Here is a 72089-nt window from a genome sequence, read left to right on the forward strand (position 1 = left end):
ATAGATGTACTATATTTAGGACTTAAAACTATTTTCAAACGAATATAGATCGAGCCGATCAATTCAAGTGTCTTTCAACATCACAACAACATTTTTTTGGTGGATTTTTGAGGTGCACGTCACTCTATTAACACACGCACCCTCTACTGAAAATAAAGGATCTTGATAATGTGTTGAGATGCATGAGTTTTAGGACTTAAAAATTTTATTTTTTTATATCTATTTATCCGGCACGTAGAGAGTGATAATTACATTAGAATTACATTTTTTTTATCATGCCCCAAGATTTGGGATTTAAAAGACATGGAAGATGTTGCTGTAGGGCAACAGCCCTAATAAGATAAGCAAAACCTGTAGACTTTGCATCAGCCATCACAGCCTTGACTATAATGGTTGTGAAGAAAAAATAGGATTTCAATGTTAAATGTAGTCTATAACTCACCCTAAAAATGAGTACTTGTGGATCCACAAGTTATGTACTATTTTTAAGCTTTAAATTTAATAATTAACGTTCGAGAATTTATTTTAGAGCAACCACGAAAATTTTTCATACCTAAATTGCTTTCTTGATGAGGATTCGAGGTGAGGTTTACATTTCCATCAAAACCCGGCCTTTATAGAGATTGCGTCCAAAACAAAAATTCTTTAGCATAAATTATTTGGAGTAGATAGATAGTATACTCCCGCGGGAGTAGTAAATGTTTTTGCTTTAAACTTTAAAAAACTTTTGAAACTTCAATAAATGTTTGCTTTTAACTTCAAAATAAACTTTTTAAACTTTAATAAAGTGGCGCCTCGTCTAACGCGTGGCCCTCTTTTTATCTCTCACGAAAATCTAACTCTCTGAAATCGGCCATTAATGTTTGCTTCTTTTCTGCAACTCTCCTGTACCATCACTTCGTATGGTCACCAGCTCTGACCTCTTTTGCTCTAGAATGCATCATTAATGTCTGTTTCTTCTCTGTATCTCGTCTGATCTCATCATTATGCTTCCCCCCAGTTAGCAAAAATAGGAGAAACATTCATCGAGGCTGCAAAAAATGGAGATGCCACCCTCGATTCAGCCATTGATTTCTGCATCTTGCAATTTCATATCTTTGCTCCTCTGATGCAACCTCACAATAGATTGAGAAGGAGAAACTCTCTGCAAGATCAGAAAGCCGGGCAAACTGAACCGCATTTACAGAGCTCTTAATCCCTAATTTGTCAGTGAATGACACCGAGGCTCTCCATTGATCGCACCCTTCTGCTCCTCTAGATCCAGCCTGGAACCGTAGAAAACAGAGAGGAACAACTACCAAAAGATCCAGAGGCTCTAAAGAAGAAACTATAAGACGATCAAGCCCGAAACCTTAGAAAACAAAAAGGAAACGACTTTCTGGAGATCTAGAAGCTTCGAGGAAGAAACTCTCAGGAGATCCAGAACTGATCAGATCCTGAAGCCCTGAAAACATATAGGGGGAAAATACTTTCAGCAATATATCAAAGCTCTGAATAACTGAACAAAAATGGAGTGTCCAATACCTAGAAAGAGCACAAGTATTGACATAAAAGCTCTTGACGCCATCATAAACGTCAACTCCCTCTTCACCTTAGCAGTCTTCATTGGCCTGGCATGGAATCCATATGATCCATCAAACTCTTTGGTTGAGGACACTAATTGCTATGCCAGCCCTAAAGTAATTCAAAATCTGATCAGTTTCCATGTCCTCTCTTTCAGCTCCTTCCTCTTCTCAAGCCTCATAGCACAGGCCCTTAAGCAAGCCATTAGATTGAGCAGTGCCCCTAATATGGAGTTTGGAAAAATCTTTGTGAGGGCTCATGTGCACAGAACGATGCTCAGGGTTGGGATCATGGTTTCGGCCGCTGGTTCACTGTTTGGGTGTGGGTTCTTGATGCTAGCTCTTGTCAATGTGGTTCAGGTGAAGCTTGGCTCCATTAGTTGCAGAGGAATGTGGACTATGGGAGCCATTGTTCCTCTCGTGATTTTGGTCCCAATCGCCATGGTCATCTACACCTGTATCGTGCTCTATGCTGTGATGATGAAGAAAAATCCCTAATTTGCTTCATGCTCAGGTTTTATGCTCTGATCTCCTTTTTCTTTGCAGAAAAACCCTTAGTTTTATATTCCCGTACTATTAAAAAGGTAACCATAGTTTTGTCCTCTGGAAACCCTAATTTCTTCTGGTTCATGGCCTAGTTGCAGATATTTCCAGGAGATGACTATAATACCCTCTATATGCTCCCTGAATGACTGGAGAGTCCCTCTGTCCTTATGAGGATGATACCCATTTCAAATTTTCAATCCGGACTTGCTTTTGTATAAATTTGTACATGTAATATTTCATTTTGTATCAATGGGTGATCTTTAAAAACCATGATGATGTTTTGCTTGAATATCGGACTGCAATTTTCTGTTCTTGAATAATTCTGTTTTAAGTAGCCTACCAAAACCATAATCAAGTTTGACCAAATTAGGTGTGGCAATCAGGTTGACACGTGGACTCGATAGGTCGACCCGAATTGGGTCTGGGTCCATGTTTCGGACCCTGCAGGTTGGATGGAGGCGCCAATGATTTGGACCGATCCAGCTTGGGCCTGGGTCTGTTTTAGACTTTTTCGGGTGTAAAATATATTATATAATATATATAATTTTTAATTTCTAGACCCAAATCGGGTCCATGTGAAACCTAGTCAAGTCAGGTTGGTCAGACCCGAATTGCCATCCCCGAACAAAATCAGAACGAGTCCCATATAAGGTAGAATTAGAGTCTTCTCGCTTACCCTAACAGAGCTCAAGGTTTAATTTTCCTTGGGTTATACTCATAAGATAGAGATGAGATCGTGTTTAGCCTTGAAAGCTAGAAATTTGGAAAATGAACTGAGTTTCTCATCGAAGAAATGAAAGAAATGAGGTTTCATGTAGTCTGTCTCAGCAAAATTGTTGTTTTTCATGTTTTTTATTGGATTTGTTAAGTAATGGAGATTATGCATTGGAGCTCGACCAAATGCATGGAGGATACCAAGGGGTAGGCCTATAGCCCTCACCCCAACACTTTGTTGGGAAATGCCGCTTCGGAATCGATAATTAGTTGGTAAGTACAGTTTCAGCATTGAGAATTTTGCAATGGCCTAAAAATATAATTTGGGTATGGTTTATATAGGGTTGCAATCTTGTGCACGTTCAAACTTTGTCTTAAGATGTAATTCTGACGTCGCAAATTTGGCTCAGAATCTATTTTTATCTGTAACTATAAAATTTCGAACTCTTAAAGTGGTTCAAATCAAGTAGATCTACATGAAAGAAAATCGTGAAAATGGTTTAGACAATCTTTTGTAAGATGTACAATTCTTAAGACTTCAAATCTTTTTTGTCTCGAAATCCATACATCTTGACTTTGAAATAATCAATTAGATAATTCTCTAACAACAAAACAGCCTTTTCCGGATGTGCGCCTTAATTCTACAATACAATGTGTCAACCTTAAATCGTTCTCAAAAAAAAAAGTGTCAACCTTATATAAACCTTCTCCATATACTTTATCCCTAGTTATAAAGAGCGCATAGACTACTTCATATAAACCTGCTCCATACTCTTGTAGGAGCAATAATGTGCATCTACTCCTTCACTCATAAGACCTACTTGGGAGGATTTTTCCAATTTTGGGAACCATCAAAAAATCACCAGAATATTATTCTGAATTTTTCAATTTTGGGAACCACCTAAAAATCACTAGATGGTTATTTTGAAAAAAAAAAAAAAGGTTTTAATTTTGAGTTTTTTTGACAATTAAATCTCGTCCTTCAAAAATTGGACAGTAGTTTATGTTCAATCTTGAGATATTATTATTTTTTAACATAGAGAGTTTAATTCCAAAATTTCTTTTTGAAGAGGTTACATCCCCCAAATTTGGGGCCTAAAGTAATACCTAAATTGGCCTTTGCCCAAGGAAGTGAAAATGCATGCATAATATACTCCCATAGGAGTATAAAACCTCTTGGCAATTTTCAAATTTAGTGCTCAGAAAACAGTAAAATTTTAACAGCAAACACTAGAAAAACGATACATTACTTTAAAAGATGGACACGGTTTCTATGTGGCCAACCCGCATATTGTAGAAATGCAGGCTTGGCGATAAATATAATTTGATCCTGATTTTTTTTTAAAATATAATCTTTAGCATGGAGATTGTTAGATTATGAATACAAAAAAAAAAAAAATTAAAATTAAAAATAATAATTATATTAAAAAAACATTTGGACCATTAATTACACTTGTTTTTAGATGGACCACCTATGTGAATCCATCTTTAAGATGGATGCTTTATACCTCTGGACCGCATCTTGTAGAAATGTGGTCCAAGCCACAGGAAACAATTTTCCTTAAAAGATTGATATTTTTTTTCGAGATCCATGTTTTTATTTTGCTAAGGTTAAAATGATCAATTTAAGGGTTTTCCAACGATGGAACTGGAATTTTTGTGAGATTTGCAAGGTGGCCTTACAAAAATTGTGAGGCCTGGGCTTACGCTAACATTTACCTGAAATAATATTCCCATTAAAGAACAGAATCAAGCATTATGTCTATCTAGTTTGAATCATGATTCATGTTCGACATTGGGTACATCAGATAGCTAGCAAGCCAAATGAGTGGTGATACATTCATGATTAGCGAGCCATTGAATAAACCATTCTTCTAATCACTGGGCACCTCAACCCAAATCATTCCATTCCATTGTTGTAAATTCAGTTATTATTCAAATTGCAGATAATAAATCAAATGTTTTTATTATAAGACCATTGCTTTTAGAATGATTTAGGCTCCTAATTAGTATTTACACGTATTAAACTTAATATATATTTTTTACATTTTTTTGGCTTTTTTCCTTTTAAGTTGGCGGTGTTGGCTGAGCTGAGTCACTGATTTTTTTCTTGGAACAAGTGGGTGAATGTTTCAACCCACAGGTCCAGGCCCAGCAATCCATTTACATTGCAAAAAGATATAAGTTTAGCAAAGAAAAAAATGGAAAAAAAGAGCTTTGGAATATGCAGATGATTGATATTAACCTCTCACCCACTCTGACCCCCAGGTTAGTCATAAACTACTGCTTGTAAGTTTTTTTTTAAAAGCCATTAATAAGCTGCACAATACTAGCTTTCTTGCTGTTATAATATAGAAGTCAAAAGCGATTGCAACAAAGCTTTTAGGCTCTGAACTTGTTCTAATTTTACCACTTTAAGCTAAAATTCTTAAAGGGCAAACAAAAAATGGAATAACAAAATGAAATGACTGGATCACCTTAGCATTTTCCCAGTGCAAGTAATAAGAGAACCCCGCACAAATCTGGTTTTTATATATTCAATAGTGAACACCTGATACTTCATAGGATCAGAAGAAAGTTTAGGACTCCTGAGATTCTGCAATGCAACCAAAGAATAAAGATATAATGTTGTATCAAGAGAGATTATGCGTCGCTATAAGCTGAGGGAACAATGAGATTATGCATCGCTATAAGCTGAGGGAACAATAATGAGAGAGAGAGAGAGAGAGAGAGAGAGAGAGAAAGAGAGAGAGGTTTACCATCAATGGCTTCCATATTTTCATTTGGAAATACTCCAAGAGGTGAGCCATGAATGGACAGCAGCATTTCGCCAGGCTTTGGCAGTCTCAAGGTTTTGGGGGTCATACCAATAGATAGCCTCTGAGCAGAGACCTGCAAATTTATAGTTCACAAATACTTAGGCAAAAGTAAATAATGATCAACATTACATTTATGGAAAATTCAACAAAGCCCTCTCCAAAGAAAATAAAAAAATAAAAAAAAACATTCATATTGGACTCCAAATCAAAGTCATGAAGCATAAGAACATGATAACGGTATTATACTGTCAGCAAAATCAAATAAACCACCATTTGGTGCTAAATACTTGAGCATTCACATAATAAAAGATTACGAGTAAATTGGCAAGGGAAAGTACATGATAGGTCAATCAAGGATGGTAATCCAAGCTACATCCACCATCCATTCCTACACTCAGAGGTTAAAGAGCCAGGGTGAATGACCATGTGAGCTCCAGCCCTGTCAATCATCAACCATCATCGAATGGAATGGAATGGATGGAGTAGCCTTTTAGTAGAATATATCAAGGCCATTGGACTTTGTTTAATATACATGAAATAGGTAAAGTTGTACACAAACCCCAGGAGTTTCAAAAGAATCTTGGATTCCTCGAATTTGCCTCTCATGATTCTGAAAACCCTGGAAAATAGAAAAACCCATCATAAAAATTTTGAGGTAAAGCCAGCACTAAAAGTGTTTGGGTATAAATAGAAGTGCTAGCTTGCCATATGGCCATGACTTACAAAATCCGGGATCTGCGCACTAGCAGTCTTCATCATGTTCTCTGCCACTGCAAAGGATTAGAATAAGCTCTAGTGGTCCAGTAGATCATGATTCGAGAAAGTACATACTGTCATCGATTATATAAATCATACTTTAGGCAGATTATCAGAAGCTATGGAAAACCAGAGTCCATTAAGGTCATGATTATCTGATGATGTGATGAATGGCATGGAAGGAGTGGGATCTGCCAGAACGGACACTCTCTCTCTCTCCATTTCATTGGACATTCGTGGCCTTTGACCGCATTATAGCTTCTCTTTGAAAAAACCATATGCAACTTTAAATAACATTGCCACAAATGCATTACCTGAAAATGGGAAGCCACAAAAAGGAGGCAAAGGACCACAATTATTATTATATGCCAAGAAGCCTTGTTGCCCTACAGAACCACAGGGTCCCAATAGAGGAAGCATTGCTCTTTCCTCGGTGACACTAAGTGATGGGTTGCAGTCCAAAGCTTTCCAGTGTAGTAGGCATTCTCCACACTCATCGTGCTTGACAACCACAATATTAGGGCACTTTTCCTCTATAAATTGTACAAATGGGGTCTCAAGCTGCTCCTTTGCAAAGAATGAGCGCAAATTATGCAAATGGCTCAGCGTGTATTCAATCTCTCCATTGCCAATGGCACGGATTGCAGCAGCTCGGCGTTCAACTGTAGAAAATCAGCCCAACATAAGGATTAAACAAACATTGATAATGAAACGGTAATGAAAACTGTAAATGAAACCCATATAATAGGGATCAACTCCTCTTGGAAACAATGATGCAACAATGAAAATATTTACTCCACAAAATTAATATAAATGGACAAATCTAAAGGGGGCATCTGATAACATATAGTGGGCATCTACAGGTTCAGAATTTCAGCTGATAATAGACATACACTTCTAGACATACACTTCTAGACAAAGATGGGTCATAAAAAAGAACTTTTTATGAATGTGACATCACAAATTCACAATTAAAGACACTTTCTGCAAGACTTTTATCTTTTGGGGAGGTATCCTCTATCTTTTTGTGATTTTCTTTTATCACTAAATGGAACTGTTACAAAATGTGTATTTGTTTGTGATTGCAACAAAGGACGTGAATAACACACTACCCAAGGTCCACATTAGAACCAAACAGTATCCTGAAAAGGCCAAAAAAAGAAAGTGCATATCCCTTGAGCAAACTGACAGCGAGTGAGATATGGCAGAGTGCTCCCACTTCATGTCAGCAACTAGAATATACAAGAATGACAAGTGCTGTTTTTTCCTAAACTCATTTTTTTTCCCTCCAATACATTATCAATTTTCCATCCCTCTTTCTCTAGCTCATTTTCTCTCTCTTGCATGAGGATCCACAACAAGAGAAACATTTACTCTCACTGAATTGGGTAGGAGTTTTTTTTGGGAGTTTTGTAGGGTGGCTTGTTGTGGCTTCCTTGAGAGAAAAGTTATATGGAGGTAAGAGAGTTGTTTGATGGAGATGAAAATGTACAGAAAAACTTTCAAGAAACACCCAAACAACTTCTGTAGAGTAGAAAAATAATTTCAAAATTGATTAATATATATCTGAAAAACTTGTAAATTTTTTTTCTTTTGACATCCAAACTAGCCTTAGTATTATTATTATTTCCAATGTATTTTAAGCATCATTACACATGATAAATAAAAAATAACAAGCAATACAGTTCAGATGCAAATCCATAATAAACAAGAATTCATCCAACATGCCAAGAGGGCTTTACCCCTTCAAAGTTGGAAACATGTCCAGAGAGCAATACCTATTTATATTGGCACAAGGATTTATATTGGAAACTCTTTTCAATCTTCAGACTTGAAACATGCTAAGAGAGCATTTATCACTTTATATTGTTACAAGGATTTATAATAAAATGTTCTACATACAAAATTATCTCGGTCAACAAATAACGATGCAAAATAAAGAAGCAAAACCAGCTTTAGGTAGCTTTGCGGATTTACCTTCTTGTTCACTAAATGTAGAACACAGCTGATTTTCAGCTAGGGTTTCATGTTTGCTCTCAAGAGAGGCAGGAGGTTCTTTTGTGGTCCTTTTGGCTCTTCGTTTTGGCATGACAGTCTTTGTATGTTTATCAGATTGTAAAAGAATTGCTGCCATGTCAATAAAATGTCTATTAACTTCTATGCATGGATCTCAACTTTTAAATGAAGAAAAAAAGCATCATCATCGAATATTTTAATAACAATAAATTATTATAGTGTAAAGCTTATAACATAAATAAATAGAAAAGATGAAAGAAACTATAAGCATTTCATTAAGAAAATCATGAGAGACCTTGTAGATTGACATAATAGATCTCTCCCTAAGCACTCATTATTAAAGAAAAACTTATTTTTAAGAAAAGCATTTAGCCTTCACTAATCATTGAATGCCTTAACACCCATTAAAATGCCTCACCAGATCAGTAAAAACTTTACTCTTATCCTGAAATTTTAAGCAAGCAAATTACAAAAGAAAATAAGAAATCATATTTTGCATTTGGCACATCGAATAAACAAGAGATTAGTACGTACAAAATCAATCATGCAATACAAGAGGATACAGATGAGAAAACAATAGTACTACAATGAATCTGCAAATAAAAGGGGCAATTTCTTCAACAAAATCATCAGTCTTTGAAAACCAAGTATTAGGACCTGGTTGTTCAATGCATGTGATAGAAGTACAAAATAATATTTCACATATATTAAGAGATCTTTTAATAAAATTTTCAAAAAAGGAGATCTTTCAATTAATATAATTCTGGGGGGAGAGAGAGAGAAAGAAAGAGAGAGACTTCTGTCAAAAAGACTCACTTTGGGGCTGATGTGCATCACATGAAAATATCTTTCAATGCTCATAAGCATCTCCACCTCCACAAAACCAGACTTTGACACCTGAAATGGTAACCAGCATGCATGCAAACATAAAGCAAAGCAGGCTCATCTGTAGGAAAAACAGACAAAAGACGATGAAGATTTTAGCTGGTAAGAGACACAATGACAAATAATATTTTCTTTATTTTACTATATAAATATTTTTCTTCCTTGTCGATAGCTGTTCATGGTCTTCTGAAAAATAAAATTATAAAATTTGAATTTGCAACAGCTAAGAAAATTTATTGTTTATTTTATTCAGTTATTCCATCAAACAATTGCAGCGAGAAGTACTACCAAAGAGATCTTTGAAGGACCTGATGTAACAAGTCAAAAAAATACTAACGCCAACCTTTGAATTGAGATTGGAACAACAATTTAGTCTTACAAAGAAGATCGTCAATGCCGACAAGGCATGTATTACCCTCTACAAATAAAAATTCTGGTGAAGCCCAAATAACACTACTAACAGCAATTTATTCTTTCTATTTTGATTTTACAAGAAAATGATAAAAATTTGGTTGCTAATAATTGAGGACATATAGTATAGAGGTTCTTGTCCACCTTCTTGGACGCACTATCCAGTGAGTACTCGACGACAAGTCATATTGAAAACTGCACCATAAACAATGTAGTATGGTATAAGGTACTCCAGAAGGGCAGCCACCACCTGCTTCCAGACCCTGATGATGGAAGGAGGGGATCAACTCTAGCTGGATGAGTGTCTCTACGGGCCTCGCTACAATTGATCTCCATTGTCCAAATCATGAACAGACAATGGACACCCCTTTGAGTTGCCAAATATCATCGGCTATCAGATTATGCTGGTACTTTCCCAGATCAAAGCTCAATGCGATAGCCATAATAGTTGGGCCCGTCATCCCCAGCTATAGAAAGAGGCGATGTAACTGATCCTTTGTATGGGCAACTCTAGTTGAAGGTTGTGTAGTAATTTCACAGCTAATCATGTTACAAAGACATTATACCTGCTATAAAATGTCAGAGTTAAACAGATGGGCCCCCATTATAAGTTCCTTCAATGGTCACTCAATATACAAAACTTCTTCATTAGTATCGATTCACTACAGCAACAGTTCACAAGCAACTCTTCTTATCAAGGATTTCTTGGTTTTAGGATTCCAATCAATTGAAACATTCCAAATCATCTGGCATTGCTCCAACCAATTCACCAATCAAGCAACATAAATATCAAACAAATATACCCACCCCTCATAATGCAATCTGAAAGCTATGGTGTTTCTCAAGTTAATAATTGGAAAATTCTAGACTACACCTTTATTATGTGATTATGTCACCTTTTAAGAAAATACAACATCACTGGAAATTCTAGGCAACTCAACAATTCTGTTTTACCCAATGTTCCACAATTCAGTTACTTTTGACAAAATTAGTATATATCATGAAGATAAAGGAAACTGAGCAAGGAATCTATCTAGCCTGGACGAGTAGTTACAAGGAATCTATCTAGCCTGGACAAATAGTTACAACATTTGAGGTTACAATTTTATGGATCTCCATCCCCAAATAAGTCTGGTGATGCGAATTGCTCCAATAAATGATTAACATGATAATGGACCGATTGTGGAAAATAGAAACCAACAAAGAACAAATGGGTTATCATTAAAATGGGTGTTTCTTTACTTCCCAATTGTTTCTTTGACCATTTTTTGACTGTTAACATCCCAATACAAACACGATGCACACAAAGGATAAACAGGATATATCAAACAAAAGAACTTGAACAGGATATATCAAACAAAAGAACTTGAATAAAGGATAAATATCCAAAGGTAGCAGGTAACAATAAACCAGAAAATATAGCAGGTTTAAGTATAAGAAACACAACAATAAAATTTTAAAATAAAAAATAATGAACAATGCTACCTTACAATAAATCAATAACATGATGATTTGGACATAACAGGTACAATAGAAAGAAATTTTCATTTCCAAATGGATGGAGATTTTAGGTTCCTACATTGACATGCCTTTGCAGAATTCAGATTTCAAGCCCTCCATTTAAACAAAAATTGTAGATATATCAATCTGCAACCATAAAATAGCCCAGAAAATGTAGGTAATTTGACCTAAATCATTTTGATGAAATATGAAATGCTAGAACATATAATAACAGAAACACCAAACCCATTAAAAAATGCATAGATTGGTGAACATGAAGAAAAGGAGATCAATCAAAATAATACATCAACAAACGAGAGAAATAGAATGCAGTAAAGCATTGAGATAATACCTAATATCAGCTCGACAAATCCCAAAAAAAAAGGAGAAATTTAACAAAATCATGAAAATATCCACACAGAGAGGTAAATGTTTAGATAGGAAGGCCGAACTAAGCTGCATTCATCATACAAAATGACAGATATAGATATTTATATACGACTGAAGTGTAACAGAAGAGGGAGAAAGAAATTTATTATAAAAATCTAAACCTAAGCATTACTCACAAGGAATCAAGAAATCTTTCTGATTTTTTTTCCTTTTTTGAAGATGTTGAGGGGATACTGATATCGGGATGCACAAAATAATAAGAATCAAAATGCATCCAAAAAAAAGGATCAAGAGAGAGAAAGAGGAACAAACATGTACCTGAAAGAGGCAAAACCCCACAGATTGGTATACCACTGTCCAGAGAGAGAAGAGGCAGGGCAAGGGCAAAGAGAGAGAATAACAGAGGAGGCAGGGGCGAGAGCAGAGAGAGAGAGAGAGGGGAAGGCGTTGATTTGGTTGAAGAGAGAGAAAGAGAGAGGCACTAACACAAAAAAAGAGGGGGGGGAGAGAGAGAGGCGTTACCTGTTCTATGCGTTTTAGAGAGAGAGAGAGAGAGAGCTTAAGAAGGGAAGAGCCCTAGAGAGAGAGAGAGGCTACAGTAGTTTGCAAAGTAGCTGAGAGAGGCGAGGTTTAACTTGACCTTTCAATTGCAAGCGCGGGAGACCACTTGCGGACCACTTGCACGTGTATTTAACCCCCGAAAAATTGAACTTTCAATCCGTATACCAATTTTACTCGCTTTCAAGTCAAATCAACCTCAATAATCACATAATTAACAGGTTATTTACTTATGGGTGCAGTTGGCATACGGATGCATCGGTAGCTGTATAGATGAGGTGCACTTTAAATTTGATGATAGTATATAATTTTGATGTAAAATATTTTTAGGATCATATCAAAACCTATTTTTATATTTAATTATAAAATTTTAAATTTAAAAAATGATTAAAATCAAGTAGTTTTGTAAACATTTGAAAATCTATAAAATAGACGGTGTAAATAATATGCTGTAAAATGTAGTACTTTTTAGATTTAAAATCTTTTTATTTTTTAACATTAAAACTATTTTTTTCGATAGATTTTTTAGAAGCATCAATAATTCTACACTATATAGTAGCATCTTTATATAAACTTTTTCCTTTACTTATTGGTGTGGTATGTACAAGGCAGAGGTCCTAATAATCAAAGTAGGATACACCTTCAAATAGTGTTGAAATATGTCGTTTCAGTATTAAAATAAATAGTCTTGAAAGATGTCATTTCAGTATTGAAAATATTTGTAATAGCTTGAAAATTTATTTTAATATCTAATTGTAAAATTTAAAGTTTAAAAAATAGTATCGATCAAGTAGATCAATGAATACTAAAATCTTGAAATTTGACTGTAAAAAAAATGCATTACAAGATGCACTATTTCCAAAACTTGAAATCCATTTTTTTCATGTTCATGCAGTTTGAGGTCAAGAGGATTAGAGGATTTTTGTGCATTGAAACAATCTCTTCTAATGAAATTTTTGATGTGCACCTTAATTTAAGGCCTCACCTTTATATAAACATTTTTCCTTACGTAAAAGCTTTGATTCTCTTTCAAATGCACCAAATTACAGTAAATATGCTTTCATATCGAAAATTAAATCGATAAAATGACATATTTTACAATAGCTTAAACTTTTTATTACATGTTGGCAAGAAAATATTTATAGGAAAAATTACTAAATAATAAATGCAAGGAAAAGTTTATATAGAGGCTAGGCTTTAAACAATCAAATTAGAGCCTACCTCAAAATTTTCATGAGGTTGTTTTGATGCCCATATATTTTCAAATTGATCATCTCGACATCAAGGTGTATGGACTTGATAAAAAAATGGATTTCAAGTTTTGGAAATAGTGTATCTTATAATGTATTTTTGGACCGTCAACTTTTAAGTTATTTAAGTTTTCATAGATACGCTCGATCTATACTATTCTCGAAGCTTTAAATTTTATAATTAGAAATGAAAATATATTTCAAAGATTTTCAATATCGAAACTACATTTCTTGATACTATTTGAAGGTCGGCTCTAATTTGATTGTTTAGAGCCTCGGCTCTATAAATACATTTACCTAATTTATTTGAGAGATGAATATGTGGTGATAAAAAATCGCAATTCAATTTGATCCAAAATGAGTTATAAAGCGACCAGGATATTCGATTTTAGATCAGGGTCATGTTTTTCAAAAGCAACATTTCAAGCAAAAATCAAACTGCAAAAAAAATGTTTTGAGAAAAAAATCAATTCACAATCGAACAAATCAGCATTCATATTATATAAAAGTTTCGATTATCTTTCAAACACACTAAATTTCAATATAAAAAATTTGAAAAAGTTTGAAGCTTCTCCACAATCGACCCGAATTGCTTCACTTTTCGCACAAAACTAAAGAAGACTCCATAGCAAATCGGACAACAATGGAAATAATTTGATCTTGAAGATTAGATCGATAAAATGGCAGAATTTTCAAAAACCGTAAAAAAAACGATACACAAAATAGATTGAAATTTTTTAATATGAATATTTGATTCCCAAAGCCTGATTTTAGAGTCATATTAACATTATTTCGATATGGAAAAATTTCGCTTTTTAAAAAGGGAGCCAGAAACTGTTTCTCTCTCTAGAAAAGACTGGTTTTTTCCTGAACCTTCGACCCTTCTGTTTTCTCAGTCAACACCTCAGATAAATACATTTCACCTCCCTTTCTCGCTCATCAAATCCACCGAACAGAGAGCACTGTTCATTCGAGAATCAACACTATCATCTTCAAAATTCTTCGCTCTCATATTTGGTTGCCATCTCTTGATCACAAACCAGTAAAAAAATGTCTCTGATTCCAATCATTTTCGGCCAAAGAAGCAATGTGTTCGATCCCTTATCTCTTGACCTTTGGGACCCCTTCCATGGTTCTTCCCTTCTTCTGTCAACAGAATTCTCCCCTTTTCAATACCAGTGATTCTACAACCTCTGCTTTCTTGACTGGGATGTTGGACAGGAAAGGGACAGATAACACCCATGTGTTCAAGGCTGATCTCCCCGGTCTCAAGAAGGAGGAGGTGAAGGTCGATTAGAAGATGACAGAGTGTGATAAACAGAGAGGGGAAGAAGGAGGTGGAAGAGAAGGACAATAAGTGGCACAGGGTAGAGAGAAGCCAGGGCAAGTTCATGAGGCAATTCAGACTCCCTGAAAATGGAAATGTCGATGAAGTGAAGGCGGCAATGGAGAATGGGATCCTCACTGTGAATGTTAGCAAGGTTGAAGCCCTAAGGATGGATATCAAATCGATCGAGATTTCAGGCTATTTTGGAGTGTTTCTGGTTTTCTGAGTTTTCCGGCGAATTATCTTAGGTTTTTCTCTCGGTTTCTGGGATTCTTGTGTAGGAACTTATGAAGCAGGTAAAGCTCTCGCTCTCTCTCTCTCTCTAACCCAACACTCTCACTCGTGTGGCAAAAGCTCTCTCTCGCTTTTTCTCTCTCTGATGTGGCACCTCCTATTATTTGCTGTGTAATATGTGATTGAGTCCCACATCTAAGCTTTGTAGTACTATTTTACTCTACAAAACATAGGCCGTTGGCCTTGTTGATTGTCTCTTCGGAGACATCCGATAAAATTGGAACGATACAGAGAAGATTAGCATGGCCCCTGCGCAAGGATGACACGCACAAATCGAGAAATGGTCCAAATTTTTTTGTCTTTTTCGGAAACTGGATATGATTTGTTTTAAAATTTTCAATTCTTAAATTTTTATCTTTTTCGACAATTGGATATGATTTGTTTTAAAATTTTCCATTCTTAAATTTAAATGTGAGGATTTTTTCAACAATTTTAGTCCTCAATAAAAAAATATAAAAATATTTTAAATTTTCAATTCTTAAATTTAAATGTGAGGTTTGTTTTCAACAATTTAGTCCTCACTATAAAATATAAAAATACTTTTTTATCTTTTTTGGCAAGTGGATATGATTTCTTCTAAAATTTTCAATTCTTAAAATTAATTGTGAGGTTTGTTTTCAATATAAAAGTTTGAAAAACCACAATATCACTAACAATTAGTTTTGGAAAAAGTTTATTTAAGGGTAAGACCCTAAACAATCAAATTCAAACGTAACTCAAAATTCACTAGAAAAAAGAAAAAAGATGTTGACCTCAAAATTTACTAGACGAGGTTGTTTTCGATGCTTCAAATCTTCAAATCGATCATCCCGACCTCAATATGTATAGACTTGAGAGAAAATGGATTTTAAGTCTTAAAAATAGTACATCTCGTAATGCATTTTTTAGACAGTTAATTTTCAAGATTTTCATACGTTTACGTGAATTTTAAAGCTTTAAATTTTATTATTGGAGATTGAAATAATTTTTTGGACGATTTTGATAGCTTTCAAGGTGATATGAGAACTTTCGCAATTTTTTCCTTTTATTAAAAGAACTAGAAATATTTAAGTTCTAAATCAAAACCATCTTATATCGAGTTTTTTCACCTTTCTAGGACTTTAATAATTTCTACTACCTCTTTTATATTCTTTCTTATTTTCAACTTATTGTTTTTCTTTGTTTTGCTTTTTTTGGGTTTTGCGAGTCCACATGAAACACTTGAATCTCCATTTTGTCTATCCTCACAATTACTTGGAGATCTAGATCCTTTTTAAAATTTTTGGCAAAATTTCCACTCTATACTTTCTCTTACAATCACTTTATATATATATATATCAGTCTTTTCTCAATTAATTGAGGTCGGCTACATGAGTTTTAGTCTGCTATTTTGCACTATTGAAAGTCATACCCTCAGTGAAACTATTGTCCTCATATCTTTTTGGACTACTTCCAATCAAGTATTTTTCAGCCTACCCTTTGTCTTTTTCAATCATTTTTTCTTAAACTAACTTGCACCTCCTAACAGGCGTTGTATTCGGTCGGCGCTACACATGCCTAGCGCACTTAAGTCTATTATCTCTCATTTTATTGCTTATTGGTGCCACATTTAAATTCTCCTGAATGGATTCATTTCAAATCCTATCCCTTCTTCTCTTGCCACTCATCCATCTCAACATCCTTATCTCAGTTACACTTATTATATGTGTATATTGTTTTTTGTCCGCCCAACATTCCACCCAATAGAGCAAAGCTAGTCTCACAATGTCTTATAGAACTTGCTCTTCTGCTTGGTATGCGGCAATCACATAGAATTCCAGTTGTACATCTCCACTTCTTCTACCCAACTCTAATTATGTGTGTAACATCTTCCTCAATCTCTCCATTATCCTGGATTGCCGACCCAATATATCGAAAGTGCGGTCTTTATTATATTTTCTAGCCTTCAATCTTAATTAGTTCGTCTCTTCTACTCCGTTTATTACTACTGTATACTACACTTACATTCTATATACTCTGTCTGTGTCCAGCTAATTTTAAAACATTTGGATTCCAAGGAATCTTTCAAAAGTTCTAACTTTGTGTTGACACCGTTATGGGTCTAGGTGCCTAGTTTAGTTGTCCACAATTAAGACAATGAGGCACGGGCTCAATGTTGACCCTTGATGTATAGCTATTTTCATTGAAAACTCACTTGTTTATCTACTAGTTATTATTACATTAGTTAGTGCTCCATCATACATATCTCTCACCAAGTCGATACAATGGTCCGATACTCTTTTTATTTTAATACCCGCCAAATCAAATCTCGAGGTACTCTATCATAAGCTTTCACTAGAAGATGTTGTTTTTTTTTTCTCATGACCTCATTTCGTATTTGAATTTTCAAAATTCAAATCACTTAAAATTTTGAGTGTCTATTATTAAAAATAGTAGAATCTAATAAAAATATAATTTTTTTTTTTACAAAATATAAATTGATTAAAATACCCCTAAAATATTTCAAGGGTATTTTGATGAATTTATATTATGCGAATTATTGTTGTTATATTTTTAATTAGGTGCGCCTTAATGAGTAGAATGTATGCCTAAATTTCAAGTGATTTGAATTTGCATAAAAAAAATAAAAATTCAAATACGAAATAAGGTCGTAACCGTAAAATCTGCCCAGATTCAATTCGAGCCGTTCGTTGACACTACGAGCTGACAAGATCCTTTCCCTATATATATATATATATATATATATATATATATATATATATATATATATATATATATATAGTCACTCCTGTACGCCCCTACGCGAATGCCCCAGATTGAATCTGGGCCATTCTGTGGCCGATCTGAGCGCACATATGTCTGATATTATTTGAATTTTATTTATTTTTCTACAAATCCAAATCGTTTGAAATTTTAGGCGTGTGTTTTTCTCATCAAGGTACACCTAATAAAAATGTAAAAACAATAATTTGCATAGAAAGATCAAAATACCCCCGAAACTTTTTAGGAGTATTTCGATCAATTTATTTCATGTAAAATTGTTTTTTGATATTTTTCGTAGATTCACTTATTTTTGAAGAACACACGCTTAAAATTTCAAGTGATTTAGATTTGTAAAAAAATAATTAAAATTCAAACACTATCGGACATCCATGATCGTTAGATTGGCTTAAATTCAATCGGGGCCGTGGGTGTTTACTGTAGCAATATGTAGCTGGACGCACAACATCTTTTCATATATATATATATATATATATATATATATATATATATATATATATATATATATATATATATATATATATATATATATATATATATATATATATGAGATTGTCTACAAAGAGACCATTTATCGTTTGTACATGGATGTCAAAGTTATTCACGCTCATTATAAAAATGTAATTAGAAACAACTCCAATAAGTAAAAACGGAAAAATGTAATTAGAAACAACTCCAATAAGTAAAAACGGAAAATCAATGGAATCAACTAGTAAAAGTGAGGTGTGGTTGCTATTGTATCCTAATGTTTAAGGCTTCAAAGTAGCCCCTTGGTCACACTGAAGTTCTCTTTATATATTTTCCCTTGACAAACGTAAGCCAAAAGATTACTCATAGGAAACATATGGTTCATTCATTCCTAATTCTAGAGAACCCCAAGTCTTGAGCCCTCCTCAACTACGTGACCAATTCTAGAAAGGAACAAAATATAATTCGAACTCTATATGTAAAAAAAAAAATATCAGATCCTAAGATGAAATTGGTATCATTCAATTTTTGAATGGTTGGATCAGATTATCTTTTTTTATTTTTGTATTTTTTGCAAATAATTATGTGGTTAACGTGGATCTCGTGCTTTTGGTTGAAAAAATCCTCTTAATTCTGCACTCAATAGAAAAAAAATAAAAAAAATCCTCTTGAGTCTCTCTTGCCTTGAGGAGTAAGGGCATAGTATGCTCTCAAATGGAGGGCAAGTGTAGAGTATGCTCTCAAATGGAGGGCAAGTGTAGAGTATGCTCTCAAATGGAGGGCAATTGTATAGTACGCTGCCAAATGTTACATATCTTCCATGAGAGGAATCTCTATGTTGGAAAGAAGCCAACTAAACAGCATTGGACTAATGTCGGTTTTCTGTTTGATATAACTTGAATGCAAACATAATATTAGGGAAAGAGCTTGGGTTTGATTGGTTAGTGCTTGATGACTTGCAACACTATATCCTAAGCTCAATTTTTACTAGGGTAGGAGCCCTCTCCCTGTTGACTCACCCAAAAAAAACAAAGAATATAAGTACAATATTTAACTAGAAATAACCCAAAAAAAAACAAAGAATACAAGTACAATATTTAACCAGAAATAAATCCTACTTATGGATGTTGCACAAAATCCCTAGGGTAGGTTTGTTAAACTATTGTTGTTTCTCTACTTATTAATGAAAATCCAGTAGGGGAGGTGCCCACTCACTTTAAAAAAAAAGAAAAAAAAAATCCAGTAGGGGGACCTTCTCCCCCACTCACTTAAAAAAAAAAAAAGAAAAAAAAAAAAAAAAAGTAAAATACAATAGCGTTCATGTGAGAATTTTGATTTTGCATATGGGAAAGATAATTGGCTGGATATTTAAATATGGGTGCATGGTTTGTTTTATCTAAATTTGTTGTTCACCTCTAAGTTCCGTAGTACTATATGAACATGGATATAGTAAGGAAATAAAATAATTACTTTATAAAACACTTAATTATAAAATAATTGCTATATATTTGTTGATTAACTATAAACATGCATATGAAAAGAATAGAGTAGATAAAAAATATTATCCCACTGGAGTATGAAGTGCATCTACTCCCTGGCCAAAAACCTATTTACAAAAAAAAATTTATTCTAAAATTTGAAAACCATATAAGAATTATAAGATGTTTATTTCTATTTTAAGTTTTGTGACACTTAGATCTTGCTCTTCAAAATTAGATAGTCTCGATTCAATCTCGAGGCACTAGTTTTTTCTAGTACATAGAGAGCTTATTTGGGATTTTTTAAAAAAATTGAAATTAGTCTATAACTTGTAAAGATTATATTCCCAAAATATCCTGGCATATGTTTTCCTAGTGCTCCCGTGGGAGTAGAAAGTCTTTTGGGAAAAGAATAACAAATGGTAATTTTACTTTGTTACTTTGCGTATGAAAGCCTTTCATAAGGAAAACGTTTATAAAGATCGCCTTATTTATGAAAGGTAAAAGTTTATATAGAGTCGAGGCTCTAAACAATCAAATAAGGGCTTACCTCAAAATTTTCATTAGAAGAGGTTGTTTTGATGCCCTATCCTCAAATCAATCATCTCGACATGAAGATACATGGACATAAGAGAAAAATAGATTTCAAGTTTTGGAAATAGTGTACTTTGTAACGAAATTTTTGGAACGTCAATTTTCAAGATTTTCAAGTTCTCATGGATATGTCGATCTACACTATTTTTTAAGCTTTGAACTTTATAAATAAAGATTTTCAGTATTGAAACAACATTTCTTGAAACTATTTGAAGGTAGGCTCTAATTTGATTGTTCAGAGCCTAGGCTCTATACAAACCGCACCCTTTATCAAATCCCAATTTGAAAGTCGTTCAAATTTAACTCAAATATGTAACTCAACATGTTGCTTTTATTTTAATTTTCTCAATCGATTGATTTTAAAAGGAAATTCATAAAAACTTTGGACACTAAGTTCATTTTTATAAGGGTGCGGTTTGTATAGAGCCTAGGCTTTAAACAATCCAATTAGAGCCTACCTTCAAATGGTATCGAGAAATGTGGTTTTAATATTGGAAATCTTTGTGATAGCCTTAAGATATATTTTTATATTTATTTATAAAGTTTAAAGCTTCAAAAATAGTGTAGATTGACAAATCTATGAAAACTTGAAAATCTTAAAAATTGACGGGCCAAAATTGTGTTACAAATACACTATTTCCAAAACTTGAAATCCATTTTTTTCTCATGTCCATGCATGTTGATGGCGAAATGGTCAATTTGAAGATATTTGGGCATCAAAGCAAACACTCTTCTAGTGAAATTTTTGGGGTAGGCTCAAATTTGATTGTTTAGAGCCTCGGCTTTGTATAAACTTTTCCCTTTTTATAAGCATGTTAAAAGTATTTAAACTTCAAAAGTATTTTAAACCATTTCTCAATTTGTGCTTGTCATCTTTATAGACTAGTAAAACAAAAATTTACAAAAAAGTTTGGACCACATCTCAATCTCTATTAAATTGTTAAAGAATAATTCTTTTCTATTCTAAAATATTTGTTAATTTATTGAAACAGAAAGTTAGGAAGCAAATAAAACTTATTAGAAAGGGTTTCAACCATATCTCAAGATTTGTAAACTGTTGAAATGGGAAATGTTTTACCTCTACACAAGTGTTAAAACAAAAAAATAAAAACAAATATGGACCATTTCTCTATGTAATGAAATTCAACAAATTAATTTTATGTTTTTCTCTTTAATTAATTGAGTTTATTTTTATGAAGTAATTAAAACAATATTCATGAAAAATTTGGACGTTAAGTTCATCATTATAAATTCATTAAAAGAATTTAAACTTTGGATCATTTCTCAATTCGTGTGTGTCATCTTTATAAAATTATAAAAACAGAATTTTACAAAAAAAATTGGACCATTTCTCAATCTCTATAAAATTGTTCGAACATAAAACTTTTTATCTTATGAAAAGTATAAAGTTAGAAACTGAAATGATCACAATAGAAATTTACATAAAAACATAAAACATTTTTCAATATTTGTGAATTGTTAAAAAAAAATTTGGACCATTTCTCGATTTGTGCGTGTCATCCTTGCGCAGGGGCCATGCTAATCTTCTCTGTATCGTTCCAATTTTATCGGATGTCTCCAAAGAGACATGGGTAGAGTGCGATGGTGGCCATTTTATATTATGTAAACTATTGACAACTTTAGATGTGGGACAAACTTGAGACACAAATATGCCAAAAGTTGTTATACTCTAGCAGGAGCATATTGTGTATTTACTTCCTCAAGTAAAACCCCAACGTCAGCATAATTTTAAAAACCTAAAATTTTAAGGATACAATCTCTTCAACCCATATATCACTCATAGTACGAAAATTTTTGAACTGAACCTGCTATAAAAAGAAACACAATGTCTCAAGATTGAACAAAAACCTCCAATTTTTGGAGGGTGAGATTTAGAGTAAAAAACAGTCAATATTCAATATTTATTTATTTTTGATAAATAATCATCTAGTGATTCTTAAATGGTTCCAAAGAATTTCAGATCGAAAAGATTCTTCCAAATAGATCTTTTGAGTGAGGAATTAGATGCATAATGTATGCTCCTGCGGGAAAAGTAGTATACCCTCTATTCAAATAAACGTCACGGCAACTTCCATTTTAGCCCAAGAAGAAGCCCGTTGATTTCGTAGATATTCCTTCGATTTTAAATCACTTCCCATGGGACTTCTAATAGAACTCTCTTTCTCTCTCGGATCGGATCGGATTGAATATAAAATACCTAGTGTTAAGTTTTTTCTGATCGGGGTTGGATAAACTAAGCCTTCTTTTGTTCTGGTTGGTTATTTCGTGACGAACAATGTTAAAGAGAAATTAAGTTTACCTTTTTCTATTGCAGATTGAAAAGACAAGAAAATTTCAGGATAGCAAACGATTGCATATCTCTTTTTCTATAACCGCCCGTTTTTTAGTTTTATTATTGAATCCTCACTACCAAAATGCTCAATTGCTTGAATTTGCTACAAATTTTTTTTTTTGCAGATCAATGAGGAATATAGGTCCCTACCCATTTTTAGAAATAATTAGTGGTTTTGTAATACATCAGTGGGAATAAAAACTTAGATCGATAGCTGAGATTCAAGTAGTGCTACTACGGTAACCTTAACCCGTATTCTAGAATTTGCTGCAATTGCTATCAAATCTCTCTCTCACAAATTTAAAATTCTACACTAAGCACCTACTCCTTCATGTGGTGTCAGCATTTAGTGCCATAACAAACTAAATAACGGTTAGGTTGTCAACACAAACTATATTGAGAAGTATAAGACTTTATTAGTTATGGACAAGCCCACTTTATTACAATAAGTACATCATTTTCTATAAGAGCATTGCATCCTAGTAGCATACGCTCTCTCTCTTGTCCACTTCAAGGCAGAGTATAGGCTGCAAAACCAACAAAAACAAAAAACAAATCATGTCCATTATTAGTTCATGGCCACCAATAAATCGTGAGAAGAAAACGAAACACGAAATAAAGCTAAGGCCATTAGTACTACATTAAAAAAGAAGCTGTAATTATTTGGTTTTGATAAATAAAAGTTTGGGTAATACTTTCAAAAAAGAAAAAATAAGGCCCTTCAGTATAAAATATAAACCATAACAAAACAAATCAAGTTTATCGGTCCTCAAACCATGAGTAAATCACAAGGGGAAATCAAATGAATGAAGGGCACTTTTGGTACGTGCGAAAATACTCGGGTGAAAGTATTTTTTTCTTGAAAAAACTGCTTCTAGTATGTTTTTTTCTTGAAAAAACTGCTTCTAGTATGTGGGAGTGTTTTTTTACATCAAATGGTTGTTCATTGGTATGAAAAAAATGCAATGGGATTAATTGGTGCGAAAAAACTCCCACATCTAAAATGCAATGGGATTAATTGGTGCGAAGAAACTCCCACATCTAAATATTTTCTCGCGTACCAAACATTCCATGCCATGCCCTGATAGAAAAGTTAAGCGAAAGACAGGGATGGATAACTTAGAGGAAGATGGATGAAATGAGAAAAAAGGGTGTGTTTTATGTGGGATGGATAACTTAGGGGAAGATGGATAAAATGAGAAAAAAGGGTGTGTTTTATGTGGAGAGCGCCGGATCTAGATCAAACAGTCAATGACTTATCGGATCTAAAATACACGGCTAGACCCACCTCCACACTTGTATTCTAGATCAAACAGTCAATGGCTTATTGGATCTAAACTAAAATACACGGCTAGACCCACCTCCACACTTGTATCCGACGGGGCGGTCAGCGAAGTTGCAGCGCTTGGGAATGGTAACGGCGACCTCTGGGTTTACCCCTGCGCTCTTCGCGGTTGGAGAGAGCATCACAGCACACAGACAACTTGGTTTTTGGCTCAATTTCTTCACTTGAGCACAGCAGCTGCTATCAACCTCTGCATTTGCATCTTGAGCTGCTTCAGCACAAGGAGCAAGCTTAAATACTTGGCTATCTACCGAGGATTTTCCACATTCTCCGGCCCCTGCAACTCTCTCTATAACAAAACTCACAAGAAGAAGAAAACCCAACAAGCTCAGAACTGATTTAATCGCCATTTTTCCTATGCCTTCTTCTTCTTCTTCGAAACTCACTAAGATTTACTGAAACTTTGGACCTATGTTGAGTTCTCTAATGGTGGGTGAATTTATAGTGAAGCAGGGGAGTTCGAGAATATGGTCGGTCAAGTTGGGTGATGGCACCAACCAAGCTCCACTAACCATTAATGGAGGTACCACTATCAGAAAGCTGGTTTTTTGAGCATAGATGTCTCCTCATGAGTATGAGCACCATTATTTTTTAGCCATGGAAGCTCCATTTGCTTCGTTAATGGCCCATTATCGATATGAAATCAAAAGAGCAGACGCCATCTATCAAATAAAAGAAAAAATCAGGCCAATGAAGCAGATAAGCTAGAGAGAGAAACAGGGGTAGAGAGAGAAACAAGAGCACGCTCAATCTTTAATATCTAATCAGAGGTAAGTGGGCGTCCACGAAAATGCAATTCCTCTTTTTGGCTAGCACAAAACAGAAGAGCACCAGCTCTCTCTCTCTCTAAAGATATATTATAGAGAGAGAAATCCACAGAAACAGGGGTTCTAGAGAGAGGAACAGAGCATGCTTTATCACTGATCAGAGGGAAGTGGGTATCGACAAAAATCCAATCCACCATTTTTTCTGTGACGAGGAGAGAGACAAAGGAACAGGCGCTCGTAAGCGGCCGCCATTTTCGCAGAAGTGAAGAGCTTCGCCGCTCTCTCTCTAGCCTTCTCCCCCTTCTTATCGAAAACCCCTTTCCCCTCTGCTAAAACTCTAGAGAGAGAAACTTTCAAAGACTCAACAGTAGGTGAAAAAGTGTACCCAACCTCCTCACCAACAATCACCGAACCTGTAATACTAGCAAAACCAGTCGCCATAACCGGCTTACCAGAGGCCATGGCCTCAAGCAGAGTATGGTCTAGACCCTGAGCCCTAAGCGTGGGGTTCACGAAAACATCCAATGCATTGTAAAAACCAGCAAGCCTTTCTCTCTCTAAAGGTCCCAAAACTAATATATTTGGCCCCAATTCTCTATACCTCTTCCCCCATGGCCCATCCCCTGCAACCAATACAAAAACTCCACTGTTATTGCGATCTTTCAAAATTTGTATAAGAGCTTGAAACATGAGGGGGTGGCCTTTGTCCTTAACTAATCTCCCTGCTAACCCAAACACCAGACTGGCATTTTCAGGGACTCCGAAGTTTCGGCGAAAAATTGCACCGCGGGGAGGGTCTGGCCGGAAAAAACCATTGTCGACCCCGTTCAATATGACATGAACGCGATCTGGGGGCAGCATGTAGACGCGCCGCAGTACATCGCCTGCGTGCTCGCTTGTTGCAACATGGTGCGAGTAATCACCAAAGAAATTGATCTCATCGATGATCCAGAAGAGGCGAGAGGCCAGCCTTTGGTGTAGGCTCAGGGGGCGTGGCTCCTTGGGCTCCCGCGTAAGGTCCATCGCGAGGTCGGAGCTCACCGTCTCGTACGCGAAGCCATGCCACGAGGCCACAACATTGCACTGCATGGTGAGCGCGTTCGCGTGTGAGAGGGCGACGCTCTCTGTGTGGATTAGATCGAATAGATGGGTTCTGTTGAGCTCACGAAACTTGTCCACCGCTCGGGCTTGGTTGAGGAAGCCCGAAGGGGTGGGTTTGATGAAATGGAAGTGCAAGTTAGGGTGAGGGGAAGGTTGTAGAGGGGGATTTTGAGGGGTGGTGGTGAAAATATGGATTTGGTGGCCGCGTTCCGCAAGGGCGAGGTGGAGCGTGAGGGCGTGGCGCTCAAGGCCGCCGGCTCGAGAGGGATGGGGCCATTTTTTGACGAAGAGGGCGAGGGTGAGGGGGGTTGAGGAGGGAGAGAGAGGGGAGAAGGAGAGGTGGTTCCATGCGGTGGAGAGAGAGAGGAGGTTGAGAGGGGGGGTCTGGGTCTGGGTCTGGGTCTGGGACCGGGGTTGAGGGCAGTGGTTGCTGGGATGATAGGACCAGTAGAGGAAGGAGAAGGAGGAGAGGGTGGAGAGAGAGAGGAGGAGGTAGGAGAGGGAGTGGAGGGTGGAGCAGGAGGGCATGGCCTTGGTTAGAGAGAGAGAGAGGCTTTTTTTAGAGAGAGAAATTTGCTTTTTAGAGTTAGAGCAGGAGAAACAGAGAGAGGAAGAGATTTGTTTTCAGAGTTCAGGAGTCGAGAAATCAGAGGAGAGGCAGGGAAACATTGAATTGAGTTTACAAGTTAAGGACGGAGGGATTGATTCGGGCTTAGAGAGAGATTGGTTACGGAGATCTGCGCCTGCGCGTTGACAGAGAGTTGGCCATGTTATTTACTGTTCATTGTTTTTGATGCTTGCTCGTCGGAGTAAATCGGAATACTGCAAATGAAAACCAATGGCCGAGTTGGATCGTCGATCCAATGGTAAAAAAATATATAAAAAACGCTCGCATTTTGAGTCACCCGGTTTTTTTTTATGCAACTGTTTCGTCCCCTCGAGACGATTTTAGGGGAAGTAGACTGATTTTTTATTGATTATCATTATTCTAACAAGGAATCGGACCGGATCCCATGGAATTTTAATCTGAATTTTAAAAAATGGATAGGTGACCATATCGGGCACCCAAAAACCATCCGAAGATCCGAATCGGAAATCGGTAGGAATCGGTCACATTAAGCTTTAAAAAAATCTAAATAAATTATTAAAATTTATTATAAATGTTGTTTTTTAAGAATCCAATAAGAAATCAGGGTATTATATTATTAATTTTCATTTTTTTCATCAATATGTGAATATTGAGTTTTTTTTTTCTCTGTATAAACTTATTTTAACAAAAATACTTGTTCTATTTTCGAAAAAAATAAGAAATGAGTTTTTTTTGACAAAAATATTAAAGTATTTTAAGAAAAATAAGAAATGAGTTTTTTTTGACAAAAATACTTCTTGTATTTTTTTTTTATAAGAACTTTTTGTTTTTTGACAATAACTTTTTATTTTTTTGACAAAATTTTTTATTTATTTTTACAAGAAAAAGAATTGATAAGAACCTTTCATTTTTTTTATACGAAACTTTTTATATTGTAGATAAGAAAAAAAAAAAAGACAAAAAGTGAAATTGATAAAAACCTTTTATTTTTTAGAAAAAGCCTTTAATTTTTTTATAAGAAAAAAAAAATTAAATTCATAAAAACCTTTTTTTTTTTTTTTTTTTTTTAAGAAAATGCCTTAAATTTTTTTTATAAGAAAAAGTTTTGACAAAAAAAAACAGCTCCTCAAAAGAATCAAACCCATGTCCGTCTCATTCATAATGAGGGCACACAATAACTGGTATAGCACGTGCAACTTAGTGTTTATAAAACCGTTAACAAAATATATAATATACGAACATTTTAAGGTATTACCTATTCACATAGTCCCACATCGAAGAGAGAGAAGCAAATCTATATGAATAAATAGTTCTTTGTACTCACCATTTATAGTGCGTGTGAAGCAATGAGATTATGCGAAGCGTGCGGATCGTGAGCACACGTGCGTGAAAGAACTTAGGGCCGCACGAAGCGTGCGGACCCGTGGGCTCCCTCTCTCTGATGTGATTTACGATTTGTGGGCTCCCTCTCTCAGCCGTGCGGATCCGTGGGCTCCCTCTCTCTGACGTGATTAATTGTGCAAAATCGTTGGGCGATTTATTGTGCAGAATCGCCTTGCCGGGCGATTTGTGAGCTGCCTCTCTCTGACGTGATTTACTGTGCGGGACGATTTGTGGACTGCCTCTCTCTGACGTGATTTACTGTGCTGGGCGATTTATTGTGCAAAATCGCCTCGCAGGGCGATTTGTGGCCTGCCTCTCTCTGACGTGATTTACTGTGCAGAATCGCAGAATCACCAGGTGATGTATTGTGCAGAATCGCCGGGTGATTTGTGGGCTGCCTCTCTCTGACGTGATTTACTGTGCAGAATCGTCGGGCGATTTATGGACTCCCTCTCTCTGACGTGATTTACTGTACAGAATCGCCGAGAGATTTTTAAAATACTGATCTGAATCAACATTTTTTAAAATTCTCGTCCCTAGGAAAACATTTTTAAAATTCTCATCCCCAGGAAAACCGACTATAAATAAATTTGTTAGAAACCGACTATAAATAAATTTTTTAAAATTCTCGTCCCCAAGAAAGCATTTTTAAAATTTTCGTCCCCAGGAAAACCGACTCTAAATAAATTTGTCAAGAAACCGACTATAAATAAATTTTTTAAAATTCTCGTAAATTTGTCAGGAAACCGACTATAAATAAATTTGTCTGAAGTCCAGTAGTGATTGCAAACTCGGCCGGTCCAATTCAGAACCGGCTGGCCCAGGCTGGCCCATTTTGTTTTGGTACTCTAGCTAGGTATATTAAAAGAAATTCCAAAAATAAATATGTAAACTCCCAAAAAAATAAGAAATTTGTTTGTAATGTGTTTTGGAAAGTGTTTTGGGCTTTTGGCAACTTATTTTTATATTTTTCTATTTTTTTATTAAAGTTTAAAAATACTCATAGGTACAAATCAATTTTTTATATTATTTTGTATTTTTTTAAAAAAAAATTAATATTTTTTTTAACAAGCCAAGACCTGCCCGACTAGGCTAATTGAATCGGTCAGTTTACCGGTTACTCAGACCCAACCTTTAGCCGGTTTCTAAGGTTCGTTTTTTCGAACATAGCTCGATAGTACTTTTGTTTGAAGTCCTCATGGTATACACGACGTTGCTTCTAGGACTAGAGTCATGTGTGATTGCTTGAGAAAAGAAATGTTTTCTTTTTAAGCTTATGTACTATGCTCTTTCGGAGCCCAATTAACTGGGTAGGGGGTATATTATAGTCATCATCACTATGCTCCCTTGAGAGTATATTATACATTTACACCATCAGGCACAACACCACTTTAGGATTTATTTTATTTTATCTGTATTTTATTAGGGGATCTATCTAATTATAACTAGATGATTATTTTCAAAGGAAAAAAAATTTAGATTTTGAGTTCATAAACATCTAGATCATTCTCTTAAAAAATTAGACGGTTCTAGTGAAATCTTGGGATGATATTTTTTTTAGGTACATAGACAGTGGAAGTTAATTTTTTTTTCTGAGTTTGTTTTCCGCATTATAGATTTCACATCCCTAAAATTTGAGATAGAAAAGATATTATTAAAGTCAGTTTTGCAAGGAAGCAAATAGATAGTGTGCTCTCCGTCGGAAAACTTTTGGCTTTCTTTATATTGCTTAAGAAGAAATTATATAATTCACTAAAGAATATGTCTGGACAAATCTCACCATTTCTTCTCATGATCAAACAAATAAAATGTGCGATGATTTAAAAAAGGGTGCAGTTGGCATACGGATAGAGGTAAGGTGCACCTTCAAATTTTATCATGGTATATAATTTAGTTGTAAAATATTCTTCGTATTATCTTAAAATCTATTTTTATATCTAATTATAAAATTTAAAATTTCAAAAATGGTTAAAACAAGTAGATCTATAAACATATGAAAATCTTGAAAATGGACGATGTAGATAATATGTTGTAAAATGACCTACTTCTTAGACTTAAAATATTTTTATTTTTCATGGTCATACATCTCGATGTCGAGATGATCAATCAAAGGGTTTTTCAACATTAAAACTACCTTTTCCGATGGATATTTGAGTTGCATCCGTAGTACTACATTGTAAGGTTGAATCCTTATATAAACTTTTTCCTTCAAAAAAATGAAAAAGATGAGAGAGTTGATTGTTTTGAAAATTCCAATTTTTAGATTAATAAGAAGTCACAAGATTTGAAGCAGATATATCAAATTTGTTACTAAAAGTTCAAGGGGAAACTTATCATATTTCCCCATATATATATATATATATATATATATATATATATATATATATATATATATATATATATATATATTTGTGTATATCCCCTATCTTTAAAAAAGGATGGCTTAAGCCATAATGTCACAAGTTAGCCACTGACTAGACTGTTTGATCTAGATCTGATCTCTAAGAGTATTTTATTTTGAAGTTTTTCTACAATTATGTGAATACAAATTTTGGTACGCATCATCATCTCAATGAGGCGCAACTAAATAAAAAATAAAAAATATTTAAAAATGACCAAAATACTCCTAAAATTTTAGGGGTATGTTGGTTATTTATTTTTGCCTAGAATATTATTTTTATATTTTTTTTGCAGATGTGCCTTTAAGAGAGGAGTGGATGCCCCAAATTTGGTGTCAAAGTATTTTGAAGAAAAATATAATAAATTAAAAAGTATAGAGGTGTGAGATTGTGATTGGGGCCTTCTCAGCCGTCCATTCAGATCAGATGGTTGAGAGATGGGGATGTAGCAAAAATATATATGGATGGGGAAGTATAGTAAGTTTTTCCCTAATTAAATAGAAAAGATAAAACTTGGATTATTTACAAAGAGATCATTTATCTTTTATACATGGAGGTCACAATCATTCCCACTCATCAGATGTCAAATTAGGTGGCTTAGGGTGAGTAGCAAAGTTCGAGATAATTTTTTTTGGAACGTTATGTCTATTCAATAACACTTTTATAACCACCCAATTTGAAATTTAAGGGATAAGAATGATTGTCACTTTCATGTACAAAAGATAAATTGTCTCTTTATAGACAATCCCGATAAAACTATGGCATAATTTGATTCTACTAAATTCACTACGTAAAAAAGTGTTTCGATTCAAGCTTTGCTCTACTCTACCGACTTTCCTAAGCTTTAGGTAAGGGCTCAATTTTAAAGGATCAAAGTAAGATGCACCTTCAAATTCTACCAAAACATACAATTCCAGTGGGGAAACCTTTACGATGCTTTCAAATCTATTTCCATCCCTAACTACGGAAATTAAATCTCCAAAATGGCGCACTTCGAACAAATCAATAAATACTTAAAAAACTTGATAATAGACGGCCTAGATAATGTATTGCTAGATGTGCCATTTTAATACATAGAACCCTATTTTCGTTATCCATATATCTCAATGTCGAAATGATCCATTTAAGGGTTTTTGTAATAGATTTTTTTAGGTGTGTTGTACTTTTAGATAAATTTTCACTCACATTCCCTAAATATCCGTTATTACATATTTGCCTCCCAAATTTGTATTTTAATTTTGTACCTATTTTTTACCTTTTTTTATTTTTTCCAACTGCCCTCCAAAGTGGTAAAGAAATTCTTGACTTCATTCTCTCAAAAAAAAAAGAAAAAGAAAAGAAATTCTTGACTTCACGTCTTCTAGATCCGAAATAAGTTAAAAGTCTTCGCATTGGATTTGAAGATAACCATTTAGCTTAAAAATACTTGGCGACTTTGATCCATAAGTCATTGTCTCTTCGGACCATGTGGCTATTTTGAAAAAAAAAAAAAAAAAAAAAAGAAGGGAAAGAAGGGGTACGAAGTAAAATACAAATGGAAAGAAATCTGTACTAAAGATTATCTATGAGGGCATAAACATGAATAAAGTCGACGCCCTATATAATCTCTTCTTATTTGCCCAGTCTGTTACCTTGCACAATCTCTAAAACAAGGATGCGTTTTTGAGGGGCGTGGTTTCTTGCAACCTTAAACAATCTATTTAAGGTGCACCTCCAAATATTATTATAACATGTAATTTTAATGTAATTTTTTTTTAGGATTATCTTAAAATTTATTTTAATATCTAATTATAAAATTTTAAACTCTAAAAATGGTTAAAATAGATATATAAACATAAGAAAATCTTGAAAATGAACAGTCTAGATTATGTGTTGCAAGATGCACTATTTCTTAGACTCAAAATCTTTTTTGTTTTTATATTCATACATGTCCATATCGAGATGATCAATTCTAGGGTTTTTCAACATTAAAAGAACCTTTCCGATGATTTTTGAGGTGCATCTTTATTTCTACATTTTAAGGTTGCAACCTTATATACACTTTTTCTTTACTTATTTTACACAATCATTAAAATAAGAATGAGTTTTGAGGTGAGGCTTTATTTATTGTAATCCAGCTGCAGCTCTATTAAAATATTTTTCCTAGTAAACAAATTTCTTTCTTTATGATTTTGGTATGTTGGAACCTTGAGTATCATGTTACATCTGTTAACACTCTAACCATCAACAAAGTACGTAAATATCTAAATCAAGTCCAATCTACCAAGCACCTAGTGGTCGTAGTTTTATTTGAACTTTTCGAACGTTTAGAAGTTGTTTAAAATTCGAGGGGAAAATGATGGGGTGCACACTTATGGATGATCATATGATCGTTTTTCTTGTGTCGTTCATGCACTTCAAAAATTAAGAATTGACCTAAGGTTAGGTAGCCATGTTGGCTGCGAGCCACAACGTGATGTCTTGAGTTCCAGAGTTCCATTTATAATGTAGATAGAGGACCCCTTTGCAATTGAACTACCCGTAAAATTGATATTTTTAGTGTAGGGGAGCACGAAAGAATACATCTTTTCCTACATAAAAATCAACCTCTTCTAAGTTAAAATTTAGAAAAATCACACAAAACTCAGCCTCCTCAGTAAAAGCTCATACGTCGTGTTCGAGTTGTGGCAGGCACCTAATGCATCTTTGCAAGGCATCATGCATAGATTACTTTCGTTCATGGATATGAAATAAAAGTCGCCCACAAGTGTCCTTATAGTGGGTGTTGGGACTTAGAATAGGTCCATATCGACCCGTTTCCTTATGGGAACTAAGAATCCATCCGGTTCGCATATATTTACCCAACAGTGTCAGAAACCGTGAGTCTATCAAGGTACATGGCGATCCAGACTGGCCTGATCTTCTGGATCTCACACACTATATTTTTCTTTTTCTTATTTCTATGGACTGATTCTCACTCTGAAGTGTATTTTACTTCCACAGTATTGACACCTTATATAAATTTTTTTATTATTGCCTGCGAGGTTTAGATTGGAGCCTCAAGCCCATATTAGTGATTCCTTTCCCTTCAGTGACGAGAGATAAACTCCCCCTAACTTCTACATTTCGTCGTCTTCAAGGACACACATATACTATAGACAACAAGGCCTGTCTGATTGAAATGGCTCCATTATCAAATATTCATATAGAAAGTAACATTTAAATATATCCTAATGGTCTGATAAATCAAGGCCATAGACCATGACCTTAGGGTTATAAGTAAATGTTCTCCCTTCAAAGAGATTGCATAGAGAAAAGATATGGGTTTCTCAAAGGGGCTCATGGTGTTGCTCTTGATCATGGTTATTGCCCAGACCCAGGTCCCAGTAGGTGCTCAAGCTCGAGTCTTTGTTGCCCAAGAAGGGGATGATAAGTGCTCAATATTGTTGTCAACTTATGATCATTTTTTTATGGCAAAAGTTTATATAATGTTGCAACTATAAATTGTTGAAAATAGGCACACGTCAAAAATCCATCGAAAAAGGTTGTTTTGATGGTGAAAAACCCTCTAATTGATCATTTCGATCTCAAAATGTATGGATGTGATTTTTTTTTTTTTTTTTTTTTTTTTAAAGTATTAAAACTCTTACATCTTGTAATACATTATCCGGTCTGTCTATTCTCAAGATTTTCATGTATTTGTAGATCTATTCATTCTATAACATTTTTTGAGTTATATATATCTATGTACCAAAGAAGTTTGAGCTTGGTCAAATGGAATAAATGCATCTATCTAATTTCACATCCAATAATCAAGATTAATTGTGAACTCCTTGTACCAAAGATAAATGGACTCATTATATATGGGATAGTATACCATAATATCGTTTATCTTTGTTAAAAGGAGATCACAATTACTCTTAGTTTTTAGATGTAAAATTAGATGGATTTGGGTGTGCCACCTCGAAAAATTTGTTTTTGAACTTTGAGTCTAATGAATGACACTCTTACAACTACCAAATTTGAAAGGACAAGAATGTTTGTGACCTCTTTATATTAAAAATAAATGATTATACTAAAAATAAATAATCTTTCTATATAATTTTCCTAGAGAGAGCATGCAAAATTTTCATAGTTCGTGTTTGTGTTTGTTTAGTTTTAGGGTTATCAAAGATGCTGACCTCCGGACGCCCGTGCACATGCTGCGATGATGTTGGTGGTTCATGCAAACTTACCTGGGGTTCCGCTTGCCTCAGAGCTGAATGCCGGCTCTGAGAAGAACTCTGAGCAATGAATTTGCTTTTTTATTTATTTGGATTTGGGGCTTGTTATTAGGACCTGGTTTCTATGCGGCCATGCTCGGATATGTAAAAACGCGGGCCTCTTAATAAATCTATTTTTGAGATGGATTTAAGACTTGATTTTTAAGGACATGTAATATCTAACATGTGGATCATGAATATGAAAAAATAAACAAATTTGAAAACTAAAAATAATAATTTTAGTAAAAAACATTTGGACGGTTAGTTTTTATTGTTTTTAGATGGAACACATAATTGCATCCATCTTTAAGATGGATGCTTTACACTTTTTCGACCGCATACGTAGAAATGCAGCCCAGCACATGAAACAATTTTCTTCGTTATTATCACTAAGGAAACTCCTAAATGATATGTTTCTTTTGCTTTTGTGTGAATGAAATTTTTATCACGTGTATGGTTTTCAAAACCCGGATCAATGGGGTCTATTGTCCACTCCACCGGTGTGTGTTGGATCACCAGATTGTCGGTCTGGATTGGTTAAAATTGGTGATTCAAAATTTAAAATAAGGGGGACCTAGGAAAATATAGGCTGAGGGTGGAAAAAGAAAAAAACAATATGAAAGGAAGGGTTTTACAGGGGACACTTTCCTGGAATCGAATCAGTCCTGATTGATTTCCAGTCCAGATCGGTGATTCCTGATTGGGAAAACCGGCCTTTGAAACACTACAAATGGCAATTACTAATCTATATATTTAGATAATATAAAATTCAAAGTTAGTTTAAGCTACAATTAACATTCAAAGTTAGTTTGATATAGCAATTGAAAACCTAGATCGGTTGGGTGAACCGACCTTCTAGAAATCCGGTCTAGATTGGCGAATAGCAATCATATCAATTTTACGGTACGAGAATCAGTCATAAAAATAAAAATTTTTTAAAGAAAAACTACTAAGAAATATAATGTGTGAACTAGGTGATCCAGCGGTTTGGATTGCCCGGTTCCCTAATAGAAATAGGCAAATCCATAGGAACTAGACCGACTCCTGCTTGTGACGAGGATCCGGGTTGGTCTAGACTAATTCTTGTTCCGAATTAACGCTTTTGATATGGACCACCGAGTTTTAAAACATTTATTCGACATAAACACACGTCTGAAGTTAGAAACTCCAATTATGTGATTGAAAATTTCTTTTATGCCTTTATTTCCAATTTATAAAAGATGGAGATGGAAATGAAAATGTTGATACTAAATATGACTACGGTTTCGTTAGTTTTCGAGTGAAGAATGCAGAAAACAAGTATGGTTTTGAGTGCTTTTTTTATTCCCAAAATTGGAACAATACATAGAAAATTAGCAAGGCCTCTATGCAAGCGTGAGGATGACACCGCACAAATCAAGAAACGGTCCAAATTTTAATTACCCAAAAAAACAAAAAAAAAACTGTAAGGAGATGCTGGTGCCAAAATTGATTCTCCTACACCAGTAAGCATGTTCTTTCTACCTAGGCGCTTACTATGCACCACACACCACCTCTCTCTCAACTTCAATTCATAGAATCTTGCTTGAGTATATTTGAGTAGTAGCAATCCTGATATATTGCTTCCCATAAATCTAGATTAGATCGGACCGTATTTCTCATGCTATTGGAATATGGCGATCTCATGGATTGAAACTTAGACCTTAACCGGCAAATTTATGATCCACGATTGGCTTCCTATAGTCTTGAGACTTTGTGCACAATATAGTTGTGCGCGGGGGCAGTCCGATAACGATTTAAGTTGGTCTTAATAAGTGCCTCCCCCAGTTTATAGCTGCCTTTCCAGGAGTCAAACCTGACTGACTAGTCAGTAACATGTTGCTAATGGCAAGGTTTTGGCACTAGCAGGCAAAAGAAGGAAATTTTTCATAGTTAATCGGTGATAAACAATGACATTGTTGAATGCTTTTTATATGGAATACTGGTTACCTATTTGTAGGAATACCCTTAATAGCATTTAAAGATAAGATTGGTCTACGGCTATCAGGATGGCCAAACTGCACCTTATTACTGTTCGTAGTATATTTGGAAATGTTCGAAATTTCGAAATATTCAACCAGTAAATTCATTTCTTTCAACCAAATCTTAGTAAAATACACGCACAAGCACAAGCACAAACACACACTGAGACTGAGAGAAATAGTACAAGCAGCCATTCTTTCTGATCACATAAACAACAATGGAAGAGAGAGTATTGCATGGGCCTTCCATACAAGACAATACTACTAGTGCCTCCATTTATTCACCCAAGATCTACATTCACTATTATTTAATTAGAACTATCGATGCTAGGGCTCTTAATATTTAGGCACTGCCCTAACTTAGTTCTGCCCAGCTCTTAGTTGCTGGACAGTCTCAGGGGAGACCTTGAATGCCCTTGTCAGGACCTCGTCGGGCACGCTTGATCCAAACAGGCTCTTAGGCAATGATACAGTGCCAGCGTCTGCGCTGGAGAAGGCGGAGACCACGACGGCCTTATTGGCCTTGTCGAGGTTGGCCTGGTAGTGAGGCAACCCCTTGGGAAAAACAAACACATCTCCTTTCTGCAACACATTCCTGTACAGTTTTCCATTGCTGTCGGTCGAGCCGACCGTCAGGGCCCCATCTGTGACGAACAGGAGCTCTGCCCCACGCGGGTGGGTGTGAGGGACATTGACAGAACCCGGTGCGAACTCGAGGAGCTCGAGAGAGAGGCCGGTGCCCTTAAGGGCGGGGAAGTCCCTTACAGAGACAGGCTTCCTCCCTACAGTGTTGGTTGAGGAGGGGGCACCACCTCGAAGACCAGTGTACGTAAAGAAGCTGCCATCAAACTTAGACTCGTCGAGACCGTCAGGGACAGCGAAGTCCGAGAGGAGTTCAGGATCGGCGGCATGGACGACAGTGAGAGAGAGCAGAGAGAGAGCCCAAAGAGCCAAAATGGGGATGGTTTTGGCCATTCTTTTTTTCTCTTTGAAGCTGTGGAAGAGGAAAGCTTGAGAGAGGACAGAAGGATTAGGGTGAGGAGAGGAGAGGGTTTAAGTGGTGCCATTTATAGAGTGAGAAAATCTGGTGATTTTCCCTCTCATCCTCCATTAGGCCCGTAATGGGATCATCTTCATTCCTCACCAAGGATTAGGGGTTAATTGCCCCCCACTAGCAAACAGTGATTGATGTTTACTTATAGGAATTTGTTAACACTTTTAAATGCCTGGCCCAAATAATCACTACTAAACTTATTTGATAAAGAAATTGTGTGTGGGTCCTCACAATTTTCACTACCCATTTAATGCACTTAAAAAGTTAAAGGGAGTTGAGCACTGTTTGGTCGACCCCAAAATTGAGGGACAGAGATACGATAACAGCCTTATTCCTGAAAGTTGGACAGAAACCCAACGGTTCCATGATGCCCTAATCACAGACCAACACACAAATTCCACCAATTCACTTATCACTTTCATTGATTTTAAGCACTGTTTTGAAGATCGCCTCTGCCAAGGGACTCTGACCTAGGTTGAGGGGGGGTTACTTGGCCGAATCCGAGTGCTTGGACTTTTCTGGTACAGGATTAAAAAGCCATAGAAAATTTTTAAAAATATAAAAACTAAAAATTCGGCACTAAAAGTAGAGAATCTATGTAAGGTTGCAACCTTAAAATTACTGATGCACCTCAAAAATCCATCAAAAAATATTGCTTTAATGCTGAAAAACCCTTCTAATTGATAATCTCGACAACGAGATGTATGAATATAAAAAAATATATTTTATATCCCATAAATAGTGCATCTTGCAACACATTATCTAGATCGTCCTTTTTCAAGATTTTTATATGTTTATAGATCTATTTGATTTTAATCATTCTTTTAATATTAAATTTTATAATTAGATATGAAAATGGATTTTGAGATAATCATAATAATTTTTTACATCAAAATTATATGTTTTAATAAAACTTGGAGGTGCGCCTTAATTGGATTGTTTAAGGTTGCAACTTTACAGAAAGCACACCCTTTAAAAGTATGAGATTGTATACAATGAGACCATCATTTACCTTTTATACAAGGTAGTCACAATTCTTTACTACCATTTGATGTGAAATTTGATAGCTTGGATGTGTTACAAAGTTCGAAAAAATTTCTTTGAAGTTTGAGCTTGGTTAATAGAATAATTGCTTCCACCCAACTTCACGTCTAACAGTCAAAATTATTGTGACCACCTTATATAAAAGGTGAATGGTCTCATTTAAAAAATGATATATAGTTGGGGACATTTTAAAAAATAAAAAAAACAGAAGTACAAAAATAGAGATCATGGCAAAAAAGACAAGCATTACTTTATGCCAAAAACATCGAATCATATAAAAAAAAACTTATAGTACCTACGAGGCTTTAAACAATCAAATTAGAACCTACCTCAAAAATTTCACTAGAAGAGGTTGTTTTGATGCCCAAATATCCTCAAATTGATCATCTCGACATCAAGATGCATGGACATTAGAAAAAAAATAGATTTCAAGTTTAGAAAATAATATATTTTACAAAGCAATTTTGGACCGTCAATTTTCAATATTTTAAAGTTTTCATATATCTCTCGATCTCCACTATTTTTTAACCTTTAAGGTTTATAATAAAAAATAAAAATATATTTTAAGGCTATCAAAAAGATTTCGAAACCACATTTCTCAACACTATTCAAAGGTAGGCTCTAATTTGATTGTTTAGAACCTAAGTTCTATATAAACCACACCCATTTTTTACATCCCTCGAGTCGTACATACAGCTGAGCCTTGAATTTTGTTCTCCACAAACCAAATTAAAAGAAAGAAAAATTTGCACTAAGAAAAATATTCTATTTTCATTTTCAATTTTTTTCCTCCTCAGTTTTCTTTTGGTTGTGTATGCTATGACCCCAAATTTGGGCTCATGAATTTAATTCCAATATGATGTCATATAAGACTCGGACTTGGGCTTGGAATCAGGCGTGCCTGAGTCCAGGCAGCAGGCCAGACTCAACTGTATCGAACTAGACCGGGTCTGTGAAAAGGTGGAAAACAGTCCTTGCAAACTGATGAGACTTGGCTGATTCCTGCGATTTCTTAGTCATACTCGCACCCTGTCAAGTAACTTACAAGTTGTATTCCGCTAGTTCTATAAGACTAAATGGAATATAAACAAAACTTATAATAAATTAATATTTATTCCTGAAGACATAACGAAACATAAATGGGAAATTTATCAAAATAACAAGAAGAAAATAAGTATTCACATTTGTAATTATTCCAACTCAAGACTATGTGTTTTTTTTTATGGGTATTTTGTTATAAAATCAAAAGATATTAGTAAACTGTTAAATTGTTAATATCTTGTGAGAAATTTGATAAATTTCCTTTGAAAATCATATAAATAAGGCTGTTCTTTAATAAACATACGAAGAACACGGTTACACATCTTTGATCAGTCTATCTTCACTAAAACTTGTTTCGCCTCTTTGTTATCAAGCCTATATAGAATTTTGCAATTCCCATCTTCCTCCTCCACAGCAGTTGCTACCACCAGTGTTATTGCCGCCAACACTACGTGAATAATGATCTTCCAGTGTGAATTTCATTCTATTGAACAAGAGGATTATTATGTTGATTTCTTGAGTGTGATTATGGTTTATTATGTTAGTTTTTGTTAACTTTGAAATTCGGGAAAATTATTTTAATTTTGTTAAGCTCATCTAGCTATTAATATTATGCTTCAGGGCATCAGTATCGAAGCAGACCGTCAAACTATCTCTGATTGCCCTTTATGATTATGTGAAGTTCCTTGGGTTTCTATGCCTTGTTTTCTTCTAGTCTGCACCTATTAAGGGATGTGATTTGTATACTTATGTTTTATTATTCTATGATTTCTCTGTGAGACTTTGTTCCCTGTAATCGTCTATTTTTTTCAACAAAATATCATGTATTTATCAAAAAATAAAATTAGCAGAGGTAAAAGAACCTAAAACTACTCTAAATTGTTTGAATATTACTCCTATCCTTTCTCATCTATAACCTATGGCCTGTGTCATCAAATGATCATTCCAGGCCTAGAGTGGGCAATTTTATTCTCCTTTGTTTGCATCGATTGCGGATGTATCGTTGAGGCGATGTCCTGACGACCACTTTGATACTTGTTACATGGCCAAAGTTCCTCTCTCTCTCTCTCTCTCAAATTCTTTACGGTATTAGAGCAGTATACTTTTCTATCTTGTTACATTCTCCTCTCAAAAAGAAAAAGCGATACATTTTCCTATCTTGTTTGCAATTTGTTTATATTATATTTCTATTACAACCACCCTGGCCTGTCATTTACTGTAGTTCCTCATGTGTTGCTGTAACTAGTGCACCAAGGTCACTGATTTTCTTGATTTTAAAAGAAACAAGGGACTCCAATGCAGAGCCAGGACATTTCCTTAAGAATTAAACAGGACATTGTTCCTTTCTTTATCGAGGTTAATGTGGGATCCATATGTTACATATGTGATCCTAGGCTCGGGCTGAGGTCCGGATTCTTGCAGTTGGGATTGGAGCCTACCAATTATATGACTGAGACCTGAAAATATGATTCAATGGATCTTTAGTTGTTTATAGATTCCATGAAACTCCCTTATGACTCTTTTCTTCTTTGTATCTCAAGATGGCTAACCTGCTAGGACGCAAGCATGCATAAATGTTGGCGGATTAAAACATCTAAGTGAAATTAACTAGAAGAAGGGCATAGGTTCCTCAAAAATTAAGGTTGTTTATTAGTTGCAAACCCATTGAGATTCACTATGTTTAATAAATCACTAACTTCACACTTTTTTGTAATGCAACCGGTCTTTCTAATTATTCTTTCAATTTCAGATGTTGTGAACATCCAGTTTCAAAGGTCATCTTGTTGTACTATCTAATATACTTTTATTACCAATTAAAATAGAAATTCAAACTTCTTCTTTTTTGCTTTTCTAAAGGAAATGAAGCATCTATTCCATCAAACAGGGATACAATTTTACATGACAGTACATCCCTCGTCTTATTCTTAACACCCCTTGGCTTATTCTTAACGCCCCTTTGGGAACGCGAACACATCTCCTTTCTGTAACACATTCCTGTACAGTTTCCCGTTACTGTCCGTCAAGCTGACTTTCAGAGCACCCTCCACGACGAACAGGAGTTCTGCCCCACGTGGGTGGGTGTGGGGGACATTAACAGCGCCAGATGGGAATTCAAGGAGCTCGAGAGAGAGGCCGGTGCCGTTAAGGGCAGGGAAGTCTCTCACGGAGACGGGTTTGCATCATACATTGTTGGGGGAGGAGGGGGCCCCACCTCGGAGACCGGTGTATGTGAAGAAGCCTCCATCGAGCTCTGACTCATCTAAGCCGTCAGGGACAGCAAAGTCCGAGACGAGTTCGTGGTGGTGAAGCATAGACATTAGTTAGAAAGAGCAGACATAGAGCCACGACTATCGAGCTTAGCATGGTCTTTGCCATTTTTCTGTTCTTTTCTTATCTTTATGTGGTTTTATCTCTGTGGACTAGGTTTGAGGGAGTGAAGGTTAGAGTGAGCGTCTTTTATAGAGAGAAATGGCAATGGCCCCAGGTGATTTTCTCTGTCATCTTCTATTACGTGTTGGTATCATTTTCACTGAGCAACTGATTAGTGTTTGTGCTCTCCTTCTAACATTAGCACACATTAATTGCCTGTTGTTATCACCACAATAGATGGATTGCATTGATTAACACGACATTGAGGATTTTTTATTTTTATATATTTATTGGCGTTCCCACCATGATCAGGGTTTAACAAAGGAAAAATATCCCATATCTCATATTTTTAAGTTTCTTTTCTTTATAAATCAAAGTTTCAAAAGATATCTTCGAACCCCTGACCACTTTAAACCTATTTTTTAACCTATATAAATATGAGAAAGACGTGCTATTTTTAAACTCAATCATTTTTAAATATTGTTCGGGTCCAAAATTTGGACCCATACCTGGACCTAAGGTCAAGTATACCCGTCGCGTCTGGGTCTAGATGGGTCCATGGCCACCCCTGTTTATGTCACACCCCGTGCCATTCAATTTGACCTCTAATGGCTATTAATAACTGTGACCTTCTTGTATCAAAGATAAACGGTTTCATAATATACAATCTCAATGATATATGAGCAATGATCTAATGCAACGGTTGTATAATGGTATAATGCAACGATACTTCAAGAAAACCATGTTTGTGGCATTTGTATGACCTCAAATTTTACACACACTCTCTCTTTATCTCAATAATCAATCCCAAAAAAAAAAAAAAGTTCAATTTGAACCTTAGATATGGTCAAAATGAGTCTCCTCCAAAATCGAATCCAGACCATTCATTTTGTGAATTTCAAGATTTTAGCCTTTATAAACTCAAAATCATTTCTTTCTTTTTTAACATTGTTCATCTAATAATAATAAAGTCATCCAAAAAAATTAGAAATGAAAAAATCCTTCTAAGGCCTAGATATAAGCATCTCACGAAAATGAACGGTCAATATTAATTGGGCCAAAAAAATACTTTCTAAGTTATGTTTTCAAATTTTCTTTTTTTGTTATTGTTCATTAGAATGAGAAGAGTCTATATTTTAAAATTTGGATCAAACAAATAGCCATAAGATGGTTTTTTAAAGTTGTTGCATAATATTACTATACAACGGTTGCATGATATTACTATGCAACAGTTGCATAAAATCATTGCCCATGATATATATATATATATATATATATATATATATATATATATATATATATATATATATATATATATATATATATATATATATATATAGAGAGAGAGAGAGAGAGAGAAAGAGAGCAATGTTCCAATACAACGGTTGTATCATAGTGTAACACAACGACACTTCTAGAAAACCATATTTGTGGTATTTGTATGACTCCAAATTTTGCACACACACTCTCTTCATCTCAATAATCAATCCCCCGCCAAAAAAAAGTTAAATTTGGACTTTAGATATGGTCAAAATAAGTCCCCTCCAAAAACAAATCTAGAATATTCATTTTGTGAATTTCAAGATCTTAGCCTTTATATACTCAAAATCATTTTTTTTATTTTTAACATTGTTCATCTTATTATAATAAAGCCATCAAAAAAATTGAAAATGAAAAAAATCCTTCTAAGGTATAGTTCTATGTATCATACCAAAAGGAATGGCCTATGTTAATTGGACTAAAAAAATACTTTCTAGCTTGTGTTTTCATTTTTTTTCTTTTTTTGTGATTGTTCATTAGAATGAAAATAGTGTATATTTCAAAATTTAGATCAAACAAATGGCTATAAGATGATATATATATATATATATAAAATACTACGCAATCCCTATAGGCAAAAATGAATAGTGATTTCTCCTACCCTTATTACCATCTAAAGTTTATCGTGCAGTTACGATTGTTCGGTAGTGTTTTATTTTTTATTTTTATTTTATAAATCGGAATGACTTGAAATTTGGAGTGTGTATTCATAAAAAATAGAGGAATCTTAGAAAAATATAAAAAAATTATTTTACATGAAAAATATTTAGCAAAATACCCCCAAAACGTTTTGGGGGTATTTTGATCAATTGTTTTTTTGCAGATAATTTTTTAAAATTTTTATTAGATGCACCTCAATAAAATGTACATACCCTCCAAATTTTAGATCATTCCGATTTATAGAAAATTTTTTTTTAAAATAAAACACTATCGGACAATCGTGACCGCACTATGATATTTGGACGGTGATGAGCGTAGGCAAAATTACTATTCATTTTTGCCTACAGAGGTTGGGAAGACTTTTCACATATATATATATATATATATGTATATATATATATATATATATATATATATATATATATATGTATATATATATATATATATATATATATATATATATATATATATATATATATATATATATATATATATATATATATATATAAATCATGATAACAGTCAATTTGGGCTTGGTCAGAGTCTCCGCCCAGGCATAAATTATGGACATTTGGCCACGAGCTGGGCTTATATATAAATCATGATAACAGTCAATTTGGGCTTGGTCAGAGTCTCCGTCCAGGCGTAAATTATGGACATTTGGCCACGAGCTGGGCCTGAGTTGACCTTTGCACCCCTGGACTCAACCTTCTCGAAGAAGTGAGAAACTTGAGGGGTTTTCCTAATGGATTACCATTAAATTCGGTACTGATCTATAGAAAATTCAAGTCCCACACCCATGTGATAACTTTTATAGAGATCCGTGCCAACTTTAATGATGATCCTTTGGGGTCTTATACACATGGGTGGGAGATGGTCCTATAGGATCATTACTCATATATATATATATATATATATGGAAAAGTCTTTCCAACGCATGTAGGCGAAAATGAATAGTGATTTCTCCTACTCTCATCACCGTCCAAATTTCATCGTACGGTCACGATTGTTGGTAGTGTTTTTTTTTTTTCATTTTTTTTCTACAAATCAGAATTACCTGAAATTTAGAAGATATGTACATCTTATTGAGGCGCATGTAATAAAAATATAAAAAAAAATTATCTGAGAAAACTAAATTGATCAAAATACACCTGAAACTTTTTGGGGGTATTTTGGTCAATATATATATATATATATATATAAATCATGATAACAGTCAATTTGGGCTTGGTCAGAGTCTCCGCCCAGGCTTAAATTATGGACATTTGGCCACGAGCTGGGCCTGAGTTGACCTTTGCACCCCTGGACTCAACCTTCTCGAAGAAGTGAGAAACTTGAGGGGTTTTCCTAATGGATTACCATTAAATTCGGTACTGATCTATAGAAAATTCAAGTCTCATACCCATGTGATAACTTTTATAGAGATCTGTGCCAACTTTAATGATGATCCTTTGGGGTCTTATACACATGGGTAGGAGATGGTCCTATAGGATCATTACTCATATATATATATATATATATATATATATATATATATATATATATGGAAAAGTCTTTCCAACGCATGTAGGCGAAAATGAATAGTGATTTCTCTTACTCTTATCACCGTCCAAATTTCATCGTACGGTCACGATTGTTGGTAGTGTTTTTTTTTTTTCATTTTTTTTCTACAAATCGGAATTACCTGAAATTTAGAGGATATGTACATCTTATTGAGGCGCATATAATAAAAATATAAAAAAAAATTATCTGAGAAAACTAAATTGATCAAAATACACCTGAAACTTTTTGGGGGTATTTTGGTCAATATTTTCACGTAAAATATTTTTTTTATAATTTTCAAAGATTTTCGTATTTTTGATGAATACACGCTCCAAATTTCAAGCCATTTCGATTTGTTGTAAAAAATATAAAATGAAACACTACCGGACAATCGTGACCGCGCAATGAACTTTGGACGGTGATGGGGGTAGGCGAAATTACTATTCCTTTTCTCCTATAGGCATTGCGTAGTATTTTCTTATATATATATATATATATATATATATATATATATATATGTAAAAGGGGTTTCAAATCTTAAAAATAATACATCCTTTAAGACATTGTCTAGACCGTTAAGTTTCAAAATTTTCAAATATTTGTAGATTTGCTCGATCTACATTATTTTTTGAGTTTTAAATTTCACAATTAGAGGTGAAAATAGATTTTCTGGTCATCCTAGGAGTTTTCGACACTAAAACTATATCTTCTAATAATGTTTGGAGATGCGCCTTACTTTGATTGTTTAAGATGGACAGCTTATGCAAACTACACCCTTTTCTAATTTCTCGTATCCATTAAAAAAAATACCATACATAACACTTCTAGGAAATAGACAATAATGACATCGAAAATTAGAATGAAGCACAAAACTGGACTAAGAATCTGTAAAAATTCATATAGGCACACGTAGTTACATGTCAAAACGGATATATGCATACATAATTTCATGCCAAAAGATTATATGCTTTTTTTGGAGCTGGATTAATTTCCTTCAATAAAAACCTTGCGTGGAAGTATTTCTCGAATCAAAAGTTTTTGGGATGTGATCTCTAGAGGCTTACAGCCCTGCGAATGGTTAGTGATTGTTGTTGAAAAACTTGAGGGAAGAGATGAACCCACTCTTAGGATTAGGGGTCGTGTCTTGAGACGATCGCAAAGATCAGGCTTTTACCAGAACTGTAAGAACTCTGTAAATTTCGGTATCCCTCTCTATGGCCATGAAACCCTTCTTAAAGAGGGATAGAGGAGGTTCTTCTTCAACGTTCGGCTTCCTCCTGAAATCTCTGAGAAAACGTGACCCTGTAATCTTGGGCAGTGGGTGGTTACTTTCTAGCCGTTAGATAATGACACTTTCTCTCTCTAAGAAGCCTCCCTTTTTTAGTGATAAACATTAAATTATAAAAGAGATAAATATTGCACGTTTAAAGGCCCCATGACCACACACACATACCAACATCTCCCACTTGGCCATGAGGGCCAGATATATTGAAATATCATAAAGTCTTTACCACTTAATGAATTTAACATTTATGTGCATATTTTTGTCATGAGGCTTTCACATAAGTGCGGTTATACATCTCATAACAAAAAATATCCAAAGTCATGTCATGGTTTTCACGCTCATGCGGTTTTTCCTCTCATGACCAAGATATCAAAAAATATCCCATTTGAGAGTTCTTAACTTAAATATTTCTAAGTCTCATCAAAGCTACATGCTTTGATAATATTTCTGCACTCAATTCATTTGTTAAAGGGTCTACAATCATATCTGAAGATGGCAAATAACTTACAGTTATTTCATTCTTTTCAATAATATCATAAATATAATGATAATCAATTTCAATGTGCTTACCCTTGGAACTATAAGCTCAATTCCTAATTGATGAAATAACAGCCTGATTATCACAAAAAAATTTAACAGGTCCTTTGGCTATATCTAGCTTCAAATCATTTATGAAGCGTTTAATCCAGACGGCATAAGTTGTAGCAATGCTACAAGCAATATACTCAGCTTCCATAGTATACCGAGCTACACAACCTTGTTTCTTACTAGACCAAGAAACACATCTACCTCTAAAGAGGAATACAATTCCTAAGGTTGATTTTCTGTCATTTGGGTCCCTTGCAAAATCTGCATCTGAGTACTCAGTAACCTCTAAGTTGTCAACTTGGAAGCACAACTTGTAAGTTTTAGTTTTCTAAATATATATGAGTATCCTTTTTACAGCTTGCCAATGAGCCATCTCATGATTACTCTGAAATCTCAGGATGACTCAAATCAGGTCTTGTACACAACATGTTATAATTTATGCATCCTACAGCTTGAGCATATGGAATTCTTTCCATTTCAGCTTTGTCACTATCATTTAATGGACATATTTTTTTATATAATTTCAAGCCTTTACGAACAGGTGTATCTATGAGCTTACAATTTTCCATCTTAAATATCTTTAAAACACTTTCTAAATAATTTTCTTGAGATAAACATAGAAGTCTTGAACTTCTATCTCTTGTTATCTTAATGCGCAATACATATGAAGCTTCTCCCATATCTTTCATCTCAAAATGGGAACTTAGCCATAATTTGGTATGGCTAATCACGCCAATATTGTTACCGGCTATCAAAATATCATCCACATATAGTGACAACATAACAAAATTGCTCACACTATTCCAGATATATACACAATGGTCTAACCTATTGGCTATATAACAAATTTCAGTAATTGCATTATGAAAAGTAAAGTATCGTTGCTTAAAAGACTATTTTAGATCATATAAAGATTTCTGAAGTTTATATATTTTGTCTTCTTGGCATTTAATTACATATCCTTTTGGTTGTTTCATGTATATCTTCTTTTAATTCTCCATTTAAGAAAGCTGCTTTGACATCCATCTGAAATAATTCTAAATCATAATATGCAACTAATGCAATGATGATCCTAATAGATGAAAATTGTGTTACTAGAGAATAAGTTTCTACATAATATATGCCTTCCATTTTGAATAAATCCTTTAGCTACCAACCTAACTTTATATTTATCAATTGATCCATTTGCATTAAGCTTTTTCTTTAGGACCGATTTGCAACCGATGATTTTTCTATCTTTAGGGAGGTCAACCAACTCCCAAACTTGATTTCTTTTAATAGAATCAAGTTCATCATCCATGACTTGAGTTCACTCAGCTGAATCATGTGAGCTAATAGCTTCATTGTAGCTACGAGGTTCATCTATTGTATCTTCATTCATTGAAGAATAATTATCTTCATTCATAAATACATAAAATTCTTCTAAAATCGTAGGTGGGGGCTCTAGTTCTTTTAGGTCTATCTAGTATACTTTATTCAATTGAATCATTCTCACTAAATGTAGAGGGAGTCTGAGAAACAGGGTCTTTCAGACCCTTATCTTTATTAATTTCATGTAAGTCAATAGGTTTATTTAAAATATTTTCATCATCTATATTTTCTAAGAAATAAGCATCACGACTCTCTATTAATGATCTAGTATCATGGTTATAAAATCTATACCTTTTAGAATTTTTTGAATAGCTTATAAAAGAGCATTTTATAGTTTTACTTTGTAATTTATCTATATTTTGTGGTGGTATAAGCACGTGTACCCAAGAACCCAAACTTTCAAGATAGTAAGGTCAGGTTTCCTACCTGTCCATAATTCATATGGGGTCAAGTTTTTAGATTTAGTTGGAACACGATTAATGATATATATTACAGTGTTGAGAGCCTCACCCCAAAATGAGGTGATAAATTTGTATGGCTCATCATGGACCTAGCCATGTCCATTAGAGTTCTATTCTCCTTTTAGCTACATCATTTTGTTGTGGTGTGTATGGCATAGTTGTTTGGTGAATTATACCATGCTCCTTACAAAATTCAGAAAATAAGGCGAAGCAATATTCACCTCCCCTATCTACCTCAACTTTATATTCTTTAAATGTTTCCTAATGCATCTGATTTCTTGCTAATTAGGTATACATATTCATAACGTGAATAATCGTTTATAAATGTTATGAAATATTTCATACCTCTATGTGTTTTCACATTTATTGGGCCACATATATCAGAGTGAACAATACTAAGTAGTTCATTAGGCTTTTTTCCTTTCTTTTTAGTTAATTTACTAGAAATACATGGCTCGCATGTTTTGAACACAATTTCTCCTAAATTAGGAAGCAAACATCTTTTAACCATTTAATTCATTTTGTCTTTATTTATATGTCTTAATCTTGAGTGCCATAAATATGGATCATCCATACACATAAAAGCATCAAAAGAAGCATCAATATAACCAAAAAATGATAAACTTTCATTAATATTCAATCGGTACAAATTGTCAACTTTAGTACCATACACCAAAGCTCTAGAATGCTTCCCTATGGTAACCCTACCAGACCTGAACCTTATTTCATAACTCTTGTCGTCTAGCCTTGGGATATAAATTAAATTGTGCCTCATATTGGGCGCATACAATGTATTTGCAATAAGAGATTTGTTCCTCTTGGTAAATACAACTTGAAAGTACCAAGACCTAGTACATCGCAGTAGGTGTCATTTCCCATATAAATCTACTAACTACCGGCTGCAATCTCTTTCAATTCTGTGAATCCATCATTGGTCCTCGAGACATGTCGAGTGGATGCTGAGTCGACCCACCAATTTATCAAGTCATGATCGGCAACTATTAATTCTAGGACTATGCAGATCAAGTCCTTTCTCTTATTTTGATTATTTTGAACATGGTTGTTATTTTGGTTCATATTATTATTTTTCAGCTTAGGACAATTAAACTTGATGTGCCCAATTTTCTTACAATAAAAACAAGTCTTTTCAACCTTATTCTTTTAATTTTTAAAATTTGTCCTCATTCCCTTATACCTATTATTTTTTTAATAATTGAAAGGCTTCTTGAGGATCTGAGAAGATGAACTTTGGGCAAAGTGGAGCTCATTTGACTTCTTCCTCATTCTTCTCTCAGCTTCAATAATAAGATGGATAGAAAGATTTAACATGGTTATCCCTTGTGTAGAATGGTTCAATGCAATTACAACAAACTCCCAAGATGGAGGGAGACTATTAAGGACAATAGACACTTGCATGCGATCGGGGTTTGGAGTCCTAATTACAGCAAGGTCCTTTGCGAGCAGTGGCATTTTATTAATATGCTTGGTCACTGAGTCCGTTTCTTTTATTCTGCAAGAATTATAATTTTCTAACAACAATTGAACATGGGTCTTAGAATCCTTTCTCTTATTTTGATTATTTTGAACATGATTGTTATTTTGGTTCATATTATTATTTTTCAGCTTAGGACAATTAAACTTGATGTGCCCAATTTTCTTACAATAAAAACAAGTCTTCTCAACCTTATTCTTTTAATTTTTAAAATTTGTTCTCATTCTCTTATGCCTATTATTTTTTTGATAATTGAAAGGTTTCTTGAGGATCTGAGAAGATGAACTTTGGGCAAAGTGGAGCTCATTTGACTTCTTCCTCATTCTTCTCTCAGCTTCAATAATAAGATGGATAGAAAGATTTAACATGGTTATCCCTTGTGTAGAATGGTTCAATGCAATTACAACAAACTCCCAAGATGGAGGGAGACTGTTAAGGACAATAGACACTTGCACGCGATCGGGGTTTGGATTCCCAATTGCAGCAAGGTCCTTTGCGAGCACTGGCATTTTATTAATATGTTTGGTCATTGAGTCCGTTTCTTTTATTCTGCAAGAATTATAATTTTCTAACAACAATTGAACATGGGTTTTAGAAGCGGTCCCATACTTTTCAGATAGAGCGTCTATCATACTTTGAATTGTGGTGTAATCCTCAAAGACTCTAATTAAATCATCTTCCATAAAGCTCAACATAATAATCCTAGCTACTTTATCATCTTCTAACCATTTTTTAAGTCACCTTCTGGCTTGATCATTGGCATTAGCTTCTAAAACTGGTGGTTCTGTTTCTAAGACATAATCTACTCTATCTTGAAAAAGAATATATCCAATTTTTCTTTTCCACATAGAAAAATTGGTCTCATTGAGTTTTTCAAGTTTGGATAATTCTGACATGACTAGCCTATATGCTATTTTAAATTTTTAGATAATATCTAAAAGCTAAAAAACAAATTTAATTGTATTTAAGAAAATGTTGTCTACTAGCTAAAACAATAAGTTTGCCGGCTCTCAGTGAACTGCAACTTCAAAGAAAATTTTTCTTGAACAGTTTATGTCCGCACTGCAGTGATGCAACAAAAAATTAATAAAGTAAGACAACAACTATTTTTATGTCAAATCTTGCAAAAGAAAAATTTTCATTAAACATGTGAATATGTCTTAGCACAAGATAGAGAGTCTACAATGATATTTGATATTTTTCAACAAAAAAATATGGCATTGCATAATCACAAAAAAAAAAAAAAAAAATCACAAAATCAAGATCATGAAATTTTCAAACTTAAAGAAACCAAAGCATAGGATAATTATACAATGCAATGACAATTATTATGCAAATAAAATATGTCTAAAATCCCTAAATTATAGGTCACAATAAATAAATAAATACATACAATTGATATGTAAGCCTTTACTCAAATAGAATTGGCGTGTGCATAATAAGAATCAATAATAAAAAAAAAATTATATGCACTAATTTTCAGCAACAAAAAGATGGAAGAAAGAAAATGTCAGTCGCCTGATTTTCAGCAGTCCAAGATCAGTAAAAAAGTACATAACAATATGCAAATTTAGATGCTCAGCTACCGTGCATAGAGTAGAAGAGCTTTTTTTTTACAAATTACTATTATTATTAATTTTATTAGAAAATAGAGAGAATAATTATTTGCCTTATTTTCTGATACTTGACCTTGGGCTCAAATATCTACTATATCAACAACTTGATCTTATAGAGAGAGAAAATAACTACACAACTTGTTCCTACTCTAGAAAGACAGCCTAATATTGAGGAATAGAGAGAAAACTCAATAGTGAGGTGTATGCTAAGTCAAGATAACTCGTCTGTAATAACCTTAAACTTATTTTCTCTCTCTTTCTATTCTTTTGATGATTCTTCTAACATCTCTATCTCTTTAACTTTTCTCTACAAAAGATTAAACAGAGGACTTATCCGAGTATACTATGATCACGTAAGCCAAACGCAATCTAGAGAGAGAAAATATGGTAAAAGAATTTACGTAGAGAAAATATTCCAAAACCAACAATACCAGTAAAAACAAACACTGAATCGCAAATGAGGAGCAGTAAATTAAGAGAGAAAAATTTATAAAAATAAATAAATAAATAAATTCAGACTATTAAATTTAAAGTTAGAAAAAACTTACAGCAAGATATACGTGAATGACAAAGCACAATATCAAAGTTACTATAAATTAAACTCAGGAAAAAAATGAGATATTAAATACCCCAAAAAAAAAAATGGAACCAGTAGGTTATGAGCCCACCACGCTTCCACAACCTCCTCTGATACCAATGTTGAAAAACTTGAGGGAAGAGATGGACCCACTCTTAGGATTAGGGGCAGTGTCTTGAGACTATCGATCGTAAAGATCAGGCTTTTACCAGAACTCTGAGAACTCTGTAAATTTATGTATCCCTCTCCATGGCCATGAAACTCTTCTTAAAGAGGGATGAAGGAGGTCGTTCTCCAACGTTAGGCTTCCTTCTGAAATCTCTGAGAAAACATGGCCCTGTAATCTTGAGAAGTAGGTGGTTACTTTCTAGCCATTAGATAACGACACTTTATCTCTCTAAGAAGCATCCATTTTTAGTGATAAGCATTAAATTATAAGAGAGATAAATATTGTACGTTTAAAAGCCCCATGGCCACACACACGTACCAACAATAGTGACATCCTTGCATCAAAAATAATTATTTTTATTTTGTACTTAAAAAAATCACACACACGTACACAATTTATCCTTTCATAAAATGAAATAAGGGATTATATACCAGGTGTGGTTTCTATGAGGTTGCAACCTTAAACAATCCAATTAAGCCGCACCTCTAAATATTATCATAGTATGCAATTTGGGTGTAAAAAATATTCAGGATTATCTCAAAATCTATTTTCATATCTAATTATAAAATTTTAAAGTTTAAAAATAGTTAAAATCAAGTAGATCTATAAGCATATGAATATCTTGAAAATGGACGGTCTAGATAGTGTTGCAAGATGCACTATTTTTAAGACTCAAAACTGTTTTTTGTTTTTTTTAATATTCATACAACTCGGTGTCGAGATGATCAATTAGAGGATTTTTCAATATTAAAACATCATTTTTTGAGAGATTTTTGAGGTGCATCTGTAATTCTACATTTTAAGGTTGCAACGTCATATATACTTTTTTCCTATATACTTAAGACCATTTACTTTTAATACAAAAAAGTCATTATGGCTCTCAAAGTTTTGTTAGGCCCACGGATGATATTCCAAGTTGTAGTCCATAAGTAAGCGATGTTGAATTTGTTATATCATTAGCAATATCCCCATATGTATCCAACTAACACGTGATACCTCAACCTATATGAAGTATTGGGGTCATTGTCATCATCATCCAGACCTCATCCCAACTCTATGAAGTGTCAGGGTAACATTGTCTATACGTGTGTCATACAAGATCTCCCAACTTCAAGTCCATATGTTACCCAAGTGTCCTCGTGTCGAGATGCAAAACCAGACCACACGCTCAGTAAAATATACACTAGACTTTAGCCAAATCAGGTCCTATTTGAATTTGAGGTTGATTTGTAGCTTTCATATCTAGTAAATTGAAGTAGTGTAACCAAACAGGGCTAGTTTTCTTTTTTTTTTTTGAACTTTAAGAAAAATTAGCCAAACACATGAATTGAACTTTACATCTCCTATGAAGAGGAATGAGATGTGAAGAGGCAAATTTAGGTCAAAATTTGGGCTAGTATTCTAGCCTGGGTTTGAGCCTAGGTTTTAGCTTGAGTTGTGAAACGGACCAGTTGGGTTACCGAAGAGTGAGATTTCCTGAACCCATGAAAATAGGAAGAATGTTCAGTAAAACATCAGAGAGAAAGCGTGCGTGGAATTGTCCAAAGTGGTGGAAATGAACGATTCACATGAACCGAGGAGAGAGATACTCCACGACGCCCCATCTTATCATTTTATTGGAACCGGACTAGATGTTATTTACTTTTTTGGAAAAAGTTTATATAAGGTTGTAATCTTAGAATGCAGAACTACGGGTGCAACTTAAAAATTTATTGGAAAATGTTGTTTTAAGGATAAAAAAACCCTCTCATTGAACATCTCAACACCGAGATGTATGATTATGAAAGAAAAAAAGATTTTGAATCCCAAAAAAAGTGCATCTTGCAACACAATATTTAGACCATCCATTTTTAAGATTTTACTGAATTTTAGCCATTTTTTGAATTTGATATTTTATAATTAGCTATGAAATAGATTTTGAAAGAATCCTAAGACTATTTTACAACAAAATTATATATTATGATCAAATTTTAAGGTTGCAATCTTATGGAAACCATACCTTTTACCTTTTGGTCGAGAAATCATAATCACTCTTAATCATTAGATGGGAAATCTAACGGTTGAAATGCCTCAAAACATTTGAAATTTTTTATTTTGAACTTTATGCCTAATCAATAATAGATCATCGATCATTTGATATCACATCTAACAATTGATAGTAGTTGTGACCTCCCCATAGAAAAAAAGAAAAGAAAAAATGATCTTATTTTTAGGGCGAAACAAACGGTCTAGATAATTTGTTAGAAAATACACTACTTTTAAAATTTGAAATCCTAATAATTTTTCCAACATTAACGATCAAGCCAAAATGATTGATATCAAGTTTTCCAATGACAACATAAATTTGAAATTCAAAAATTGGGAACGATCTTACGAGTCTGTGAGCACTTATTTCTAAAGTGAAATGAAAGGTATAGATAATTTGTTACAAAGTACACTATTTTTAAAGTTTGAAATCCAAACTTTCGTCACAACCACAATATTCAAAAGCGAAACGATCAATATTAAGTTTTCCAACGCTTGAATTATAATTAAAAACTATATAATGTGACCATTTACCTTTGGTACAAAGTAGTCACAATTAATCTTGACCAATGGATGTGATATTAGCTGGCTGCATTTATTTCATTGAGCAATCTCAAAGCTAAAAATAAAAAATAAAAAAACCTCAAAATTTATGATACACTCAAGTCGCCAGATTTCACATCAAACAGTTATAAATAATTGTGATCATCTTGTGTAAAAGGTAAATAAACTTATTGTATACGATCCCAATACAATTTATAATGATTTACAAAGTGAGGCATTACTGATTGGAAAAAGTTTATATAAGGCTAAAACCTTAAAATGTAAAATTAAATATGCACATAAAAAATCCATAAAAATGTTGCTTTCAAGTTGAAAAACCCTCCTTCTAATTGATCATCTCAACATCAAGATGTATGTATATAAAAAAAAAAAAAGATTGAGTTCCAAAAATAATACACATCGCACCACATTATCTTAGATTATCCATTTTCAAAATTTTGATGTTTATAGATATACTTAATTTTAACTTTTTTCGAAATTTAAAATTCTATAATTAAATATAACAATAAATTTTCAGATAAAGTGAAAAAAATTTACACCTGAATGACATAGTACCATAAAAAAATGGATTCGCGCCGTATTATTTAAAGTTGCAACCTCATAGAAACCACACGCGTACTTATTTGAACGATTTTCCAAAACCAAATGGCGGCCATCTGAGGTCATAAAAGAAATCTTTTCCTTGAAAAATGCCGAACAGGAGAAAGCATCAATGATACACTGACCTAGAAACCCACGCCACGAAAATCCTCCTCAAATATTTAAATTTTGAAATAAATGAAACTTACTGTACATCGAGCAACGCGCAAGGGTTTTTTATGAGCCCTAAAGTTGGTACAAAATCCGTCTTAATGATCACCAGTCAAACCAGGGGGTTTACCGCACCACTAATCTTTGATTATCGCGCCCAAACCTCGGTTTTCTCTCCTCAAATGATCGGCTTTGCTGATGCCATTTACATCACATCCACTAACATCTTGTACCAATAGGCCCGGGACCCGCCATTTTAGCCCACCCTTAAATTTTTACCATATTGCCCTCCTCTTCCCCTCTCTTTATAAAGAAGATGGGAGCATGCCACTTAATAAATCACTTTACATAATCAAATGGATAAACAAAAAACCATTTATGGAAATAAAACTTGTAAAAAATAAGGATCCCAATAATTTTTGAAACAATAAAAGCCATTCAAATTTTCAACAATTTAAGACTCATCTTCGATTTTTTTGATTTCTTTCTCCGAAAAAAACCATAATTTTTTTTTTAAAAAATAAAGATCCCAACAAGTTTTGAAAGAATAAAAGTACCTAAATTTCCACCAATTTAGACTCATGCACAATTCTTTTTTCCCTTCTATTCGTTTTATACCTAAAATGACACTTCTACGGACCTAACAGGCTCACACCAGCAGCAATGTGGTGCAAGCACCATTTCGATACCTCTTGGAAATCAGAAAGAATGGGAATGGCGTCAGCACTCTCTGCTAGCAGAGATATTTTAGGTATAAAACAAAAAAAAAAAAAAAGAAGGAAAATAAGAGTGCAGAAAAATTGCAAAAAATTGAAGTATTTTAATATTTTTTTAAAAAATTAAAGCAATATTACTAATAATTATTATTGGATATTATTGAAATACAAAATAAGCACCTAGAGAAGCGCATCTCGATCATTTAGCTTAGAATCCAGATGAATTACATTGCTTTTTCAATAAAATGAACATAATTGAGGTAAACATACCCGACTGACTTAATAAAAGAGATCCCTCCAAGCTCCACGCATTCCTCATTTCATCTATACCCTTTGGCAGATGAATATTTATATAAGAGGCCTTAGATAGAGAGAGATGGCTTAATGGAGAGGAGAGGAGAGGAGAGGAGAGGAGAGAAGAGAGAGAATATACAGTGTGGGAGGCGTTCCAGCTTATAATCTTCTGATTATGGCCTGATACTCGCCATTAAAGGTTTAGCCATCTTAACCAACAAAATCATGGAGTAACTGGGTTCCCAAATGCCTTCTGAGTTGCAGGTTTTGAACCTGTAAACCTTCAGATTCATTGCTTTCGTGGAGGCCACTGAAATGGTGGTGCGCTGCAAATTCGATGGCTTGCCCACTTTGATGATAGAATGGATTATCTTGCACCCCGTTATGGCGTAACCCTAGAGTGAGGGAGACTCCCCCAACTCCCGAATGGCGCGGGAAAAGCTCTTCCGAGGACTGGTAAGAAGATGGGTATTCAGTCGAAATAGGGTTAGGGTTTAACGGGTGGTGCGAAAGCTCTTCGTTCCTTAATCGTTTCATAGGTTTCGGCTCATGGCCTTGCTGAGCGTCTTCTTCTTCATTCTTTGGTGCAGTGCTTGAAGCGCTTTGGTGCTCGGAGTTCACAGCTTGCTTCGCCGCCTGCTCCTCCGAGTTCTTGACTGAATTGAGATCCATGTTTGATGAGGATTCCTTGTTTTCAAGCATGTGCATCTCTTCTACCATGGGTTTCCAGAGCCTCACTCTTGCATTTATGAACCAGTTAGAAACCTGTGATATAAAAACCCAAAGACGAATTTCTTGGTTTGTCCCTCTAATAAGAAAGAAATTTCAGCATCTCTAAAGCACGTTTGTTTCCCGGAAATATTTCCATGTGAAAAAATCGCCGTTGTATTTTCACACGAAACAAACGTGCCGAAAGAAAAGAGTTCTCATGGACTCTCGATCGCACATTAGAGAGAGTAACATCCACAACAAAAACAACCTGCTCGTACGTTAGAGAGAATAACACCCACAACATACACAACCTGTGCATCACTGAGTTCCACAGTATACTGCACATAGACTGTGTGTTACATTCTACACTAATGGGACAGACATCATCCCACCCTAAATGACCTGCTAACATGGGTAATATCCACTGTTGGTCATGGAGAATCGACATTAGATACATTGGCTGTGTACAACATAGCATACACAAGGTGTAAAATGTCCCTGGGTTTGTAGGAAACTGGCCTTCCGAAGCAGTATGAAAAGTGTCTTCGAGAGAGAGTACGGTGTAATTGAATTTGAGAGAACGAATCAAATGGATTGTCTTTTAGAGAGAGAAAAACAAAAATGGACCAGGTGCTTTCGAGAGAGAAATAACGAAATGGCTAAGTGCTTCAGAGAGAGAAAAGCCGAATTGGATTAAGTGCTTTAGAGAGATAGGGAACGAAATGGACTAAGTATTTTAGAGAGAGAATGACTAAAATGGACAAAATGCTTTTGATAGAGAAAGTACGAAATGGACTAAGCAGGACTGATGTAGTTTAGAGAGAGAAAGACCTAACTGGACTTGAGAGAGAACGAAATGGACAAGTGTTGTAGAGAGAGAACGAAATGGACTAAGTGTTTTAGAGAGACCGAAATAGACTGTGTTTTAGAAAGAGAACTTGAGAGAGAACGAAATGGACCAAGTATTTTAGAGAGAGAGAACGAAATGTACCAAGTGCTTTTAGACAGAGAAACACCCAAAAGGACTAAGTGTTTTAGAGAGAGAACGAAATGGACTTCCTGGCTTTTCAAGTCATCTTTACGTGAGTGCACCCAGAGGACCATTAAAAGAGTGTACAATAAGGAATAACATGTAATATTGAGTATATATACCTGGTTCCTTGTAAGACCAGTTTGCTTGGCCAACATTTGCTTGTCAGTGTCGGTTGGGTACCTGGATAAGTAATGCATGGCCAGATTTAAGAGACGAAAAAAGGAGAGAAAAGAAAAAAAAGCAAGTAGTGCAACTTTACTGTACTCCAATAATTGTAGTGTTGTACTCGCTGTAATTACCACACAACAGCAAGTAACATGGTGTACTGAGCAAAGAACCGGATATTATGGAATTGTTTTTAGGAAAAAGTTCACATGTAGTTCCAACCTTGTACCAAAAAAGTAAATAGCACTTGAGAAATCCAGTAAAATTGTACCAAAAAGTGTATAAGATTGTTCTAAAAATTTTTAATTGATCATCTCGACCTTACGAATATAACTAATAATAATTTCAAGTCAAAAAAAAAGTGCATCTCGTAGCAAATTATCTGGACCTTTTATTTTTAAGATTTTCAAGTATCCCCGTCTCAATTTCGATCTGCACCATTTTTGAAATTTTAAATTACATTATTAAGGTACTTTCAAATCATAATAAGTTTCCAATACCAAACCATACTTATATCATCATTATCGTCAAAACCTTTTCCCAACTGATTCGGGTTGACGATGCCCAAACTACACCTTCCAGTAAAATTAGGTGTCTTGCTTGTACATTTTTAACGTAGGCACCGTATACAAACCTCACCCTTACTTTTATAATGGGATTACATGGTAGAAGACCATATATGGAATTCAAACTAAGCCTAAGACATATCATTAAGTTTGAGAAATTTTCTTGCTTAGAGCCTATTCAATGTTACACCCAAGGTCATCAAATTCCACGGAAAACGGTAAATATGACATGTAATCATAAATAGATGGTCATATTGTACACTTTCACAATGGGGACATCAAATTGTATATACTACTTGGCCGCATCAATACATGGAAAATTGCAAACAAAATCAAAGACAAGGTTTTAGTGAGCACAGGCTCCCTTCCAATAGTCAACTTAGAGGAGATTCGGAAAAAAAACTTAACCAATCCTTAAACTCAATCACTAGCATCATGAATATGAAAAGAAAATACCTTTTACGATTTACAAACAGCTGCCTCTAAACAATGTTCTCAGAACATACTTGAATTATTCATTTTAGCCCTATTATAAGAAAAAGTACTAAAATCTAGTATTCTAGATCCATAATCCTAGTGTTTTTTTTTATTTTTCTGAAGTTAAATGATCTCGATGGTTGACATTGTCCCCCCAGAAAAATTTCAGAGTCAAAGTCCATAGTAGGAAGGAGACTGGATACGTACATGGATGAACCAAAACTTTTTAGACTTCATAGAGATCATTGAACAGTGTAGTGAAAATTATAGTGAGGTTGGTTGACAGGTTCTTATCTAGGTTCTAAAGTAAAATCGAGTCACTGCTAGCTTCAAAGTATCAATGCCTCAAAAGTAACACAGCCCATAAGATAACCAACAGAAAAAGCCCTTCCTAGCTATTTTAGGAAATTAGAGAAGGCATAAGACTTACGGGTGTAGGAAGTGCTCAAAAAGCCATGCACGGAGCACAGCCACAGCACGCTCAGGCAGCCCTCTTTGCGGTCGCCACACGTGTTGAGGTTGTTCAATAATTGCTGAACTTTGAACTGTTCTCTGATGACGAAGGCTTTGATCTAAAATCCGAAGACTAGTGCTTTCTCCTTTGTTAACACTCAGAGGGGTGCAATCCTCACCCAAGGCTCGGCTTGTGGAGAGTAGTTGATCAGCAATGGCATTTTTAAGGCATTTAAAGTGCTTGGACATGGCCCTTAGGGCTAGAGCGGTGTATGGAGCAGCTGCACTGAGGCCGGCTACACATTCGAATGATGTCATAACCATCTGCATCTGATTGTAATAGAGTTTGTATCTCTGAAAAACCTGCCATGGGGAACAAATTTAAGACATTCATAAAATTAACAAGGACGGTCATATCAACTGGCGAAAGCATTAGAGAGAACCCTTAGGCACTAGACAAAACATGCCGCAATTGAATTGATTGTGTTATAGCGTACTCCAAGGATAAATGTTCATCAACAATCAATAGATAAATGGCATGCAACTACTGTACTAGATTTATGGCTCAGAGGGCTCTACTTCAATTAATCTACAACCATTGCTCAAAAGGAACAGGTGAACAGCAGTTCAATTTAGACTCAATAGTCAGAGCATGAAATAAGCAATTGGTCTACGGTCCATTGTTACCAAGTCATCTAAGACATCAGAAGAAAATGCACAACAATAATTTACTAAGAATGAATTTCACAATGATAAAAGAGGAAAAGAGGGACTACTAGAAGTCAATTACGATTGTGCATCACAAGTACCACTGATCTGCCAAATTATATCCACGATAGCTGGTGCTCTATACAACTTCCAATCTAGCTGTTCTTAGAAAAAATACAACCCGTAACAAGGTATACAATAACCATTCTTTTCTTATAGCCAAAAAACTAATAAGCCATTAATCGATATTACAAGTTGTAATAAATAAAAAACAACACCCTAATCCTAAGACTGACTTATCCGGCAGTTAGATCGTTGCAAAGTATAAACCTTGGAAGCTTTCACCAAGCTTTTCAGATGTAAGCGATTATTGATGACTGGACATAATTGATAGAACTTGCGATGGGCTGGCTAAAATTGGACTGGATGTAGGCATGGGAATCTCTCAGCAAGGATAACCCATGAGAACGTTTTCATTTTCCTCTATCATTCTCCTAATTATGACCGTGGAGCAGCAATTAGGAATTTTGATATCTCCCAAATTGTACAACAGATCAAGTATACAATTGAAACTGAGATGACAGCATTCACCTAGATCACTTCAAAGGATCATATTTAAAAATCTCCCCTAAACAGGCCGAAAACCCAGTTGAGGTTCTCACTCTAAATTTGGAGTTTGGTCCTAATATGACTACACAATTTTACATAACTTCCTCTTGCCTTTGAGGTAAATATGCCTCACAAAGAAGCACAAATCAAAACTAGCAGCATCTTAAAATCAATCAGAAAGATAGGGCCCGAGGGGAAATTGGAAAAAATTTACTACATGTCCTGTGGGGAAATTTTAAATTCCCTGGATATATTGACTATTCCTTAGTAATAGTGTAGGTCCAAATCTCGTTTCCAAACTAGTCTCACAAACTAATCCTTAAGGCATTTGTATTCCTGATGACCATGAGGGGCTAAGTACTTTTGTTGACGACGTTTCCAAATGGAGAGGACACCCACCAGAATTGACTAGCAAATTAAGTAATCTGATATTGCAAAGAACAATAAGAAAGAGAAATCTTTGTTGTCCTTCAAACTCAGCCAATTCAACCGTCCAAAAGAAATGAAAAAAATTCCAACAAAACAACTTACAATTGAATTTTGCCCATTCTCTGTTTATTATATTTTTGACATCCACGATGGTCAACAATCTTCTATCTATATGAAGTATGAAACTACTGTAGTACAAAAGCCTCTAATACAAGAGCCTCTAAAATTTGAAAAGTACCTAGCATACAAACATTTTCATTCCCATTTAGATGGAGTGATGGGGTCCTCTTCATTTCATTCTTGGAGCATGTGCTTTTATATACGCATCACATGTACTAAAGAGGCATGATGTTTAAAAATACAGAGATCATTTTCATGATCAAATCTTTAAAAAAGGAATTCCCCATTAAATCATTCAAGTGCATTTAACATGAGCATCCGAACATGTGGTTTTCACAACCTTTAACCGAAATATCTTGTAATCTCATTTTCTTTATTTCTTCAACCCGCGTCACCCCCTAAGCAATTGCTAATTCACAAATATTCCATGCAAGACATCCACACGAGGGAAAGGCCAAACGACCAACTTGTCTTCGATAATGCATAATGAGATAAGAAAGGTGGATATTTTCCTAAAGCTCCTCTAAGATAATCAAGAATGAATGGAGAAAAGGTTAATAGTTTCTTGAAGCTCCTTGCACATGGAAAAATGCCAACACACGCAAATCATGGGGGAGGTGTCCGTCACCAGAAGAGCATCATTAGCCACCGCAAAGCCAATATCTTCATCATTGACAAGAAATCCATCTACGAGGACACTCCAAACTCACTTTTCTAACACCCAGGAGGAGGCCTCACTCGATAACTACCGTTAGCATTCAATCTGCTAAATTATTTCAGTGTTGCCCCAATGATAATGTTTAGAAAAGGCAAGATACTCCACAGTATCACAAAAGATGTGGACTCTAAACAACCACATTCCCCATATAAACAATGTTGAAAATATGCAATTCAAAAACTATAACTTTTTTTTATTACTTGTTATTTAGGTTTCTCTAGTTAATTTTAGAACTTTTGGGAATGTTCAAGTGATGTAGGAAACAAAAGGTTGCTTTTTTTTTTTTTTGACAAGGCTACATAGGAATGGAACTTGAGACATTGTGCTATGAAAACCTAGCCTCTACCATCCTGAACCATACCAGATTCCTAGGAAACAAAGGGTAGTTCTTGGGCAAAAAGAAGCTAATTAATAGGGTCTTAAAAATTCCTGAAAATCTTCTATAAATAAAGGTGTTTTGTAACAGAAGTGCAATGGAAAAAACATTGTGAAATTTGTAGAGAGGAAAGAAATTGTGTAGAGAGGGTCATGGGAGCATTGGGGTAACTTGGAGCTTTGCTATGGCCAGAGGCCATAGCATCTCCCTCGTATTGTTTTTTTTTTTTTTTTGTATATAAATATATGTGATGGTTTGGATACAGTTCTGGAAATGTTTCCCACCTGAAGTTTGGGAATGATATTTTGATGTGAATCCTACGCATGAAGGTGGCGTACTCCTTTCTTATTTCCTTACTTCATATTTTCAAACCTCCTAAAATTTGGCTTCCGAGTTTTGCGGCATGCCCACTTGTTTGCTTTCCAAATATCATGTTTAAAACAAATTCTAAAATTCCAACAATTAAATGTTGAACTGATGCCACAAGGCTCCACAAGTGTCACCTCAATATTCTTACCCCACATCAACCTTCACGAGAAAATAAATCATGCTGGAATTTCTAACCCCAATCCGCCTCAAGGGCCAATTCAGGTTCTTGAAGATTCACTTTCAGGATATTCATCTATGGAATGAGGCCTCTCCAATGATTTTGAATGACTGATGCCTAATAACTGAATCTTCTTCACACCCAATCATTACTATCTAGTACAACCCTCTTGCCCTCTCTCTCCCACGAGACCCCTCAATCATCTAACTTTGATGGAAAATTTTAAGAATTATTTCCAAGAAGCCAAACGGTCTCTAAAGATCAATACTTGCATTCTCCTGCTTCTCCAAATCCCAAAAGTGTAGTTGGTCTTTCCAAACTCACCCATCTTACCCACTCTCCAACCACATTACAAGAACCAATCGCCACAAACTAATTTCATTTTTTATTTTGATTAAAAAATTAATATGGTCACTGTTCATCTCAAAAATGTTTTTTATTATTTTTATTTGGCGAGCCACAAAATTCATAAAGCCGCCATTCTCCTAACAACATGTTCAAAGACAAGGTCTGATAAATTCTGCTCTTGTCCAACACACAGAAGGACTACCAGTCTACCACTTTGCAGGATTCTACCAATCCCTGTAATCTCTTAACCAAAATAACCAAACTGACCACAATCCTAAACCATGAAAGAAATTAACCATGTACTAAACCATTGTCAACATCCCCACAGAACATCAGGATTACTTTCAAGATATGAATTGCAAATGTGGATGCATCACATAAAAAGAAGGTTTCCAAGCAATAAGCAAATGTGAAACATTGGTACTCAATCCTTCGATGAATCCTTGCTTAGTTCCCTTCTATTATTGCAACCAGACGGTGAACTAGGCTTCAACTTTCACCATAAAGAAACCGAGGTGAATAATTTAAATAACCGGCATTTGGCGGCCAATACAAATGCGGCAGCACGCGACTACATAATATACTACAGGATTCATCTCAACTTGATCGCCTGAACGTTATATGAAGACTCGACCACAAAAAGTTCGATAAATTCACTTTCGGACCTCATCGTCTTGTGTACGATACAACTTGATGAAATAAGGACCCACTTCAATCAACATCCCTCAACAATTTCCCTGAATTTTTTGGACCTCAGCTAAACAAATAATTTAAATATATCAACTAATTCTAGAGGACGAAATGAATCCAACGTGTTTAATAAACAGATCTTCGATCTCTTGAGTAGTTCAATCGGCAGGGTTCGAACTTGAGATATCCTATCAATCAAATTTAAAGAAAAAATATATTAAAAAAAAGTGATTTACATGTACCACCATTTAAGTGATCGTGACAAATAACGTTTGGTATTATTAAGTAAAACCAATGGACTTCAACTCTCACAATATTTTGATCCCTCACAACAACCATCCATTTCACAGGCACACATAGTAGTAGAAAATCATGCATTACAAATATCATTATTGATCATAACTGAAAACTAGTTCAGAAATTGAAATGCTCGTAGCTGTGCTGTCCAAATTCAATAGAGGAATATCGCATCAGAAATACCAGCAAAATCCATTTTTGATACACTGGAATACAAAAACCCCACAAGAAGCATCCATTATTCATCACAAATAATTTTAAGAAAGAAATGAAACAAGGTCGAGTATTTGTGAGAAATACCTCATTCAGCATTGAAACCAGCTTTGTCTTCTTCTTGTGATTCTCAGCTCGATCGCTCGAAGAGACTGGATTATCCACACCAGCTTCACTACTTGTTTCCGTAGAATGATGGATCGAAGAAGCTGAAACACTAGGGTTTCCACCCCTCTCACTAACGCCACATGAACTGCCACCTCCACCTCCGTTTCCCCTCTCAAAAGGCCCTTGAACTCCTCGTACCCTCGCTTTCGACCCATCCATCTGAATTACTTGCCCCACATTGCAAAACTCATCCAAGAGTTGCTGAGCCGGTTTCAAGAAGGTTGAGCTCTTCAAAATACTAGCATAGCCAGTAAATGGGCCAAGAGGACCACCACCCATGCCATGAACCGAGCCTGAGAAACCTTTGCTCCCACTGCCGAACCTTTGAAATGATGTATAGTCCCTTATGTTCCCATTGTTGCACTGTTTGCTGTAAAATTCTTCACCTTTTCCCTTATTATCTTCTTGGTGCGAACCAAAGAAACCAGCTTTAGAAGGACCATAGTTATGGCACCCAAATCTAGACTGGAAATCCTGAATATGAAGCTCAGATGGCTGATGAGAGGAGAGAGAAAGAGAGAGGCCCTGCCCTGAAGTGTCATGGCCAACAGAGAGTTGTTGGTTTGCTTTGAACTCAATATTTTGGAGACTGTTAGCGTAAGAAGTGGGGAGAAGGAAAGCTTGAGGAGGTGGGTCTCTGAGATTTTGATTTATTTGGGAGCCATAGAGAGAAGAATTGCAATCCATAGAAGAAGTCACAGGAAGAGAACTGTGATGAAAACCAGGAAAATGCATATTGGGTATCTCAAGAAACTGCTTCTGGCTCTCTTGATTCAAAGACAAATCACTAGAGCAAGGGTTCAATAAATGAACAGAAGATTGAGCATTTGGGTCAGTAGTATAAGGATTGTTAAGGAGAAAGAGCTGGGAAGAAGAAGAAAAGTTACCTTCTTTTAAACTTCCTGATAAGATCCCCCCTAAAACAGATGGACCAAACAGTGGGTTATTACCACCATATGAAGATGCACTAGCTGAGGTTGGAGCATAATTCATGAGTATGTCACAGTTTTGTTGAGCTTGGGAATTCAAAGGATTATTGGGTTTTTGAGGGAGAAAACCAGAGGGATTTGGGCGAGGAGACAACGCATCGCTTGTGCTTGCGAAACTTGACATATCTGCCTGCAAAATATTGGGGTCGCAAAGAGGCAAAGCTGGAATTCCTGTAAAATTCCTCGAAAAATTGCAATTTTCAGGCAAATCAGAAGGCACAATTGCTCCAATATTAACGTCCCTAGATTGATTGAGCATGTAGTGTGACATTCCTTGGTTGATCGTATCAGTTTGTGATAAAGAAGGAGGTGGTGAAGAAGATGAAGAGTTGAGCTGAACTCTGAGCTTCTCTCTACGGCTTTGTTGAGCAACGTGGGGCTGAGATCTAAGCATATTCATTCTAAGAAAGGAGTGATCTGAAACCTTTGGGCCCAAGCATCCTTGCTCAAACCCTTGAGACATCAGCTCAAACTGACTGGTGAAATACTAAGATCACCACAGTGGCCAATACTCACCATAAAATCACAGTTTTGAAGGAACCCAATTCAAATCAGCCAAAAGATTAGAAACCCAATTCACAAGAAAGAGGAAAGAGAAACGAGGTGCTTGATTACCTAGAGCGAGAACGAGAAGCAACCGTTCATCTCCTATTCCATAAAAGCTTAATCCCCCAAAACTGTATCTGATCCTAAGAATGTGAGATCAAAGCTGGGGACCACTAGAGAAAGAAGACTCAGAGAGAGGTGTACTTAAAGAGATTGAACTCTGGAGCATGGTCTGTTGACTTGAGATATACTACATGCACAGTGCGCCTTGAAAACCAAAAAGGAGAGTTCGAGAGAGAGATTTACGCACTAAATTCTCAGAACCTGGTTGTAAAGAGAGAGAGAAACATCATATACATGCACAGTGTGCCTCAAAAAGCCCAAAAAAACACCCTTCTACGGCAAAACCCATGCACATGAGTGTGAGCGTGGGTGTTTTGTGAACTCAAGCTCTCTGCCTGTTATTTTAATGGCGGCTCTGACATAGAGAGAGAAAGCTCAATAAAAAAGACCAGGCCCAACTTGGGCAAGAGATCAAATCCAGCACCTGAGCGCCCCCCACTTCCCTCTCGGACCAGAAAGGAACAGAAACAGATAACGTGGATGTGTAGAGAGAGAAACAATCGAGGGTTAGAAATAGAGAGAGAAAATGAATGCTTATCATTATCACTGCAACTGCAGTAGCAGTAGAGTAGCAGTGGCAGTAGCAGAGGGCAGCTGCACTCGCCATAGAGGGCTTTTGCCTTGGTTTTCGAGCTTCTGTGACCGGCTATGGCCGGTTAGCTGGGTTAGATCTCCCGGTCACTTCACGACAACCGCTCCGGTTAAAGCTAGAGAGAGAAAGCGACTGTTTGGGCTTCTTTTTGAGGGAAAGAAACTCTGCCTTTCAGGCTCCTGCTGACGCCACGCACCAAAGAAAGATCACGGCCTCAACAAAACCCTAGGTTTTGCTTGCCCTAGCCCCACGTAATCAAGTTGTCATAATGACTAAATTACCCTCTTAAATTATCTTACATAATGCAATACTTTTTTGTTTACTAATCAGGTGATTATGGGGTTATCAATCACTGAATTGGTTGCTTGCTTGAGTAATTCTATTGCTAAGCATTTAATTAAGCTGATTGACCATGACTCATGGAAAATTTTCATTATTAGATTTACATGTTTATTCATTGGGATCGTATACTACCATGTATTTCTTGATTTTCTTTTGAGACGAGGCAATGACATCCCCCAGCCGCTCGGATTTCATACCTACTGGCTAATCAGATTTCTTTGTATAGAAAATTAATAGTTCTACTTTGTGCATTTTCTTATTTTAACTCATTTATATGTCTGGATAAATATAATTTTTCATATTACAAAAATATATACAAAAAGATCATTTATTTTTCATATAAGCACATCGCAATCACTATTGTTCAACCGATTTTAAATCAAGTGGTTGACTATGCATCATTTATTAGGCTCACATCACAATAACTTTTTCAACTTTATGACATACTTCAAGCTATCAATTTTGATATCCGATGGTTAGAAGTAGTTGTAACCTCCTTATAAAAAAAGTAAATAGACCCGTAATGTACAATTTTATAAAATTACGTAGAAGATGTGAAATTTATTATCTTTTTTTTAAAATATAGGCTCAGACCTGCTAGGGCTCCACTCAGCCTAACTTGAACGAGCCCGAGTACATCTTCACAAAGAAAGTTTTTTTAAAAAAATTCTTCAAATTGGGTGACACATGCACTTCTTAAGCTTTTCAACCGAAAATTAGGCGCCTCCCCATCTGTCTCAAATGGGTCCAAAAGAGTTTCTAAACATTGACCTTGTTAATGTATATGATTTATTTTAGAACGTGGAATTTATGCGAGCATGCCCACAGCCTTACGTTCACCAAAAATATATTCTACTCCCTCACGAGTATATTGTTCATTTACTCCCTTTAGTAAAACACTACCAAGGATTAGTTTTATGACCCAAATCTTGGGAAGAAAACCTTTTTAACATATAGATTAATTTCAGTATGAAAAAAAAAAATTCATAATTACACCCTTTAAGTATTTGAAATAAAAAATATCTTTAAGATTGAATAGAAATCGTCCAATTTTTAGAGGATGAATTCTAAGTATTAGAAACCTCAAATTTCAATTTGTTTCCGGTTAAGAATATCATTTAATGATTCTATAACGGTTATCAAAATTTCAAATTGAAAAAATCATCCCAAATAGGTCTTCTAATTGATATACTAGAAGTAAACTATGCTCCCAAAAGAACATAATATATGAGCTCTTATTTCTCATACCAATCCTTAGTCTCTATAATGTATACGTATCTCCAATCCTATGGCATTTAGGTTAAATTAATGGAAATGTATATAATGAAGCTATTTACTTTTGATACAAGGATGTCATGATTATCACTGACGGTTAGATTTGAAATCACATGTCATTTTTTAGGTATAAATTTTAAAATAAATTTTCTCAAATATTGTGACACACTTTCGTCTACTGGATATCACATTTAATATATCAAAACCAAAACTAAATGATCTCATAATATACAAAAAAATTTGTTTCATGCACGTTGGACTGCATTTCTACTTATGTGGTCCAAAAAGTGTAAGGCATCCATCTTAAAGATGGATGTAAGTAAGTGTAAGGCATCCATCTTAAAGATGGATGTAAGTAGGTGTTCCATCTAAAAACAATGGAAATTAACCGTCCAAATGTTTTTTTTCTAAAATTATTATTGTTAGTTTTTAATATGTATTTATTTTTTCACATTCATGATCTTAATGTTAGAGATTACATATCCTTAAAAATCAAGCCTTAAAATCCATCCCAAATGTAGATTTATTAAGAGGCCCGCAATTCTAAATATGCGGCATGGCATAGAAATTTCCACTTGAACATTTTTATTGTTTAAAATGTCATATGACATCCTTAAATTAATGTGATTGATTTTGTATGGGTGTGCATGTGTGAGAGAGAACAAAACCTTAATAAACTTAAATATTGTCACATTTTAGTAGCGTTTAAATGGTAAACTAGAATGAGTTGGGCCATATTCATAAGATAAATTAATTAAAAAATGGGATCCGATTGGATTTCGTCCAAGGATCGATTTCCATCACACTCACTTGATAAGAAAGCATGAATAAATTGAAATGAAGAGACCGAATCCAATTATTAGATTATTTAAAAGCATGCAACTTCAGCATATTAAAAAGGAAAAGAAGCTAAAGGAATTAAAAATAGGAAGGGTAATCTAGTAATTTCGGCAAACCTGGGGAACTATTTTAGAAACTCCTAGGAGCGAAATCCTGAACATACACGTGGGCCAATCTGACGGCCTCAGAGCCTCGTGGAGCGTCCCTTCGTCCCGTAAAGTAATGCGCTTCCTTCCAACGACGTCATCTGACTCCTCGTAGGGGCTTACGTCGACCGCCGGATCTTTTGCCCCTTGCTCGTGCCCGCCGTCGATTTTGGGCATCAGGCGCGTCAGGACCGTACATCTTGGCGTAATTAATCATTAATTCTGTCTATATTTTTCTTTCTTAATGATGATTTATCGGGTTTAATTCATTTAAAAAAAAGGTGGGTGAAAAAATATAAATAGAAAATAGCGACAAAAGAGACACTATTGAGGCGTCACTAGACAGGAAAGGAGCACCAAACCCCCTTTTTTTCTCCCGTGAAAACCGAGAAAAATTAATTATTTAATTTATTGCAGAAGGATCATAGCTAGAATCTTCTCCGAAGTTGGAGATTTTATGGGAAAATGGAGAAAAAAAAATCCTAATTTTCCGGCTTGCCACAAATCTTGTTCGAACTTCAAAGTTTCAGATAGTTTTAGGTTTGTGTAAAAATCGAAAAAGTTAGACCCAAATTGCAATTTGGAGTGGAGATTACAGGCATAGTGATAAACCAGTAATGAAGTATGCATTGATTTGATGAGTTTTTATCCGTCTTTTGGTTGGGGTGGGACCCGGACTCGACCCAAGAGATAGACCCAGTCCAAGTCCAGGTATAGGTTCAAAATTTGGATCCATCAAGTCCGCGTCTTATATTAGTTTTTAGCAGCGTTTTAAAAAACGCCGAGTCGAACCGGACTCGTCCGGTTCGACTCGAAAATCGTGAAAAAGGACCGGATCGTCTAAAAAATCGGATATCGTCCGGTTCTAGAGAGAACCGGACGATTCTGTACAGTGAATCGCCGATTCACTGTACGGAATCGGCGAGTCCGAACAGTGAATCGGCGATTCCGTACGGAATTTTTTTTTTTTTTTTTTTTTTTTTTTTGTAATCCATGATGGATTTTTTTGTAATACTTGATCGATTTTTTTGTAATCCATGACCGAATTGTTTTTGTTTTTTTGTAATCCATGATTGAATTTTTTGGTTTTTTGTAACCCATAATAGAATTTTTTGTAATCCATGATCGAAATGTTTGTTTTCTTTTCTTGTAATCCATGATCG

General features: G+C 35.0%; 6 protein-coding genes, 1 long non-coding RNA gene, 2 other non-coding genes and 2 pseudogenes across 11 annotated transcripts; 4 read left to right on the plus strand and 7 right to left on the minus strand.

Moving 5' to 3' along the window:
• Positions 1-851: 851 nt before the first annotated feature.
• MEE60 (maternal effect embryo arrest 60) lies at positions 852-2397 on the plus strand. 2 transcript variants are annotated; one of them, XM_011627287.2, is made up of 2 exons: positions 852-2076; positions 2201-2397. In XM_011627287.2, exon 1 carries the CDS (start codon positions 1509-1511, stop codon positions 2058-2060), a length of 552 nt encoding a protein of 183 aa, XP_011625589.1. In that variant the 5' UTR covers positions 852-1508; the 3' UTR covers positions 2061-2076; positions 2201-2397. The 2 variants fall into 2 exon arrangements, with proteins under 2 accessions (XP_011625589.1, XP_011625590.1); XM_011627288.3 differs by having other exon boundaries at positions 2207-2397.
• A 2853-nt stretch (positions 2398-5250) lies between these two features.
• On the minus strand, positions 5251-9291 carry LOC18440213 (translation initiation factor). Of its 2 annotated transcripts, none has more exons than XM_020670933.2 (7): positions 9230-9291; positions 8375-8524; positions 6712-7059; positions 6365-6405; positions 6201-6260; positions 5582-5714; positions 5251-5418 (listed from the first exon to the last, which is right to left on the minus strand). In XM_020670933.2, the coding sequence occupies exons 2-7, from the start codon at positions 8484-8486 to the stop codon at positions 5402-5404; spliced, it is 711 nt and encodes a 236-aa protein (XP_020526592.1). In that variant the 5' UTR covers positions 8487-8524; positions 9230-9291; the 3' UTR covers positions 5251-5401. The 2 variants fall into 2 exon arrangements, with proteins under 2 accessions (XP_020526592.1, XP_006850428.2); XM_006850365.4 differs by having other exon boundaries at positions 6365-6411.
• A 911-nt stretch (positions 9292-10202) lies between these two features.
• On the minus strand, positions 10203-12215 carry LOC148780712 (uncharacterized). Its single transcript, XR_016060388.1, has 3 exons — positions 11918-12215; positions 11289-11356; positions 10203-10275 (listed from the first exon to the last, which is right to left on the minus strand). It is a non-coding gene; the product is annotated as an uncharacterized LOC148780712 (long non-coding RNA).
• A 1973-nt stretch (positions 12216-14188) lies between these two features.
• Positions 14189-15323, plus strand: LOC18440214 (18.2 kDa class I heat shock protein-like; annotated as a pseudogene).
• Positions 15221-15323, plus strand: LOC148780713 (U6 spliceosomal RNA). Its single transcript, XR_016039771.1, has one exon. It is a non-coding gene; the product is annotated as a U6 spliceosomal RNA (small nuclear RNA).
• A 6490-nt stretch (positions 15324-21813) lies between these two features.
• Positions 21814-21916, minus strand: LOC148780714 (U6 spliceosomal RNA). Its single transcript, XR_016039782.1, has one exon. It is a non-coding gene; the product is annotated as a U6 spliceosomal RNA (small nuclear RNA).
• A 1161-nt stretch (positions 21917-23077) lies between these two features.
• On the minus strand, positions 23078-26428 carry LOC18440215 (Bifunctional inhibitor/lipid-transfer protein/seed storage 2S albumin superfamily protein). The gene is made up of 2 exons (XM_006850367.4): positions 24043-26428; positions 23078-23208 (listed from the first exon to the last, which is right to left on the minus strand). The coding sequence occupies exons 1-2, from the start codon at positions 24374-24376 to the stop codon at positions 23192-23194; spliced, it is 351 nt and encodes a 116-aa protein (XP_006850430.2). The 5' UTR covers positions 24377-26428; the 3' UTR covers positions 23078-23191.
• Positions 24752-26422, minus strand: LOC18440216 (UDP-Glycosyltransferase superfamily protein). The gene has a single exon (XM_006850368.4). It carries the CDS (start codon positions 26420-26422, stop codon positions 24944-24946), a length of 1479 nt encoding a protein of 492 aa, XP_006850431.4. The 3' UTR covers positions 24752-24943.
• A 9375-nt stretch (positions 26429-35803) lies between the features above and the next one.
• Positions 35804-35923, plus strand: LOC148780715 (U6 spliceosomal RNA; annotated as a pseudogene).
• Positions 35924-36866: 943 nt separating this feature from the next.
• Positions 36867-37481, minus strand: LOC18440217 (germin-like protein 9-3). The gene has a single exon (XM_006850369.1). The coding sequence runs from the start codon at positions 37479-37481 to the stop codon at positions 36867-36869; it is 615 nt and encodes a 204-aa protein (XP_006850432.1).
• A 19830-nt stretch (positions 37482-57311) lies between these two features.
• On the minus strand, positions 57312-68316 carry LOC18440218 (uncharacterized). The gene is made up of 4 exons (XM_006850370.4): positions 65993-68316; positions 60828-61213; positions 59309-59369; positions 57312-58210 (listed from the first exon to the last, which is right to left on the minus strand). The coding sequence occupies exons 1-4, from the start codon at positions 67523-67525 to the stop codon at positions 57656-57658; spliced, it is 2535 nt and encodes an 844-aa protein (XP_006850433.2). The 5' UTR covers positions 67526-68316; the 3' UTR covers positions 57312-57655.
• Between the last annotated feature and the right edge of the window lie 3773 nt (positions 68317-72089).

Source organism: Amborella trichopoda, chromosome 8 (assembly GCF_054954075.1).
Source record: "Amborella trichopoda isolate Santa Cruz 75 chromosome 8, AtrichopodaSantaCruz75HAP2 v2.0, whole genome shotgun sequence".
Classification (NCBI taxonomy): Eukaryota; Viridiplantae; Streptophyta; class Magnoliopsida; order Amborellales; family Amborellaceae; genus Amborella; species Amborella trichopoda.

What these genes read in the sequence shown, in the direction of transcription:
- MEE60 (XM_011627287.2), top strand. Translation starts at nt 1,509, where the DNA reads ATGGAGTGTCCAATACCTAGAAAGAGCACAAGTATTGACATAAAAGCT.
- LOC18440213 (XM_006850365.4), bottom strand. Translation starts at nt 8,486, where the DNA reads ATGCCAAAACGAAGAGCCAAAAGGACCACAAAAGAACCTCCTGCCTCT. An exon ending in TTGTGGCTTCCCATTTTCAG is followed by an intron (nt 6,412 to 6,711) that starts GTAATGCATTTG and finishes AATCCTTTGCAG; the next exon opens with TGGCAGAGAACATGATGAAG. An exon ending in GTGCGCAGATCCCGGATTTT is followed by an intron (nt 6,261 to 6,364) that starts GTAAGTCATGGC and finishes TCTATTTTCCAG; the next exon opens with GGTTTTCAGAATCATGAGAG.
- LOC18440215 (XM_006850367.4), bottom strand. Translation starts at nt 24,376, where the DNA reads ATGGCGATTAAATCAGTTCTGAGCTTGTTGGGTTTTCTTCTTCTTGTG.
- LOC18440216 (XM_006850368.4), bottom strand. Translation starts at nt 26,422, where the DNA reads ATGCCCTCCTGCTCCACCCTCCACTCCCTCTCCTACCTCCTCCTCTCT.
- LOC18440217 (XM_006850369.1), bottom strand. Translation starts at nt 37,481, where the DNA reads ATGGCCAAAACCATCCCCATTTTGGCTCTTTGGGCTCTCTCTCTGCTC.
- LOC18440218 (XM_006850370.4), bottom strand. Translation starts at nt 67,525, where the DNA reads ATGTCTCAAGGGTTTGAGCAAGGATGCTTGGGCCCAAAGGTTTCAGAT. An exon ending in TGGTTTCAATGCTGAATGAG is followed by an intron (nt 61,214 to 65,992) that starts GTATTTCTCACA and finishes TCCCCATGGCAG; the next exon opens with GTTTTTCAGAGATACAAACT. An exon ending in TTTGAGCACTTCCTACACCC is followed by an intron (nt 59,370 to 60,827) that starts GTAAGTCTTATG and finishes TTACTTATCCAG; the next exon opens with GTACCCAACCGACACTGACA.